This window comes from Panicum virgatum, chromosome 1N (genome assembly GCF_016808335.1).
Source record: "Panicum virgatum strain AP13 chromosome 1N, P.virgatum_v5, whole genome shotgun sequence".
Lineage (NCBI taxonomy): Eukaryota > Viridiplantae > Streptophyta > Magnoliopsida > Poales > Poaceae > Panicum > Panicum virgatum.
Genome location: NC_053145.1, coordinates 15,143,705 through 15,214,404, shown reverse-complemented (window position 1 = coordinate 15,214,404; position 70,700 = coordinate 15,143,705). Strand labels below are relative to the sequence as shown.

The following is a 70,700-nucleotide window of genomic DNA, read 5'->3' as shown; positions in this document are numbered from 1 at the left end:
TGTTATCCCACATCTAGAGACACGAATAACCGACACGTCATTCATTCAAAACAATATCAAATCCGGTAGTCCCGGTATGTGCTCCAACATACGCCCAGAATCAGCATATGCACATACTGTTTACAATCGAATACATCGCCAATAATCCACAAAGAGCAGTTTTATCAAAAACAGAGTTCGAAACTTAATATTACAAGTTCAATATAGGTGGGTTTCAAGCTAACTTCCATTACAAGCCTTGGGCTCACGATAGTCATATTAAACAGAAACATAAAGTTTATTGCATTTACATGCTCTCACGAAGCTCGATTACGATAAAGACTTACTAAGGTAATGATGCCTTGCTCAAGGACAACATTACAGCCACCACGACCTACTCTTCCCCCGCATTTGGATCAGCGGGGTAGAAGTGGCCGAACACCACTTCCGGCTCATCTGCAACTAGGTTTAGAAAGCAACCTGAGTACAAAAGGTACTCGCAAGACTTACGCGATTACATATACAAGGATCATGCAATGGCTCAAGTAAAAGCTTTAAGGTTAAGAAGTTATTGCATAAGCATTAGCTCTCTACACTATCACCTATTAGAATTAATTAATCTTGCCCAACCCCAAACACTTTTAGTTGATTAAGAGAGTAATATAATCTATAACTGATCATAACTACAACATGAACCATTCCCATCACAATCGAAATTCTATGAGGAGTTCATGGGATAATGAGCTTGCTCATAACCGAGAGCGCGGCAATTAGAATTGATTATAACCTTGCAAGGGTGTACTACTTTACCCACACGATGCGAGGACCATGCGACTCACCCAACCGATCACGCCGGGCAAGGGGGTACTCACGTCAACCGTTCCCAACAAGGCTCGATCATTGAACCTCACACCTAGCTTACGAGTAGAGACTTAGTTCCACCAGGGACATCTCTAAACTTTCCTACACAAAAGTCCACCTGGGGACACACTAAGCCTCTCTGCATAGCCCGTAGCCACGTAGCTAGGACTGCACATCAATGATCAAGTCAAAGAAGGTAATTGGCTCATCCATACCATTATATTGGATATGTGGTAGCACGAAAAGGTGCTCAAAACCGATGTCATCCACTCGGTCCTTAATCGATCCAAGCGGACTATGCCCATGTGATTCCATTCTCTAGGCCCTACCATTCCGCTCGAATCTTGATACTACCAAACTCTTAACAACTCAACCGAACCAGTGCGATCAAGGATAAATGGTAAATGTGATCCTCCAAACCATTCCTGTCTAGGGAGCAATAGAAGTACTCTAAGCAGGGCTAAGTATCTAGTCAAGTTAAGTAATTAACTAACTAACTAGTGCCAAGAACAAGGATAACAAATCAAGGAAGGATTATGCATAAAGATAGGTTTAAAGATGCAATACATACATACTATACATATATATAGCCCAACATTACCCAGGTGGAATAGCTAAACTAAATCAGATTAGCCAGGTGCAAGGAATATGCTTAGCTGCTTGCCTTGGTTAACTTCGGGCTCGACCACGAATGGGATTCCGGGTTCAGGCTCCACGGACTCGGTGGGCTCCACGGGTTCGTTCTCCGACGGTTCGGTCACTAAAATGCATGAATGCGATGCAAGAAATAAGAAATGAACTAAACAACAAGCATAAATCATGAAATAATTTGAGCATGCAGAGGACATTGCAAAGAACTCATGAAAATTGGTTTTGCAGCAAAAACATTTTCCTATAAATAACCATAAATATATGAGTTTTTAGCCACTCTAAACAAGGTAAATCAGAAAAGGAATGCAAACTTAACTAAACAAATCCAAGAAAAAAATATCATAGAAACTAGGCATGAAAACAAAGCTAACAAAACTGGTTTTACTATTTTCTCACTTTCCAGCAAAAAGTTCTATATTAAACCATTTTCAAACAATGCATAAGGAAAACAAGCTAAAACTTTGATTAACAGCAAGGTAGCATGTGAACAAGTTGCACCACTGAAAACTACACCTCACAAGAAGTCTAATAAAATTTGGTTTGGCATTTTTCCAGCAGTATACCAAAAACTAAGCATTAAACTCACTTTTGCAAGATAAAACTATAGATAAATCTATTGCAAGGTAACATGCAAAAAAATATTTTTTCTAAGTAGATCTAAGCTAGAGGAATCCAACAAAACAAGTTTCATAATTTTTGGAGCTATACACGAATTTCTATGGATTTTACAAGATTGCAGACAATTAAAACATTACAAAACCCTAGCAAAAGGCTAGGCGCACCCGAGGCAGCCACCCCGGCCACCGATAGTTGGGCCCAGGGGGCCGGGCGGCACCACCAGGCCGGGTCAAGGCCAAGGCCTGCCTTGACCCCGCGCCTGGGCGCGCCCACGGTGCGGCCCGCGCGCGCGGCGCGATGCGCGCGGCGCCGGCGAACGGTGACACGGCGGAGGCAGGGCCGGAGCGGCCAGGGGAGGCGCGCACGGGGAGAAGGAGGTGGCGGTGAGCCTCATCGGCGGGTTGGACGGCGGGGAACGGCGGTGGACGGGCGGCGCGACGAGCAGAGGCGGCGGCGGACGGGCCGGCGCGGCGGCGGGCCTGCACGGGAGGGAAAAGGGCCGGATGAGGGCCAAAATCAAAGGAGGAGAGGGAGGAGAAGCTCTCCCCGCAAGGAATCAAGCTACGGCTCACCGAGGGCGGTGAATCGGCGGTGGCAAGGAGCTCGGCCGGTGCCAAAGGTGGAGGGGAAGGGCTAGGGTTTGGGGCGGGGATGCCGGTCGAGCGCGGATAAGGAGAGGGGGCGGGCTCAGCACAGATAAGGATGCGTGCGCGGAACGGAGATCGTCGACGCGTGTTACGAGGATCGACGCCGGCGACGGGGCGACGCGTGGCACCGAGCAGAGCAGGGGAATGAGAAGGGCGACTGACAAGTGGGCCCGGCGTGGGATTTTCTTTTCTTTTCTCTTTTTTTTCTGGGCTGTGACAACTCTCCCCCTCTTAAGAAAATCTTGTCCCGAGATTTAGGTAGACAAGAGGGGAAGGATAAAACTCGGACTAGGTTGAGGCCATATTCACCTAGACAAGATAAACATCTAAGAGATGATGCATAAAGGCAGGGATGATGTGGTGTGAGACATTCCTAGGGTTTTCTTGATGGTGATTGTGTACACATATATAACATCTAGAACTATGATCTTCATCAAGAAAATGGGGTGGGGTAGGGAGAAAACTTACTCATCGGAAAAGAATTCAGGGTATTCTTGATGTAACCGATCCTCACGCTCCCAAGTGGCTTCATCTTCGGTATGATTGCTCCATTGAACCTTTACAAACTTCACCATGTTACGCTTCACCTTTCTTTCATCCCGATCAAGAATGGCAATTGGGTGTTCCTCGTAGGTAAGGCCCAGTTGAAGATCAAGTGACTCAAGGTCGACGGCGTCAGCTGGAACACGATGGTACTGCTTCAATTGAGAGATATGAAAGACATTGTGCACTGCGGAGAGTGATTGAGGAAGTTCCAATTTATAAGCCACTGCTCCAACTTTCTTAATAATCCGGAAAGGTCCGACATAGCGTGGCACTAACTTTCCTCTGACTTGAAAACGGCGAGTGCCCTTAAATGGAGAAACCTTGAGATAGACATAATTGCCAACTTTAAAATGAAGTTCTCGGCGACGACGATCAGCATAAGTCTTTTGACGAGATTGAGCAATGCGAAGATTCTCACGAATAACCCTGACTTGCTCCTCGGCATCTTTCACCAAATCTGGACCAAAAAAAGGCCTTTCTCCAGACTCGGACCAATTAATAGGAGTCCTACACCATCTTCCATAAAGGGCTTCAAAAGGAGACATTTTGATACTTGCTTGATAACTATTATTATAGGAGAATTCTGCGAATGGCAAGCAAGTAACCCATTTCTTTTCATATATGAGAGCACAGGCTCGAAGCATGTCTTCTAAGATTTGATTGACTCTCTCGGCTTGACCGTCGGTTTGAGGATGATAAGTAGTACTATAAGTGAGATCAGTATCCATGGCTTCATGAAGACTTCTCCAAAAGTGAGCAACAAACTGAGGACCGCGGTCAGAGACAATTTTCTTAGGGACACCATGAAGACATACAATCCGAGTGAGATACAACTCCGCATATTGCTTAACGAGATAAGTAGTTTTTACCGGAAGAAAATGAGCCGACTTCGTCAAACGATCCACGATTACCCATATAGAATCATACCCTTGAGAAGACTTGGGTAATCCAGTGATGAAATCCATTCCAATTTCTTCCCACTTCCATGATGGGATAGGCAAGGGCTGAAGGGTACCGGCTGGTTTGAGATGCTCGGCTTTAACCTTCTGACAAACATCGCACTCGGCGACATATCGAGCGATTTCTCGCTTCATGCGAGTCCACCAAAACCTTTGCTTGAGATCTTGATACATTTTGGTACTGCCCGGATGAATGGAGAATTGAGAACTATGGGCTTCATCAAGGATAATTCACCTGAGGTTATGATCCTTAGGCACCACAATACGCTTCCCAAAGAATAGAACTCCTTCATTATTCGTAGAGAAACACCGAGCTTTGCCCTCATTCATTAACGCCCGAATTCGAGCCATACCCTTGTTTTTCTTTTGAGCTTCCTTAATTTGATCATAAAGGTTAGATTTGACTGTGAGAGTAGCACGATAACCTTCTTTGACTATGGAAATTCCAAGTTTCCGGAGATTATCACAGAGAGTATGCAAAGGAGGGGCTATGTTCAAGCAATTACATTGAGCCTTCCGGCTTAATGCATCAGCGACGACATTTGCCTTACCAGGATGACAATGCACTTCAATATCATAATCCTTGATCAGTTCAAGCCACCGACGTTGCCTCATGTTGAGATCAGATTGAGTGAAAATGTATTTGAGGCTCTTGTGATCGGTATAGATATTGCAATGATTGCCAAGCAGATAGTGACGCCATATCTTTAGAGCATGGACAACGGCCGCAAGCTCCAAATCATGGGTAGGATAATTTTCTTCATGTCGCTTGAGTTGACGAGAAGCATAGGCCACTACTTGGCCTTCTTGCATAAGAACACAGCCAAGACCGATGCGAGAAGCATCGCAATAAACATCGAAACTCTTAGAAATATCTGGCTGAGCAAGAACTGGAGCAGTAGTGAGGCGATCCTTAAGGGTTTGAAAGGCTTCTTCACAGGCTTGAGTCCACTCAAACTTAACTCCATTTTTCAATAACTCGGTCATCGGCTTCGAAATTTTAGAGAAGTTCTCTATGAACCGGCGGTAATATCCCGCAAGTCTAAGAAAGCTCTGTATCTCATGGACATTCTGAGGTTGCTTCCAATCAAGAACATCTTGCACCTTACTAGGATCTACAGCAATACCATCCTTAGAGAGAACATGACCGAGAAAAGAGACCTTTTCAAGCTAAAACTCACATTTGCTGAACTTGGCATAAAGACGATGTTCTCTAAGCTTTTGGAGGACGTTATGAATATGACGAGCATGATCTTCCTCGGTCTTGGAATAAATGAGAATATCATCAATGAAGATGATCACAAAAACATCAAGTTCCTCCATGAAGATGCTATTCATCAGATACATAAAATAAGCCGGTGCATTGGTGAGGCCGAAAGACATGACAGTGAATTCATAAAGACCCTATCTAGTAGAGAAAGCCGTTTTTGGAATATCTTCTTTCCGGATCTTGATTTGATGATAACCTAACCTTAAATCAATCTTGGAGAAATATCGAGCTCCCAAGAGTTGATCAAATAAGATATCAATCCGAGGAAGAGGATATTTGTTCTTGACAGTGACTTCGTTTAACGGACGGTAATCAACACACATCCGTAAACTATCATCTTTCTTCTTCACAAAAAGAGCCGGGCATCCCCAAGGAGAGGAGCTCGGACGAATGAAACCCTTATCCAATAGAATCTTGAGTTGTTTCTTCAATTCCTTCAACTCATTGAGAGGCATTCGATAAGGCTGTTTAGAGACAGGAGCAGTCCCGGGCATGAGCTCTATAATGAATTCCACCTCACGATCAGGAGGCATACCCGGTAATTCTTCTGGAAAGACATCCGGATACTCACACACCACGGGAATATCTTCCAACGCCGTGGCTTTGGTACTCGCCAAGGCATATAAATAAGATTCCACCTTGGCAAGAGACATAATAACTGTACTCCCAGAAGGGTGCAAAAGATCAATGGTGCGGGACCCACATTTGATAACTTAACTAAACAAATCCAAGAAAAAAATATCATAGAAACTAGGCATGAAAACAAAGCTAACAAAACTGGTTTTACTATTTTCTCACTTTCCAGCAAAAAGTTCTATATTAAACCATTTTCAGACAACGCATAAGGAAAACAAGCTAAAACTTTGATTAACAGCAAGGTAGCATGTGAACAAGTTGCACCATTGAAAACTACACCTCACAAGAAGTCTAACAAAATTTGGTTTGGCATTTTTCCAGCAGTATACCAAAAACTAAGCATTAAACTCACTTTTGCAAGATAAAACTATAGATAAATCTATTGCAAGGTAACATGCAAAAAAATATTTTTCCTAAGTAGATCTAAGCTAGAGGAATCCAACAAAATAAGTTTCATAATTTTTGGAGCTATACACGAATTTCTATGGATTTTACAAGATTGCAGACAATTAAAACATTACAAAACCCTAGCAAAAGGCTAGGCGCACCCGAGGCAGCCACCCTGGCCACCGCCAGGTGGGCCCAGGGGGTCGGGCGGCACTACCAGGCCGGGTCAAGGCCAAGGCCTTCCTTGACCCCGCGCCTGGGCGCGCCCACGGTGCGGCCCGCGCGCGCGCGGCGCCGGCGAACGGCGGCACGGCGGAGGCAGGGCCGGAGCGGCCAGGGGAGGCGCGCACGGGGAGAAGGAGGTGGCGGCGAGCCTCACCGGCGGGTTGGACGGCGGGGAATGGCGGCGGGCGGACCGGCGCGGCGGCGGGCCTGCAGGGGAGGGAAAAGGGCTGGATGAGGGCCAAAATCAAAGGAGGAGAAGCTCTCCCCGCAAGGAATCGAGCTACGGCTCACCGAGGGCGGCGAATCGGCGGCGGCAAGGAGCTCGGCCGGCGCCAAAGGTGGAGGGGAAGGGCTAGAGTTTGGGGCGGGGATGCCGGTCGAGCGCGGATAAGGAGAGGGGGCGGGCTCAGCACGGATAAGGACGCGTGCGCGGAACAGAGATCGTCGACGCGTGTTACGAGGATCGACGCCGGCGACGGGGCGACGCGCGGCACCGAGCAGAGCAGGGGAAGGAGAAGGGCGACTGACAGGTGGGCCCGGCGTGGGATTTTCTTTTCTTTTCTCTTTTTTTTTCTAGGCTGTGACAGTGGTGAAATTCTTCTTTTACCCTCTCATCTCACTAATCATGCTGGGGATATGGATCATAGTGTTACTGATTTGACTAATGTTTCAACCGAGCTGTTTGAGCTGTCTCCTGATTCAGGTACTCAAGAAAACATGATACAACCGGTGGTCTTTCCTCTTTTGGCTAACTCCGGTGTGCCACCTTCTGAATTGGTGTCTAACACGGCGCCTAAAGCTGATCTGCTATCCGCTCATTCTCCGACGGTCGAGGTGGATCTGGTCTCATCTTCTCCCACAACGGTCGCGGCCGACTCTCCTACGGCGAGTCCTACGGCGCCATGTGTTCCGCTACCTTTCACGTCTACTGCTCCGCCTGCCCCGTGTCCGCCAAGTGCTGCGATTGAGAGTGTGTCTACACCGGAGTTTGTGCCTATGGCCGGATCGTCCTCTGTGGCCGGATCATCTGCGCTAGCTACTTCTTCAGAACTACCTGTTCCTACTTGACGGCTTCCTTCCCCTCCGCCTGGATTTCCACGCTCTATTCATGGGCCGATTGCTTCATCTCCTCGTCGTCCTAGGACACGCCTCCAGGATAATATTAGGAAGCCAAAACAGTTTACTGATGGAACAGTTCGCTATGGTTTGCATTCTGCAGTTGAAGAACCTCATTCGTTTCGTGATGCGCTTACCTCTCCGGAGTGGAAAGTGGCTATGGATCTTGAATATAATGCTCTTATGAAGAATCGTACTTGGCATCTTGTTTCACCTCAGCCTAGCCAGAATGTGATTGATTGCAAGTGGGTCTACAAGGTCAAACATAAAGCTGATGGTACAATTGATCGTTACAAAACACGGCTTGTTGCAAAAGGTTTTAAACAAAGGTATAGTTTGGATTATGAGTCCTACTTGTATTACACTTGTAACTTGTTTTACCTGGACTTGTTTCCAGGGATATATAATGAACATCCGGACCCCTTGTTGGGGGTAAGCCGTTCTAATTATTTCTACAGGCAGTTTTTTCCCATTTGTGGTGACTCTTTTGAGGTAATATAATGACGGTCAGAGGATGGACATATTCTACGATAACCAGTCAACAAATAAAATGTAGGGTTAATAATAATTCTAACAATTGTGATCCAACCTTGCCCAATTGAAAATTTTCTGATCTGACTAATAAGAATGGTGACTTTGACCAACCTCGGTCGTTAACTTTTTCCCCCTGAAAATGCAGCATCCTTGTCAGCACTAAGCATTAAATTGAAAAATCACAAGGCAAACATTTGGACAAAAAAAAAAACAAAACATTTTGGACAAGCAGCATTCGCCATGCATGACAGCTCCTTCGACTCGAAGAAAGAAGTAAAGTAATTAAACAGCAACCTAGCTAGCCACTCAAGTGCTAACACGCATTTTTTTCATCCTTTTTCTAGGGAAATAATAAGTTCCATTTGTTTGGTCAAATGAAGGTACGTAAAACACTGTATAAAAAACTTTCGGTGGTGTGGCCGCCCTGTTGCCCCGGTTTAGTCTTACATCACATTAATCAATTGATGGTGATGAACGAACGAGTGTGACTGTGTGAGAGTGGAATATTCAAACAGAGATAAGGTGACGAGCAGGCATCAGTGCTCAGTGCTTGCCCTGTGCTTGTTAGGGGCCGATGCCTATGTGGTGTGGTCGCAGTGAGGGCATGGACAGGACAGGCAGTTGGGGTGGTTTCTTAGACTAAGGGTGTGTTTAGTTAGTAAAAAAGTTTGGCTTCTGATACTGCAGCATATTTCGTTGTTACTTGACAAATAATATCAAATTATGGACTAATTAGTTTTAAAAGATTCATCTCATGCTAATCAGTTAAACTATATAATTAGTTATTTTTTAAACTGCATTTAATGCTTCATGCATGTGGCCAAAGATTCGATGTGACCGATACCGTAGGAATTTTTCACCAACTAAACAGGGCCGTACATTGGTTTTGTCTATACATTGCCATATCATCTTGAGATCAGGGGCGGACCTACCTAGTATTCAAGGTTATTTATTGAATAACCCTTATTTTTTAAAAAAATCAACTATATATAATCATATACATGTATGTGTATTGAGAAAAATAAGAAAATAACATACAGCCCACCTCCCTTCTTGAAATGGGCCAAATATTCCAAAAATCGGCCCACTGACCAGCCTAGACCTATCCCCCACTTTGATATTACCACTTTGATATACTGATCATTTAGTACGTCCATTATCTATATATTAAACAGTTTCAAATTATAAACAATTTATGTTATTGGTACTCAATTATATGCTACTAATATGTATTTTATACTGTCAAAAAATATTTACACTACTTGAAATTTCAAATGTCCACCTTTAAACTGTCTCATAGTGAATACATGATTCCATAATTTGTGCATAGAAAAAAATATTGTGAGTTGCATGACAATAAACAACTCGTACAATGGTGAGAAAGTGATCTCATTGTCCTAAATTTTAGCCTATGATGTGGTTGGCTCATGAAACAACCACCTTTTTCTCTGTCTTTATACTCTCTCTCTACACCACCTAATCAAAAGTTATACGTGAACTTGCATTATTGAATTATCGTCCTTCTACACCACCTAATCAAAAGTTATACGTGAACTTGCATTATTGAATTATCGTCCTTCTAAAAATTTCACCTTTTTAACTTTATACATAAAAATATGAAGAATTGTGTATGTATATATTGATAATAACCCGTAGCATCGGTGCTAAGGGGGCATTTGGTTACTAGAGGCTTATAAGAAGCCTCATCCAATAAGTCCCAAATAAGCCCTATTCCATCCAAACATCTAGGTTTAAAGGCGAGGCTTATTATAAGTGTCTTCATAAGCCGAGGGGTGCTTATGAGGCTTATTTCTGGTAGCCCCACCAGGAAAACAACACTTTCCAACCCTACCCGTCAACAACCCTATCTAGGCATAAAGGTGATTACATACTGTAGATGTTTATTATAAACCCGTACAACTAAACACCTATTTGGACTTATTATAAGCCTCACCATGTGAGATGCTTATCATTTTATAATAAGCCTAAGTAACCAAACAGAGCCTAAAATACAAGTTACATTTTGTTTTGATAAGACCAGGGTTTTCCCTACCATTATGTCGTAAACGAGGATGACGAGGTGGAGGAGCTGGTCCGGCGGTTCAGGAAGGCGATCATGCGGAGGAGGTCGACCGGCCACGGCCGCCGCTTCCACCACCACAACCGCCACGCCGGGGAGGCCGAGAAGGCAGACGCACAGGAGGACGGCGGCGTGGTGCCATGGATCAAGGACCTCATCATGAACCGGTTCTAATAGCTAGCTAGAGCTGGTCCATCATTTCCTCGCTCGGCGCCCAGCCTCGTGCTGCTGCACTGCAGACTGCAGTGCAGCTAGCGTTTTGTCGATTCGTCTTCGATCGATCTCCTCGTGGGTGTCCTACTACTGTGTTTGTTATCTACAGTGTGTCTACGTACTTCTGTTTGCATGTGCCTGCCTTGAATTTCATCTATATATCTCTCGATCGTCTCACTCGATACCAAATGGTAAAAACTCGCTCTGACATCTCTGCTAATAGATGATTGTCATCGCCCTGGACAAGCGGACGGAACATCGAGAACCCAGGCCCTTGTTCTTACTCTTGCGTTTCTATGTAGCCGCATACTTACTATCAGGAGTGCAACACACACTATGTAAAAACACCTTATTAGAGATTCTTCTTAAGCCTCATCACAGACACGGAAATCGCGCGTATGTAAATTTGCGTCTGTGATAACAACGCATCACATACGTGGAAATCTGCGTTTGTGATGTGACCACATTAGAGACGCGGATGGCTTCCGCGTCTCTGATGACCAACATCAGGGACTCTTCTTGTTAAAACACATCTCTGATGTGGTTTATCAGAGACGTGGCTAGTTAAAACGCGTCTCTAATGAACCACACCAGAGACGCAGCTAGTTAAAACGAGTCTCTAATAACAATTTACAAAAACAAAAAAAAAAGAAATCTAGATCCACGGTGTACATTTCTAAATTCACAATGCATCAATACCAGTCTTTTCAGGAAAATTAATCAGATTGTCAACACTGCAACTATGTTTCTTATCTGCAACTATGTACACCTAAAATAGGGTGCCGAAAACTCATCTTAGGACAGAAGATTTGCAGGTACTACAAAAGTAGGTGGACACTAGCTTGGTAGTACTGAAGCAGGTGGATACTGAATATTGACTGCTAGTGAATAAAGCGATCTGCTGCTGCTAGTTTTCTCACGAATTACAGCTACGGATTATGATTTGCAGGTACTTCTAAAGCAGATGCACTGCTCTTCCTCGTCTACTCCTACCACGCGGCAGCAGCTACTGAATATTAAGCAGTGAATGACCTTTCGTGTTCTCATGTTCTTCAAATGATGGGAGCAGACAAGAGGCTCCTAGTATCTCCAGCTATGTGGGAGGTTATACAGAATCAGACCCACCAGCAGCACCACAGCACCAATGATGAAAGACGTGCCTAGCTCTGCGCCATGAGGGATGTAGGGCAAAGGAAGCGAAAGGATGTAGATTGATATTGGCACTACAGCAGAAAACGAACATGACTCAGCATGGTCGTGAATAAATTCATTTTATCTAGTGTGTACCACCCAGTGGCACCACAACCAATGACCATGAAAAATTGGAGAAAAGCAAGGTGCCAGAAAAGGAACCTGCTGAAGTTGATGTAAGGGAAGCAACAAGGGCAGATGACATCTTCACCAAATTGAGGAGTGAGATCGAATGCCATACCTACCACTATAAACAGCAAAGGCAGGAATGCAATCTATAAAGACAGTAGAGATCAACATGTGCATACAGATACATGTAAGTTATAAAGAAATATTCCAACAACAAGATATCCTTAAATAACTATCATAAATCACAAACATAACATAGACAAGTCCGTGTTTTCAAGTTTATCAGTCCACACAAGTCTTACACATTACATTTTGTTACTGAGCTAGCCAAAGTGTACATGTTGTACTACAACAATATATAAATTAAATGAAAATATCCAATTACGTGAAAGAACCATTACCAATGGAACTTTCCCCAATATTTAAGAAGCACTCAGCACCACCATTTAGGTAACCAGGAAGCTCAGCAAACTTGATTCCCCTCAAGTTAGAAAGAAATGGAAGAAGAAGAAAGACAAAAAGGGCCTGCAAAAGAATATAACAAAATATATGTTTTTAAATCCAGGTTCAAATACATGATGATGCAGTGAAGCATTGAGCAAGTAATTCTAGACCAATTTTATCCAATTCATAAGGTCACCTGAAATCCAGATCCAAATGAATTAACCACAAAGATGTCTGGACGCATCCCCTGTGCAAATATTTCATAAACACAGTATTTTTATGAATGGTGATTTGACCATGAGGTAATAAATCAAATCACTGACTAATCAACAGAACGAAGTGTCAAAAATATGCCTCGATCCCTGAAACACGATCATTAAAAAAACCAAAATGATAGATGAAAGAAAGAACCTTAAGACGTTCTGCACCATCTATGAAAACAGCCTCCTGTCATACGAAATGTACCAATTCTCAGCACCAGCAGCAAAAGGAACAACATGAGACAACTTAAGCAGCCATACCTTCAGAATAGACGCACCAGCTTGAAATGCTGACGATGTGATCATCAGTGCTGGCCAAATTAACTGGACTTCAGATAGAAATTGCCCCTCATTTGCTCCACTAAAATATCCAAGTTTTGTGATAGCCATAGCCAAATCAATCATAATTTACAAACATGGCAATAACCACTTTGAAGAATCAATAGGATACAATAACTATTATGTGGAAAACTATAGCTGATAGCAGTGAAAGACCCAAATGCACGTATACAACTTTTCCTCCAAAAATATGTTATGCCACAAGACCAGAAAAATAAAGCAGAGTTTTCAAATGGCATACCTTGCACCAGCGAGAATCACACCAGAAGTTACTAGGAGGCGACCAATTATTTGTCTCGCAGAGTACGTCCTTCCCAAGAGCAGGGCAGAGAAGATAAGCTGCCACACTAGAAATGACTGCAGCATAAATTCATAATTACGCAGCTATTTTCAACACAATTCATTGACCGTACGGATATAAAAAACTGAAGGTACAGTTGCATTAGGTTCTAAACATGCATAGCACGGAAGGATTCACAAAAACAAATGAGGCAAAAGAACTACGCACATAGCTGAAAAAATGTACGAGGATGGGAACGACGAATGCCTGCAGAGGCTGCTTCTCTGAACAAGGGATTGGGGGCTCGGATCTGAGAGGGAGAGAGAGAGGAATCACCTGGGGTCGGGACGCTGCCCCTCGGCCGCTCGGGCCGCGCAGTTATACGGCTGCGGCTCTGCATCCCTGCACGCCTGCGAAGCCCAGCGCAGCGCGCGGGCTGGGGGCACCTAGCGGATTGCCCTCGGCCAAGCCGCCGCCCGCCGCGAAGGGCCTCCTTCGCCTCCTGCGGAGGAAATGAGGAGGAGGCATCACCGCATCAGTGGGGAGGAGGCGTTCCCCTCGCCGACGCATCAAGCAGTCCAGTCGAGAAATTGGGCACGAATTGGGGGATTAAGGGTTTGAGATGGAATGGGAGAAGCGACAAACGAATTGGGGGACCAAACACACCAATTGTTGGCTGCCGGCTGCTCACGCGATTCGATTCCTCGCCGCCGGCTGCGCACCTTTTGATTCGAAACCCTAGGTTTTGGATCAGGGCTTCACGGGAGTAAGTACTAAGCTCGGATGAAGAAATGATTTAGGATCCGGAGAGGAGAGAGGCGGGTGAGGTTCGAGCGGTAGGAATGAGGGAGGCGGGTGAGGCTTGGGCGGAGGATCTCGTCACCGTAGTTGAGATGAGAGAGAGGGACTGAGGGAGAGAGGCGACGTAGACGAGGAGACAGGAGAGGATGCGAGGGCGTTACATTCAACTGAGCTTTATTGTTTTTTCGGGTCCGAGAAGCGAATATAGACGCGGATGTGTTACCCACGTCTCTGATGTACATATTATCAGTGACGCGTCTGAAGTATTGTCGTCTGAGGGGGTGTTTAGTTGATGAAAATTTTTGGTACAAAGGTCACATCAAATGTTTGACCAGATGTCGAAAGAGATTTCCGGGCACTAATTAAAAACTAATTTCAGAACTTGCTTGGAAACCGCGAGACAAATCTTTTGAGGTCTTTGACCGCATCATTAGCACATGTGGTTACTGTAGCACTTATGGCTAATCATGCACTAATTAGACTCAAAAGATTCGTCTCATCGTGTACATATAAACTGTGCAATTTATCTTATTTTTTAACTACATTTAATACTCCATACATGTGTCTAAAGATGAGGCAAAAAATTTTGGATGAAAATTTTTGGTAACTAAAAGGGCTCTGAGTTATCATGGTTCCATTTGTTAGTGACGCGTTTTATCAAGACATGTCACTAATATATCTGCTAACAGAGCGTGGTAAAACTATCTGTGACGTGTTGTATCTTTAACAGTCTTTGATAATGTATTAGTGACGCGTTTTATTTTAACGTCACTGGTACAAGTGTCTCCTTTGTCTATTTTTTACATAGTGACAGTGGGGGCAGATTTGTTGATCTTGTGCCCACAAGTGACGGTCACATATGGGCGATTATTACTCATTCGCAGTCAAACAGTAGATCACTGACTGACTGATGCTGGCCACACTAGTTTGTATGAAGTGCATATGCATATATAAACCAACATGGAGCACTGAGCATGCACACATGCTTTGGATGATGTCTATGATGGAATTTGGGCTATGCCCATGAACAATTTCAGAAATTCCAAATAAATCTTAAAGGCTCATAGTGCATGAGGAAGTGAGCTAGTGTGCAAACCTTTAGTCCCACCTTGCTCGTTGAAGTAGAATATGACCAACTTAAATATGGAGGTTGTATTCACCTCTCCAAGCTATGTGTGTGGGGAGAGAAGGGGAGCTCCACGCGCTCGCTCGCCTCGCCTCGCCTCGCCTGGCGGGGCGGGGCGAAATATGTGGGTGCACACGCGTGAATGGTCCGCTCGCTGTTGCGCCGCCTTCGTAGTTGCTCCATCCTGAGCGCCGGCGTGCCCCGGCGAACAGGAGAGCAGGTCTCCGGAACCGCTCGCTCTTGTGATCCTGCACCGAGAGAGGACGAATCAGGTTTTTGGGAAGCGCCAAGCGTGACTGCTCATCTTCTTCGCCACGGCTCGTCCTCCGTCCAAGTCTGGTGTTGCGGCGTACCATCGTCTGCAGCGCCGGTTGCTGCGATCCGTTAGAAGGACCGTCTTTGTCTCGTCTGCGTCGTTTGTCTTCCCGGTGGCTCCCGCTCAGTACGTATCTCATTATCAGATCTATTTCATAATCATGTTTATGATGTACGTACTGTCTAGTATGTTAGAATCATGCATACTAAGTTTAATTCTCGTCATGTTAAATCTAGTTTGGAATTTAAACTTACAGTTGTCTATTTTTCCAACAATCCAAAAACCTGATTATAGACAATCTGTTGATTTAACAATGGCTAGTTTCGCTGAGTCACTGAGGCCAGAAAAGTTTACTGGCGTGAACTTTAAGATCTGGAAGTCTAAGGTTCGCCTCTGGTTTACTGCTATGCACATCTGGGACATGAGACTTGGCAAGCCTGTGGGTGTACTTACTGCTGAAAAGCAGAAGAAGTACAATGAGGCCAATAATCTCTTTGTCGGATGTATCATTAGCAATCTGTCAGACAGATTAGTCCGTGTGTACATTGATGAGACAGAGACGAAGACGCTGTGGGATGCTCTGGTTGCAAAGTATGATGCAACAGATGCGGACAATGAACTGTACCTCATGGAGAGTTTCCATGACTACAGGATGGTGAATAACCGTTCTGTGGTGGAACAGGTGCATGAGGTGCAGTGCATTGTCAAGGATCTTGATCTCCTTAAGTGTTCTATTCCCGACAAGTTTGTGGCTAGATGCATTATTGCAAAGTTGCCTTCCCAGTGGAGAAACTTCGCCACAACTCTGAAACACAAGAGACAGGAGAAATCAGTTGAAAATCTGATAGCGACTCTTGATGTTGAGGAGAAGGCTCGGAAGAAGGACGTGCCTGAGAAAGGAGATCAAGGTCAGTCCAGCGCCAACCTGGTCCAGAAGTTCCCACGTGGCAAGAACAAAGGGAATAACAAGCCTTACAAGACCACTACCTTCAAGAAGAAGAAGAACAAGGCATTGGAAAAGTGCTATGCATGTGATAAGCTTGGACACTTCTCCAAGGAGTGCCTAGATCGGGCAGACCGCAGGGCCAAGAAAGCAAGTGAGTCCAAGGATGTCAACATGGTGACCATGAGCATCACTGGAGATGGGTAAGGTAATTTACCTATAGTTCTTTCAATTTTTCAATCCACGAGTTGGTGGCTTGATACGGGTGCTAATGTTCATGTGTGTGCTGACATCTCCATGTTTTCTTCTTACCAGACCATTCGGGACTTCTCCGTGCTGATGGGGAACGGGTCACATGCTTCTGTTCATGGTGTTGGCACGGTAGATCTGAAGTTTACTTCGGGGAAGATCATGCAGCTGAGGAATGTGCAGCATGTGCCCACTATCAACAAGAATCTGGTCAGCGGGTCAGTCCTATGCAAGGACGGGTTTAAGGTAGTGTTAGAGTCCAATAAATTTGTCATGTCGAAACATGGACAATTCGTTGGTAAAGGCTATGATTGCAGAGGCTTGTTCCGCTTTTCTCTTGCTGAATTCTATAATAAGTCGGTGAACCATATTTGTGGCAACGTTAGTGATGATGCGAGTGTTTGGCATTCACATTTGTGTCATGTTAATTTTGGTTTGATGTCTCAGCTTTCCAGCATGTGTTTAATTCCGAAATCACCATTGTCAAAGGTTCTAAGTGCCATAGCTGTGTGCAATCAAAACAACCTCGGAAGCCTCACAAGGCTGCTGAGGAGAGACACTTGGCACCTCTAGAACTCATACATTCTGATCTATGTGAGATGAATGGTGTGTTGACAAAAGGTGGAGAGAGATACTTCATGATATTAATTTATGATGCGACTAGATTTTGCTATGTTTATTTGTTCCGAACTAAGGACGAAGCGTTAGACTACTTTAAAATCTATAAAGCCAAGGTTGAGAATCAACTAGAGAGAAAAATCAAGCGTCTAAGGTCAGATCATGGTGGTGAGTATTTTCCCAAAATATTTGATGAATTCTGTGAGGAGCATGGAATTATTCATGGGAGGACGCCTCCCTATTCTCCCGAATCAAATGGGATTGCCGAGCGGAAAAACCGCACGGTGACTGACTTGGTTAACTCCATGTTAGACACAGCTGGTCTTTCTAGGGCATGGTGGGGGGAGGCTGTATTGACTTTGTGTCATGTCCTGAATAAAGTTCCAAACAAGAATCAAGATCAAACTCCATATGAGATGTGGAATGGGAGAAAACCATCACTTTTCTATCTGCGCACGTGGGGGTGTTTAGCGAAAGTTAATGTGCCTATTCCAAAGAAGCGCAAGTTGTGACCTAAGATAGTGGATTGTGTCTTTCTAGGATATGCTCAGAGGAGCATTGCTTATAGATTTTTAGTGGTTTCTGAGGTACCAGATGTGCATGTTGATACTATTATGGAATCTCGTGATGCAACATGTTTTGAGAATATTTTTCCTATGAAAGATATGTATAGGAGTTTTAGATTTTCGACAGAGATAACTCCTCAACCAGCTGCACCTATCGAGTCTTCTGAACAATCCGATGAGCACGAGCACGTCCTAGAGAAGGATGACAGTGAAGCTCCTAGAAGGAGCAAGAGATAAAGGATTGCAAAATCCTTTGGTGATGATTTCACTGTGTACCTTATGGACAATACACCCACTTCCATTGCAGAGGCATATACATCTCCAGATGCAGATGATTGAAAAGAAGCTGTCCAAAGTGAGATGGACTCAATTCTTTTTAATGGGACATGGGAGCTCACTGAACAACCATATGGTTGCAAACCAGTAGGGTGTAAGTGGATATTCAAGAAGAAGCTTAAGCCTAACGGTACTATTGACAAGTACAAGGCTCAGCTTGTTGCTAAAGGGTACACACAAAAGAAAGGCGAGGACTTCTTTGATACTTACTCACCTGTCGCTAGATTGACCACTATTCGAGCACTACTTTCCTTGGCTGTCTCATATGGTCTTATCATTCATTAGATGAATGTTAAGACAACTTTCCTAAATGGAGAGTTGGATGAGGAGATCTACATGGATCAGCCTGATGGATTTATAGTGAAAGGTCAAGAAAACAAGGTGTGTAAGCTCTTGAAGTCTTTGTATGGCTTGAAACAAGCACCAAAGCAATGGCATGAGAATTTCGACAGAACTTTAACTTCTGCGGGCTTTGTCATTAATGAGGCTGATAGATGTGTGTACTATCGCTATGGTGGGGTGGAGGAGTTATATTATGCTTGTATGTGGACGACATACTGATCTTTGGCACAAACATTGATGTGATCAATAAGGTCAAGTCCTTTCTATCAAAGAGCTTTGATATGAAGGATCTGGGAGAAGCTGATGTTATCCTGAACATCAAGCTTATTAAGGTTGAGAATGGGATTACTCTTTCACAATCCCATTATGTGGAAAAGGTCTTGAGCCGCTTTGGCTATATTGACAGCAAGCCTTCTTCAACACCTTATGACCCCTGTGTGATGTTGAGAAAGAACAGAAAAATTGCCAAAGATCAACTGAGATATTTGCAGATTATTGGTTCACTCATGTACTTAGCTAGCGCAACGAGACCCGACATATCTTTTGCTATGAGCAAATTGAGCAGGTTCATGTCAAACCCGGGTACTGATCATTGGCATGCACTTGAAAGGGTTATGCGCTATCTAGTAGGTACTATGAGTTATGGGATTCACTATTCTGGGCACCCTGATGTGCTTGAGGGATATAGTGATTCGAACTAGATATCTGACGCTGATGAGCTATATGCCACGAGTGGGTACGTGTTTACCCTTGAAGGTGGTGCGATATCATGGAGGTCTTGCAAACAAACCATTTTGACGCGGTCAACCATGGAAGCAGAACTTACTGCTTTGGATATAGCCACTGTTGAGGCAAAGTGGCTGCGTGAGCACTTGATGGACTTGCTTGTGGTTGAGAAACCAATGCCGTCTATCCTTATGAACTGTGACAATCAAACAGTGATAGTCAAAGTGAACAGTGCTAAGGATAATGCAAAGTCATCAAGACATGTTAAAAGATTATTGAAATCCGTCAGGAAGTTGAGAAACTCCGGAGTAATAAGTGTAACTTATATTCAAACAGATAAAAACCTAGCAGATAGCTTTACAAAAGGATTATCACGAAATATGATAGATAGTGCATCAAGGGAGATGGGTATGAGACCCGTATAAGTTGTCACAGTGGTAACCCAACCTATGTGATCGGAGATCCCGTGAATTAGGAGTTGGGAAGAACAAGCTGTTGGTGAACTAAGGAGAGTAATGATTAGACCCTCTCTGAGTGAAGATGCAATACTCTCAGTTGCTGTAAGGCAGGTTGGCTATGTGCCTTAATGTGTTTCTGTTGGCTCTGATCAGCAAAGATGCTATCGTACAGAGTATTCTTGAAGGAACACGCCTATATGAGTCTGACTGTCTAACGTCGCAGTCTGTGAGATTTGGGTGATCTCTAGTAAATTCATGAAGAGACCAGGGAGTACGACTTATATGCTCCAACCGCGGAGCAGGCTACTAGCTGTCGTGTACTGGTTCAGGCTTTGAGTGAATCTTGTTCGCACAAAACTTGCAATTCAAGGCTTAGTCCTTTGTTCAAGTTGTGAATGAGTGTAGCTTGAAGCTCTAAGCGAGAGTTCAACTTAACAGTCCTTGCTGAAACACTGGTATATAAACAGTAGTGAGAGACAGGCAAAATCTCTGATGGGTATTTGAGATCTGGTGGGGGATTGATGGAATTTGGGCTAGGCCCATGAACAATTTCAAAAATTCCAAATAAATCTCAAAGGCCCATAGTGCATGAAGAAGTGAGCTAGTGTGCAAACTTTTAGTCCCACTGTCGCCACTAGGAGTGATTAGTTCCTACCAACGGCGCCTCGAAGATGCCATGTGGTATGTCTTAACGTTTACAGAAGGATCCGCAAGCGCACGGATATACCGTTGTAGCATTTCACCCGGAAGTATTCAGGGTATCGTTATTTATATTTTTCCCAAGGGATGGCTAGGTTGTGTAAAGTGTATTTACTTAGTTGCATAACCATGACACATATGAGCAAGATGAAGACCACTGACTATACAAGGGTAAGTGATAAATGAAGGATAATCAGGGGTAATGTGACACACACAGAACAGCCAACTCTCATGAATAAAGAATAAACAAGCAATCCTAAGGTTAGTGGGAGCTTAGGCAAAGATTCCTAGTATACTATTCATGTTAGCAGATAAGTTATGTTAGCCACATTGCTTAGAACTACAGGTGCCGGGAAATTAGGGACATCGAGGAGAATGACCCGCACTGGAGAACATCCAGTTCTGTTTCATCTTTGCATGAACTCCTACACCATACCCGAACGTCGGGGAGTACGCTAACCGAAAAGCAGCTTCCCGGCGGACCGACAGGGCTGTCACCACCAGGGTTTAATTTACCGATCGGACCGGCCAAACCGCCGGGGTCCGGTACCGGTATACCGGTCCGGTTTGACCGCAAACCGATCAAATTCAAAATCAAATTCAAAATTGCGTATTCAATCGGTTCCTACCGGCTTACTGGTCGGTTTGACCGGTTTACCGGCCGGTTTGACTGGTAACCGGTCAAATTCAAATTTTTTTATTTTTTTGTTTAAATTCAAATGCCCGCAAAGTATACTAAATAAATGTTTGTATAACATATTTAGCCTAAATGAACCCTCCAACCCTCTTTTGTACTACTTTTACATTATATTTGTATACTTTTGTATGCACGTTTTTTTTGTTTAACTTCAAATCCCCGCAAACTATACTAAATGAATGATTTTTTGAGAAAATTTGACACCATTAGATTCGTCGCACCTTAAAGTATTTTTAGGAATTTTTTTGGGAATTTTTCATTTTTTGAATTCAAATTTGAATTTTGAATTTGGGCCTGGTTTGGTACCGGCCCAAACCAGAACCGGGCCGGACCGGTTTGACCAATAAACGGTCAAACCCGACCGGTTCTCACCGGTTTGGTAAACCCTGGTCACCACCTGCGGTCTACCCTAGTCACACCGTGGAGCACCGTCATATCCGAAGGATCCCGCATACCCGGACACCATGCCCGCATATGAGGTCACCACCCTAGCACCCCCGGGTCCCCCACCCTTCGGATGGACAGGTAAGATGCTAAGGCAAGCCCGAAAGCACAACGAACCGATATCCTTACCTAGATCATCTGGTCTAAGCATGCAACTACTATAACTTGGGTAAACACTGATCAAGGCTAAGCAAGCTACGAACATAGCAAGATAACCAAGAACGAACTCTGAATGAATAGCATAAAGAAAGTCGGAATACGAAGCCATACCAGAGGCCTAGGATTGCTCGCCGACCCCGAGGATGACTAGATTCGCGAAGAAGATGAAGTACTAGCCTAGCTCCACTACCCTAAGGAGTACAAGTCACAAGAGAGTGTAGAGAGAGAGAGGCTTCCAAGTGGTGTGTGTGGTGAGAGTGGTAGGAGGCCCCTTTTATAGCTTGAGAGTCAGTTCCCGCCATCTCTAAACATGGAAACATGCCAAACCGCCATTGGGAGGTTAAGATCAAGCTTCCCGCCAAAAATCAGCGGGAGAGGCAGACAGGTGGGGTCGGCCGACCCCCCCCCCCTTGGCGCCATTTCCCACCGACCTTCTCTGCTACACTGCCTGGTGGGTCCTGATATCAGATGGTCGGTGCTGGGGCTTGGTTGGTCGGTTTGTTCTGGTTTGTGGGCCTCCTTTGCTCATGTTGCGCAGGACACGATCGTCTGTGACTTCTGTCTGTGTATTCGTCATGTTTTCGTCTTATTCCGGACTTGTGCTCCTGAAATCATAAATTCTCGAAAATAACTGTGGAGCTAGGTTAGTGATACAAATATGCGAGTAAGAGGTATAGTTTTTCTTCTTAAATGAGTGTAGTTGACGGTCATATTTCACACTTAATGACCGTCAACAACACCCCCAAGCTAGCCTTTTGCTCGTCCCTGAGCAAAACAAGGCGCTCGTTGTTGATCAGGAGTTGCTACAATGTTGAATTTCCAACTTATACTTAGGCACAACCAAATGCTTCTTACCTTGATTCTGAATAAGTTGGCATTTTGTTCTTACCTCTTATCCTATTCCTGTGGAGCTTTTAGTTTTACCTCATCTTTGGCGGTTGAGAGTCAGAACGGTATCGTAGAGTGCTCATATTTCTTTCTCTTCAGCTCAACCGTCAATCCGGAGGTTTTGTAGGGTTTTTCAAAAGAAATTTATAAAGTTCCTCGGATGATCTCTCAGATCGCTCAATGTGTATGATTCCTTACCAAGGTTTTTTATTCTGCCTTTCTTCCTCAACCTATCTCTAATGGCTGTTTTTGTGGAGCTGTAGGTATGGAGGATTTGAAGGCATACCTGCTTCTCATATTTTGCTAAGTCAAAGATCGGATCCAGAGGAGAAACAAGTCATAAACCTTGATCAAGATGTGCAAGTGTGTGGATATTTTTGGTGGATGGTGTATGAACTCCTTTGTATGCACCATCTCTCTCTTTTTCTTTCTTTTTGGATAAAGGGCTATCTTTTCTTTTTTTTTTGACATGTCGAAGTATGTGGCATACCTTCTTTGGGTATGCATCTTTTATTATTATTTTTTTGACATGCTAAAGCATGTGGCACATCTTCTTTGGGTATGCATCTTTTATTTTCTTTTTGCATAGCCCCATATCTTTGATGTATTTTTGAGAGAGAGGTGTCATACATGGACACAGAGTTTTATTTTGTGGATGGATGGAATTTTGCTTACTTCTTAGTGTAGAAGCATAGCATGTGGTGGAAATATGTACGTGATGTTGATCATGGGAGTATGAAATGAATCTCACTAAGGGTCACACCAATTTGACAAAACTCAATGAGACAGCAAGTTGCATATGTGGAAGGTTTTGCAATGAAAATCAACATATGGCTTTGGATATGAATTTCATATCATCGAGGAACTTTTATTATTATTTTTGTGTTTTCAAAATTAAATACTCCGGATGTCAAGTATCACATAAGAGAAGATCATAGCAACTCTATTTAACCATATCATAGCTCACAACAACTTAGATTTGGATCATGCTTTTCGCTACCCACAAGTTTCAAGTATAAGGTTTGAACATTTTTAAGCCACCAAACCCAAAACTAGGTAGAACATAAAGTTGTAACTAAGCATATGAAGGAAATTAACAGAGCAACTATTCATCATCTCAACAAGAAAAAACTTACACCATGCTTACTACACATATTAAAGGAAAATATTTTTGGTGTTTTCTAAGTTTTGCAAATTTTTATTTGTTTTTAGTTATGCAAATTTTTATGGATTTTCTGATTTTGCAAATTTTTATGGGTTTCATGCAAGGTTATGAAAGCAGTAAAGAGAAATGATACAAGTTACCTCTCGTGGGGGTCGTCCCCCAAGCGCTTCAGGCTCACTACGGCTGATCGGGGTTGAAACCCGTCCAGCGGCAGTATGCCCTCCACTCCTCCTGTCGCTGCAACTGTGAATACTCCATGTCGTGGAGTCTTTTGCCAGTGTGACGCTGCCATGCTTGGGTACTGTCGATGTGTTGATTCAGCGTCTCTTGTATGTTGTCGCCCTGCACCCGCAGCTCACCTAGCTGCTGGGTGATGGCACCAAAACCTCGGGATGAAGACGTCCGTCTGATGATGTTCGGGGCTCCACCGGAGCTGGAACTGGTGGACCGGCGGCCTGGTGCCTGCCGTGTCCACTCCTCAGTGCTGGCACTGTGCCATGACGAACCACCGGCCTCATGTTGATATGAGTGATGTGGCTGCTGAGGCGGTGGTGTCGGCTCTGCTTCCCTTCTAGTCCTGCTTCTTGTCATCCTGCCAGGCAAACCAGAATATCTATGCCTACGACCCCCTTCTCATGGAACGAGAGGGATGGTTAGCGAATGTCAATTATACAAATGGAACTCTGCATTGGGCAGCGGAATCTCATTTGTATAGCCCATGTAAAAGAAAATCAAAGAGTCATTTGGGCCTTTCTTAAGTGTGTGACCTTGGATCAAATAGTCCTCGTTGATATACGCATGGTCGCCCTCAATGAAAGGAATAAAATTCCCCTCTAAGGCACCGATACGTGTAGCGATACGAGTAATCAAAGAAGTACACTCAATAGGACCCGTCATCTTGAAATTCGAAAGCCATTGCTTAACCAAAGCTTGCGCGGGGGAGATTTTGATCTTGTTGACCATGGCATAAAGAATGAGCAACTCATCGTTGCGCACAGGTCGGACATCATCTCTTGGAAAGAGAGTGATGGTCAACCACTTGTGCATCAACTGAAGAGTTGGATTATGAATATCGCTGCACCGAGGTGCAAACTTGCCATGAACAACTTGACCCGAAATCTGGCCCCAAAACTCATGACGATTAAAACCTCGGCAAGCTTGGTCGAGAGAAATAGGCCAGCGTTTGTTGAAATCGAGGTGGCCGGCAAAAGTTTTCCAAGAAAGCAAATATTCTTTCCCGAAAAGTCGAAAGTAAACCCCATTTTTCACCTCCCGAAGCGTGCAAAGAAATTGGATGGTGAGGAGTCGAGAACCATACTCCTCAATGGGAACGAAGTTATCCCATCCAATTTCATGCCAAACGTTAGAGAAGTCTTCGAACATACCTGTTTTGATGAGGAGGTCCGGATCGAATGCTCGGGTGTGGACAGAGCTTCTGTTCTTGAGGATGGCGTAGCCTTGTCATTCACTATCATCTCGCAAGTCGAGGTATGGTGCATCTTCCGCATCAATCTCTATGACCTCGGCTTGTGGTTCGGCTTGCATCTCTTCGTATTGTTCTTCCTCTTTGTAGTCTATCGTGCTTGGTGTAGGCGTAGGTTTGGGTGTGTACGAGCTTGAGCCACCCCGCAAACGGGATGAACTTCCACCCGTCATCTTCTTGAATGCACCGGAAACCTTCCGCCCTATGCCTTTCATGATGGAAAGAAAACAAGTGCAACTCGAAACGGGTTACGTTATTGAAACCAAAATTAAAGTTCTTACCCGCGAGTTGTTCCTTCTTTCTTGCAGCAAAGAAATGAGAGAGAGAGGTCTCTTGAGATCAAATCTTGAGCAAAAATCCAATGAAAACCCGAGAGCAAAGTTTGAGAGAGTTTGAGAGAGAGTGAGTGAATGAGAGTTGAGTGTGAGAGCTCAACACCCACCCCTCGGCCTCTATTTAAAGAGAGAATGGACGGGCACCGTTGGGAGCAGCCAGGCATAATGGCTAGTGACCGTTGGAAAAGGCTGGGCCCACTAGCCGTTGGCAGGGGACCGGCCGACCCTAGGGTTCGGCCGAACCCTAGGTGGGCCACTCTGCTGACAGCCAGGGCACACTGCCCTTCTAACGGTCAAAAACTTTTAAAACTTTGGTGCCGGCCAAACTTTGCTTCGAAAAGATGTTCAAATTTATTTTTCAAAGGATTTTCATGCTCGGAAATATTTTTGGATTTTTGTGAAAAACAAAAAAGTGCTAGAAAAGTTTCTAGCATGCAATGATGTTTTGAAAATTCAAATATGCAGTGGGAAAAATCGAAAAAGTTGAGAAAAGCAAAATGATGGAGGGTGAATATGAGATACGTACCGATTTACCTTCGGCAAGGGCTCGTCGTTTAGAGTCTGACGAGCGGGACATTTCTCCTGCTGTGATTACCACTACTCGGCTCTTCTTGGAGAATTGGACGAGGACGAGCTTATGACCTTACGCCACACCTTCTTTGAATGCCTTCTTTTTGATTTTGTGGTCGTAGGTTCTTCTGACTGAGGTTCTGGTGCACCCCAGAGTGGACTTCCATCGTGAGCTTGCTGGATCACGAATCTCTGCTCCTTCCTGTGGAGAAATTTAAAGAGTATATTGTCGACTCCGATGCGGAACTGGACTTCTCCAGATCCGACATCGATCCTAGCCTTTACACTATTCAGGAATGGTCGTCCAAGGATAAGGTCCAGTCCCAAGTCTCCATCCATGTTGAGGATGACAAAATCGGCTAGGACGAAGCAATTCCGGATTCATACGTAGATGTTTTCGACTATCCCTTCGGGATGTCGGACTATGGAATCTGCAAGCTGTATGAGCATACGGGTCTGGGAAAGAGCAGGATATTGTAATTGCTCAAAGATTACCTTGGGCATGATGTTTATGCTTGACCCAAGGTCGCAGAGGGCTCGTGTGTAGGATTGATCGAAGATGGAACAGCTGACCATGGGCACCCCTGGATCTCAATGAAGTTTCGTTGTCAGCCCGCCCCACGCATTCATCCTTGGGTGCGTGGTTCCTCCTGCATGGTTAGTTCGAGAAGTCTGTCGGGGAAGGTTGCCCCACCCGGTAGACACCATATTTGTAGTTTCAATGGGAGATTCGGGTTGCCCCGGGATCTTCCCATTCTCAGAGACAGGAGCAGCAGCAGCTAATTGAGCCAGTTGAGTTTCTATCATTTTGTTGAAACTTAATTGATTTTTATGAGCACAAGAAAGAGTTTCAACGTTAGCATGTATGCTTTCCAAAATTTTATCGTTGGCAGCAAACTTTCTGTTTAAAGATTCGTTTATTTTAGCTTGGCCAAAGACTAAGTCTCTCAAGAAGGGTTGGTTCGAATTGAAATTTGAGGTAAAGTTGTTACCTCCTCCTTTGAATGGTGGGCGTGTTTGACCCCACCCCTGGCCTCCTTGTGGACGGAACTCGGTGTTGTTGTTGTTGATGTATGCTGCGTCTTCTTGGATCTCAGGGCAGTCATTCCCTGAGTGTCCACCATCACCACAATCCTCGCACGTACGAGTTTGTAGCATGGACGGGAATAGGCATCTGTGGCCGGTTCCCTTCATCAAATTTCTTCGGTAGGAGGTCCAGCTTAGCGACGAGCATATCCGTCTACTTGACGGTATGCATTCCACCTTTCGTTCTGGGCTGGGAACGCTCCTCGTTCCAGCCCTGGTTGGAGACCATCTTCTCGATTAAGGTTGTGGCCTTGGCGATGGTGAGATCGAGATAGGCTCCTCCAGCATCAGCATAAAGGTGGGCTCTGGATGTAGTCGTTAGCCCGTTGTAGAAGCTTTGGAGCACGAGCCACTCGTCCATCCCATGATGAGGACAGGCGAGTATGTACTCTTGCAACCTTTCCCAAGCTTCTGGGATGGATTCCATACCTGTCTGCTGGAAACTTGAAATTCTTCCGCACAGGGCATTGGTTTTGCCCAACGGGAAGAACTTAGCGAGGAACGTCGTGGAACACTTGTCCCACGTGCTGACGGCTTCCTTATTCTGATAAAACCACTATTTCGCTTTCCCAGGAGGGAGAAAGGAAACAGACAGAGTGTAAGGATCGATGGACCAAGAGGGGGGGTGAATTGGGCCTTTTTCAAATTTCTAAGACAATTAAAACAACCTTAACCTACGCAATGCTAGTAAGGCTCAATTCACCAACCGGCTAACAAAGCAAACTACACAAGCTAACCAAGATATGAAACTAAGCAAGGTAGAGCTAAGTTATGATCTCTAAGGTCAAGCACAAGAATAATTGCAAGAAAGTAAGTGCTTGAAATGAAAGAGTGGACAAGAGACAACCGGATTTTTTTCCTGTGGTGTTGATGTGTTGGCACACACCCCTAATCCACGTTGTGACACTCACTAAGAGTCTTGTCACCTCCCATGTCACCGAGACTTGGGCGCTCACTAAGAGTCTCCGTTCGCCATCCCTGCGTGGTGGAGCTCAAGCCACGTAGAACCTTCTTCGGGCTCCCACAATCCTTGGCAAGCTCCGGAAGAAACACCTTCAATCACCAAGATCGCCTAGGTGCTGCTAATCACCAAGAGTAACAAGCTAGGGTCTTCACTTGAACAAGAACCGATCACCAAGAATGGATGCACACAAGCTTCTCTCTACTCAAGTCCTTAGTCTTGCTTCTTGAATGATTGAATGAACAAATGTGTGAATGATGAAGCTCAAGGTGGCTCTCAACAATATATGAGTGTATGAAATGTTGCCTGGTGTCAAGAGAGTGCAAAATAACCCATTGGAGGGGTATATAAAGGCAGCTCACACGAATAGAGCCGTTGGAGAAAAGCTGCCAGAAAATTACGTAGCGCCGGTTAATCCAACGATCCTCCAATAGCCAGCGTCGGTTTAACCGATGAAAGTAAACTGCCCTTTCTGAAAACTAGCCGTTACAACTTGGGCAGATTAACCGATGTATCATCGGTTTAACCGATGAGTGTAGTTGTTCACTGATCAACTGAAAAACCAAGTCTCTGGACAACTGTACCGACGTTAACTCAAATCTATCGTCGGTTTAACCGGTGAGTACAACTTCTGAAATCCTTGGAAAAACCATCTCACTAGTCAATTGCACCGACGTTTGATTTCAAACACCGTCGGTTTAACCGGTGTATAGAACTTGAAATACCCTGGAAAAACCAACTCTGGACTAATGCACCGACGTTAATTCAAACATCATCGGTTTAACCGGTGTATAGAATCTGTCCAGACTCTGCTGACTGCGTTTAACCGACGTATAGAAAATGGAAGCGTCAGTTAAACCGGTGTATAGACTTTTTCTGATTTTGCCTTTTCTGATTTGAGTCTTGAGTGAAATCCAAATATTCTTGAGATATAAGTTGAAAACCACTTATTTGAACTTCTAGAAACCTGAGTGACCATAGTGTGCATCCATTTTCAAATGACCATGTCCATGCTCAAGTTACTTGACCTTAACCCCTCTTAATAGTGCGATCACTACAAAACTATAAAACCTATACTAACCTAAGTGTCCTTCTCAACCTTACGACACTTAGGACTAGAAAGATCCTTAGTCTTGTTATATATTTGAGTTGAATACCGAGATCGCCTTTTTGAATAACGAAATTTAGGGGCCTCTTTTGACATATGACCAAATGAGCGATAATGATCTATTAAGTTGCACAAACTCATTAGTCACAATAATGGTTGTCATTAATCACCGAAACATACCTAGAGGGCCTAGATGCTTACACGGAGCCTGATGGCGTCAGCCGTAACACCCCATATGGTTACGGTATTGCAGAGCTCCAGAAAATTCTGGAGATGGGTGTTAGCGTCCTCATTCGGCTTGCCACATAATGGGCTAGCCTGTACCATGTTTATAAGGATGGACTTCAGCTCAAAGTTCACGTCCTCAACATCAACGTTGGGTCCAGTTGCCACATTGGCAGCTGAGGAGACGGAGAAGTCGCGGAGAGTCTTCTCAGCCATGAGTTCAGTAATTGATGGTGCTTGGGAAGCTGGTTCACTTGTCGACTACGAGATCGGAGGAGGAACGACACGAGGTCGGAACCTTCTCACGAGCTTCTCGGGATTTTCAACAAAATTTGTCGGCAAGGAGAAACCAGACATACGCTACCCTGTTTTCATCCAACCATGAGAAAACAAAAAGATAAACACATTAGCCTGTATAAGCAGTAGCTACCTCTTACTTATATTGCCATATTTATGTACTTTAGTAAATAACTTTACACCTAGTGCCATCCTCGGCAACGGCGCCAGAAATATTTGTTGGCATTTCTTAGCGTCGCCACTAGGAGTGATTAGTTCCTAGCAACGGCACCTCGAAGATGCCATGTGGTATGTCTTAACATTTACACAAGGATCCGCAAGCGCACGTATATACCGTTGTAGCATTTCACCCGGAAGTATTCAAGGTATCGTTATTTATATTTTCCCAAGGGATGGCTAGGTTGTGTAAAGTGTATTTACTTAGTTGCATAACCATGACACATATGAGCAAGATGAAGACCACTGACTATACAGGGGTAAGTGATAAATGAAGGATAATTAGGGGTAATGTGACACACACAGAATAGCCAACTCTCATGAATAAAGAATAAACAAGAAATCCTAAGGTTAGTGGGAGCTTAGGCAAAGATTCCTAGTATACTATTCATGTTACAGATAAGTTACGTTAGCCACATTGCTTAGAACTACAGGTGCCGAGAAATTAGGGACATCGGGGAGAATGACCCGCACTAGAGAACATCCAGTCTCGTTTCATCTTTGCATGAACTCCTACACCGTACCCGAACGTCGGGGAGTACGCTAACTAAGAAGCAGCTTGCCGGCGGACCAACAGGGCTATCACCACCTGCGGTTTACCCCAGTCACACCGTGGAGCACCGTCATATCCAAAGGATCCCGCATACCCGGGCACCATGCCCGCATATGAGGTCACTACCCTAGCACCCCCGGGTCCCCCACCCTTCGGATGGACATGTAAGATTCTAAGGCAAGCCCGAAAGCACAACGAACCGATATCCTTACCCAGATCATCTGGTCTAAGCATGCAACTACTGTAACTTGGGTAAACACTGATCAAGGCTAAGCAAGCTATGAATGTAGCAAGATAACTAAGAACGATCTCTAAATGAATAGCATAAAGAAAGTCGGAATACAAAGCCATACCAGAGGCCGAGGATTGCCCGCCGACCCCGAGGACAACTAGATTCGCTAAAAAGATGAAGTACTAACCTAGCTCCACTACCCTAAGGAGTACAAGTCACAAGAGAGTGTAGAGAGAGAGGCTTCCAAGTGGTGTGTGTGGTGAGAGTGGTGGGAGGCCCCTTTTATTGCTTGAGAGGTCGGTTCCCGTCATCTCTAAACATGGAAACATGCCAAACCGCCATTGGGAGGATAAGATCAAGCTTCCCGCCAAAAATCAGCGGGAGAGGCAGACAGGTGGGGTCGGCCGATCCCCCCTTGGCACCATTTCCCACCGACCTTCTCTGGTACACTACCTGGTGGGTCCTGATGTCAGATGGTCGGTGCCGGGGCTTGGTTGGTCGGTTTGGTCTGGTTTGTGGGCCTCCTTTGCTCATGTTGCGCAGGACACGATTGTCTGTGACTTCTGTCTGCGTATTCGTCGTGTTTTCATCTTATTCCAGACTTTGTGCTCCTGAAATCATAAATTCTCAAAAACAACGGTGGAGCTAGGTTAGTGATACAAATATGCGAGTAAGAGGTATAGTTTTCCTTCTTAAATGAGTGTAGTTGACGGTCATATTTCGCACTTAACGACCGTCAACACCCACCTTGCTAGTTGAAGTGTAATATGACCAACTTAAATATGGAGGTTGTATTCACCTCTCCCAGCTATGTGTGTGGTGAGAGAAGGAGAGCTCCACACGTGCGCGCTCGCTCACCTCGCCGAGCCAGGGGGTGGCGAAATACGCGGGCGCACGATGTACGCGTGAATGGTCCGCCGAAATCCGGCCCCTCGCCTTGCGGGGGCGCTGCTTTCTTTTGCTGTTTTTGTTTTTGGTTGCTTGGCCTTTAAGTCTACCGAGATATGGAATCCTAATCGGTTTCCTGATTTTTCGGAACCGATCGCGACGCAAGGTCATGGGACTCTTCTATATATTTGACCCGTCGGCCTCTACCAAAAGACATCTAATCGAGTTAGGGTTTTGTCTCACCTCGCTGCTGCGCTTCCTTCGTAGCTGCTCCATCCCGAGCACCAGCGTGCACCGACGAACGGGAGAGCAGGTCTTCGGAACCTCTCGCTCTTGTGATCCTGCACCGGGAGAGAGCGAATTTGGTTTTTGGGAAGCGCCAAGCGTAACTGCTCATATTCTTCGCCACGGCTCGTCCTCCGTCCAAGTCTGGTGTTGCGGCGTACCGTCGTCTGCAGCGCCGGTTGCTGTGATCCGTTAGAAGGACCGTCTTCGTCTCGTCTGCGCCGTTTGTCTTCCCGGCGGCTCCTGCTTAGTACGTATCTCGTTATCAGATCCATTTCATAATCATGTTTTCTGAGATTATGTTTATGATGTACGTACTGTCTAGTATGTTAGAATCATGCATGCTAGGTTTAATTCTCATCATGTTAAATCTAGTTCGGAATTTAAACTTACAGTTGTCTATTTTTCCAACAGTCTATGGGTACAATGCTCCAACTTTGGTGTGTGGTGGTGATGGATTTCTTCAAGTTGCTTGACCTTGTGTTTGAGTCACTTGCCACATCACATGTGGCAGGGCCGGCTCTAGGCCCATGCGGTGGAGGCGATCGCTGGGGGGGCCAGGAAACAGGGGCCCAACATCTAATCTAATCATATGTTTTTTTCTCTGAAATAAAAGTACTGCAAGTAAACTCTGCCATATTGTTTTGTACCAGTCTCATAGATAATTGAGTTTGTTACAACTGTAGATTGCTATTCGAATACCTCTATTGCATATCGAATCCTTTTAATTGTACTTGTGACTTGGAGCCTCAGCCGAAAGAAGTTTCTTAAAATTAAACTATTGAGAAATTATTTTAGGACAACTATGTTACACCAAAGATTGAATGGCTTGGCTATGTGTGGCATTAAGAATATTATCTTGGACAACATTGATCTAGATGCGGTTCTTAAGGATTTTGCATCCATAAATCTCTGAAAAAGCTTTATTTTTCAAGGACCGAAACATTATTGTTGATGGAGTCACGGGCTTAGTTACTATTTACAATCATAATTATTTTATTTTTCACTCTTTAGTTTGTATTATGTACATTGTTCTTTAAGAATTATATATGTCAACATACCATTAGAATCATTATCTCTTTTATTATCATGTTATAAAATAAAAAAATATTTAGCCTAAAGGGCTAATAAAATCTCGGGGGCACTCAGAACCATAGAGCCGACCCTGTGATGTGGACTCTTTTAACTTTGCTCTTCGGGAGCTATGTCCAAGTTGCACCGTTGTATTTCTCTTGTTCTTAATAAGTTCTTGAAAAATGTCTATCGGTACAATGCTGCTCCCTCAATAAGTTAAGATCGATGGCGGGAAGCCGACGCAAACGGTGCCCCGAGGGACGACAGGGATCACACCATGTTGGCTGAAACTGAAACCCTGATTATTTGTATTTTTCCTTTTTTTATTTATGTTTGGCGCCAGATTTTTTTTTGCGAGTAAAGAGAGATTTATATTAATTGCTCACAATCGTATTACAATCATGGGCAATAGCCTGCTCAACACAACTCGGAAAGCGATCGCGCCACACTGCACTATGGTTCAATCGCTTTGCTAAATGTGCAAGCTCATTTGCTACAACATTTCTCTCTCTCTTTACATGACACAACTCGAGATCAGGGAGTATACTTGCTGCTCTGACAGCCTCTTGTATGATAGAGAAGCATGCTGGCTTCATAGTCCTCGACTCCTTGAGATGACGAATGACCATTATGCAATCCGACTCCAGAACTATCGGCACACGGAACCATTCTGCTGCCAGATTCAAGCCTTCCCTACAAGCCATGGCTTCTACTTTCTCTGCATTGTTGGCCCCAAAGATCACACGCCAAGCATAGAGTCTTACAGCTCCTCGGTGGTCCCGGACTATAATGCCCACTCCTGCATCACCAGTGGCCTCCGTGAAGGGTGAAGGATCCATCGACGTTGACTTTTAACCAGCCCGGCTTTGGAGGTTCCCAACCTTGCTTCACCTTCCTGCTTGGCCCATCTTTTGTACTAATCGGCAATTGGAGTACAGGCTTCTTACCTTTTACATCAGATAATCCCTCTTGCTGGATAGCAAACAATTCGTTGCTGTAGTTTGTGAGAAATTTAACTGACCCAGCAGGGAGACAGACTTTCCATGTGTTTTCATTGCGATTAAACCATGACCTCCAAAGGAGTAGAAGACGCCCAACCGATTGGCTGTCTAGATTGTTGAGTAGCTCCAGCAACCATTCAGGGCCAGTGTTTACCAGTGCATCCTCCCCTGGTAGGGACCAAATCTCACACATTTTAGTCCTAAGGGAGGTTGCAAGATTACAACGGGTCACTGCATGATGTTCATCCTCTTCCTCCATGCCACAGATCTCACAGATATTCAGTTCTTCTAATCGACGAGCCTGTTTATTAGCTCTTGTGGCCAGCCCTTTATGAATAAGTCGCTAGGCAAAAATCTTCACCTTCTGCGGTACTGGCAACGCCCAAAATTTCTTCCAAATCGGCCTTGTACCATCGGGTCTGCTGCTGGATCCCTGCATACCATATTCCAGGTCGCGGGTTTGCATCCCCAAACGATAGGCGCTTCTAACCGTAAAGCATCCAGTCTTCTCATAGTGCCACACAATCTTATCCTCCATGGGGTTCCAGGGAATCTTAATCTTTGTAATTTCTTCCACATCATGAGAGAAGAAAAATCTCTTCAGTATTTTAGTATCCCATTCCTTGGTATTATTATCAATGAGTTGCGACACCCATTTTAGTCTACAAGGGGTATGCTTCCCATGTGGTTTCAGATTTATCCCTCTTGGGATCCAATTATGTCGCCAAATTTTAATTTTTGCTCCATTGCCTATGCGCTAGATAACCCCCTTTTTCAACAGCTCTAGGCCAAACATGATGGAGCGCCACACCGGGGAGGTGTGAACAGGGAACACCATGTCACAAAGATCACCATTTGGATAGTAGACTGCTTTCATGAGTCGGGCACACAGGCTATCTGTGAACTCTACTAGTCTCCATGCTTGCCTAGCGAGCAAAGCTTGGTTGAAAATTTGAAAGTCTCTGAATCCCAGACCCCTTTCGACTTGCTTTTTGTGAATTTGTCCCAGGCCATCGCCAGATTGACTCTCAACCTAGAACGTATCATGGCCTCGATTTGCACTAGTGTAGTTTTGATGTGCCCATGATCAGTGCATAATGCATCCGCGTTTCTATCTACGTCACTGCATGCGCAATTTGAAATCAACAAAACAACCACCGCACCGCTCCAGAGGTTATTGGCAGCTGATGCCGTTTAATTTAACTGACTGATGCTGATGAGTCTATGATTGCTTGGGTGACACCGTACGGTCCGTAAGGTATGATGAGATAGTTCGTCACTAAGGTGTTAGGTGTGCGAATTCGAAATAAACATGGAGGCAGTATATATATACCGCCCCCAAAATTTAAATGTACAAGATTTTTAATCAATCTGAACCGGTAAACAAATCCAATCGAATTTAATAAGCATTCAAATTTACCCAAGGAGGTTTGAAAATAGTCCTTGATTGGTCTCGACCTCTAATTCATCCATATTCTCCTCGCGGGCTCGATCTAGCTCCATTTTCTCCTCAGTGCGGCCCACTCCAGCAACACTGTGTGTCCCGGGCCCACACCCCTTCAAGTTTGCTGGGCCAAATTATAAGGGCTCAGGAATGTCCTTTCGCCGGCCTGCGTTTTCCGCAAGTGCAGTTGATAGAGTTTTTCCTGCAAGAAGTATCTTTTGGATTTGGAAGGCAATTACAGATCCAAATCACTAGCCACGTGTCATGAAGTCAATCAACTGTGTAGTCATCAGATAATTTTCACAAGGCTAATTCTGCGCCTAAAGTTGCAAAGGTGGGTGATTGAAGTCTAAAATAGCTCATCTATTTTGGCCTTTTAAAGTGGAATTATTATTCCTTTTTTAGCAACATTTATTTTGAGAATTGTGCAATTGGTATGGCAGCGAAATACACATTAATCAGGTGACGCCATATGACAATGTGTAAATGTGATAACCTCGTCTCAAATTTGAAGCAAGAACAATTGAACAAGTTTAGTCATACTCAAATGTTTCTGTAGCATCACTACACATTTTGGAATCCATGTAAATGCTGCCGATGTTCCAAACTATACACTTAAAAATGCCAAAACGACCAATAATTTAGAGCAGAGGGAGTACATCTTTGGGTAGCCCACAAAGATGCCGTGTGCTCTATGAAGCCATATCATGGATGATCTCCGACACACTGATGGAAAACCACTAGGCAGTCTTTTTCCCGTTTGTGTGATGACTCTTTTCGGGCAATATAATGATGGTCAGAGGATGAACATATTCTACGATAACCGGTCAATTCTAACTATTGTGATCCAACCTTGCCCAAATGAAAATTTTCTGATCCCCGACTAGTAAGAATGGTGACTTTGACCAACCTTGATCGTTAACCCTTTTTTTAAAATGAAGCATCCATGCTTTGTCAGCACTAAACATTAAATTTGCTAAAAAAAGCACTAAGCATTAAATTGAAAAATCACGGGCCGCAACATAACATTTGGACAAAAAAAAAACCTAACATTTTGGACAAGCAGCATTCGCCATGCATGGCAGCTCCTTCGATTCGAAGCAAGAAGTAAACTAAACAGCAACCTAGCTAGCCACTCAAGTGCTAACACGCATTGCTGGCTAACAAGCTATTTTGTCAATCTTTTTCTAGGGCAATATAATAGTAAGTTCTATTAATTTGTTTGGTCAAATGAAGGTACGACACCACTGTATAAAAAAAACTTTCGGTGATTATGATAGCCGGTGTGGGCGCCCGCCCTGTTTAGTCTTTCATCACATTAATCAATAATTGATGATGATGAACGAACGAGAGTGACTGTAAGATAAGGCGACAAGCAGGCATCAATGCACAGTGCTTTGCCATGGGCTTGCAAGGGGCCGCCGATGCCTATGTGGTGTGGTGTGGCTTACCTGGTGAGGGCATGGACAGGCAGGTGCTATCTGGTTGGGGTGCTTTCTTATTCGCCAGTATCCAGCACTTCATAGCATGCCCCAAATAAACAAATTACTTTACCTCATTACTAAATTTTCGTCCTTCTAAAAAGTTCACTTTTTTAACATTAGACATAAAAATAGAAGAATTGTGTATGTATATATTGATAATAACTCCTCGCATCGGTGCTAAAATACAAGATGCATTTTGTTTTGATAAGACCAGGGTTTTCCCTATCATTATGTCATAAATGTGAGACAAAAACATAATCATGAGTGAGTGCACTTTTTAATACGAACCTAATAACAACAACGTGTGATCAACAAATTATACTCCAATAAAGTAATCATTGATCAAAGGCTCCTGCAAACAAAATACCAAAAAAGAGCTTTCAAATATTTATCTCTATCTTTGCTTGAAAATTTTATTTTAGGCCCTGATTAGATCCAAAAACCAAAAATGTAAAATTTTTGTAAATCGTCTGCATGGTGTATTAAATATAGTCGAAAAATAAATCGCATTACACAAATAGACTCTAAATCGCGAGACGAATCTAATGAGCCTAATTAAGATGTGATTAGACACTAAATTGCTACAGTAAATCTACAGTAAACATGTGCTAACGATAGATTAATTAGGCTCATTAGATTCGTCTCGTATTTTACAGACGAGATCTATAACTAGTTTTGTGATTAGTCCACATTTAATACTTTAAATGTTGAAGATTCTCTTCCAAAAATCCCAAAATCCATAATCCAAAGTGATCTAAACAGACCCTCAGTAGTGTTTTTTGAAGGGCTTTAACTTTTACAGAACATGCCAATGCCAATATCTTAAACTGAGATCATCATCTTGACATCTTGTAGAGAGAGATCGGTACAACTGCTAAGCCGTGTTTGACTTTGACTCAGCCTGCAACCTGACGGCCGACTCCCACAGAGAATGGGACCCAGCAACATCACGTGGGCCCCACAGCTCCCGCAATACAAATAACCACCTCCCAGCTGGCCAGCTCGGTCATCTTCGCTTCCTCCGATCCAGTCCGCCGCCGCATTCCCTTCCCCACGCGGCCGGAATCCCAAAGCACACACGCCACCATGGCCTTCCGCGTCTCGCCCAACGTGGACCTCCTCCTCCTCCTCTCCCTCATGGCCGTCGCTCACTGCGTCCCCGTCCAAGCCGAGCTCGCCACCACCGCCTCCGCAGCCGTGGCCGCGGCCGAGGTGGACGCGATTCCGGAAGGGGAGGGACTCACCCTCCCCCTGCCTTACAGAGAGGAAAACGTCGTCTCCGATGCGGTGTCCGGTGAGGAAGAGGTACCCGGGGAGGAGGAGGTGGTGGTGGAGCCCGTCGCGGAGCCGGACCCCGATCGGTCGCGCCCGGACAGCGACGGCGAGGAGGAGCTGGCCACTGAAGGACAACAGGATGACGAAAAGATGAAGGAGCAGATCGACGACGATGAGGACGAAGACGAGGAGGAGGAGGAGAAGAAGACAAGGAAGAATCACGGCGGCGACAAGGAGGAGAAGAAGAAAAGAAAGAAGCACCACGACTGCGACGGCAAGGAAAAAAAGAAGACGAAGCGCCACCAAAGCAACGACGAGGAGGAAGAGGAGGAGAAGATGAAGAAGAAGATCCACCGTCACCACCACGTTGAGAGGAGGAAGACGAAGAAGCTGACACATAACAAGAACGACGACAGCGACGACGAAGACGAGAAGGAGAAGAAGGAGAAGCGGTGGAGGAAGGCCATCAGCAGGAGCATGTTCGGCCACGGCCGCCGCTCCCAGCGCGAGGAGGCCGCCAAGGACGAGGTGAATAACTAGTTCCGTGTCGAGTGTCGTAGCGGCTGGGACTGGGCCAGCTCTGGTGGTCAGCTAGCGCTGCGTTTTCATGTCGTCCTTGGTTTACTAAGGTTGCTTAACTAAGATTCCTTGTATCATGCCCCTCCTTTCAGCTTACCTTTGCGTGTGTGTCTAGCTTTGTTCCGCCCATGTGCTCCTGCTTGATCTTTACGCGCCATGGAGCTCAGTGTGTTGATCATGTGATGTGATGTGATGTGCGCTGTTGTTCTTCTGTTGTGGTGGATAGTTAATAAGCTATATATGTTATTAATCCTTTTGGCTTTCTGATTACTTGGTACCATAATCAAGCAGATCTCCTCAGATGAGGAAACTGGAGTGAAATCTTCAGAGTCGGATACCTGTGCCACTCACCATGGATGTGTCATGATGCTGAAGGAACATGAATAGTTAACTTCTTCAATTTGTCATGCTAGTGAAGAAGATCATTATATGAACTGATCACGTTTGTCTTAGCATATATAGGTACTCAAAAGATTCAGACCACAAGTGGAAAATGCATAATTGCACTATGGAATCCGTGCTTGCTGCAGCAAACGTTTTCCATTGATCACAACAGCAAATTAACCAACGACAATTACTTTGACTAATTTCTTTCTTTTACATATTGGACCGCGTTATCGCACGACTAATCAGGTGCATGCAGATCGCGCGACCCCTCCTCCCAGGTGACAAGACCTGTAACCAAACTGAAGGAGCAAAATGTACGATGGTGTGCGGGTCGCTTTCCAAAATAACATCATCACTTACGTGTGTAGTGGAAATTAGTTGCATTTTCTTCCAATGAATATTATTCTCTCATCGAGCATCTGTTTTTAAATCCGTTTTCATCATTGTGTTCTTTGGAAAGAGATGTATAAAACAAGACCTATATTGAGTATGTTTTGAAGATGTATTATATAACTGTCAACTTATGTTATATCTTCTATGTGCGGTAACTCAAGTGTATAACAGATTCAGTTTTCATGCAACTTTTATTTTACATGAAAACTTTTATTTTTATGATAGTTTGTATATTAACTTATACACTAGTAACAACTTATATGTAAATTTAGGTTTAATATTATTGAAGTAGTTGCTACAATATATACATATAAGTTGTCAGTACGTAAGTATCGACTTACGTGCATAGCATGTAAAATAAAAGTTGCCACAAAAAGTATCCACTAAGAAAGATAGTACAACTTGTGCATAAGGGAAAAGATCAGTTTACACTCTTCAGATGTCACATACAAAAGTCTAAGTTTGAACCTTTAGCTACAAAACTGGATAACAACGATGGCCATCCAACAGTTGAAATCGAGTTCCCCTCTTTTTGTTTCAAAGGTGAAATTTACAAAAAAAACAACTTTAATAAAAATATAAGTAATTCATTCTAAATTAGAAAAGTACAAAACTAGACCAACATTTTTCTAAAAGTGAAACCATGTATAAACACTCTATCTGTCAATTATGTGGGTCCAATTTATTTCAATTTTTAATATTTTTTATTTGTGGTTATACCTATTATTTTTGAATAAATTAGATCCACAAAGAGAACTAATAGATAGGTTAATTTTTTGAAATTTTTTGGTACATATTTCATATTTTTCCAATTTAAAATGAAATACTTTTGAACTTTCCAAATAAGCTAGAATTCTAATTTAAAAATATAAACCACCTAAGGGACCAAATTTTATTCAGTTTCAATAGTTGAATGACTCCGTTATCCGGTTTCGCAGTTAGAGGTCGAAAATCATTCTATCATGCTAGTGCTAGTTTGAGGGTGAAAGTTGCGCCGACAACTTCTCGTGTTATAGTTGGCAGTATACCTTTTAAAGCACCATAAAAAGAATGTATGTTGATGCATTATTGTGCGAGTTGGTTCACCAAAAAAAAAGTACAGCTCGGTTGTTTGTTCCAGAGGCTAAACTTTAGACTATGTCACATTCAAGAGAATCTTGATATTTATTAATATTAAATAAAGTTTGATTACAAAACTAACTGCAGAACCCTGGGGCTAAATTGCGAGACGAATCTAATGAGGTATATTAATTCGTAATTAGCGGATGGTTACTGTAGCATCATTGTAACAAATCATGAATTAATTAGGCTCATCAGATTCGTCTCGCAAATTAGCACACATCTGTCAAAAAGGTTTTAAAAATAAATTTTATTTGATATTCCTAAATGGTAAGATTTCTTTTGATGTGACAGGGACTAAAAAAAGCTGATGGAAACAAACAGGGTCTAACTATTGTGAAACCAATATTTTTTAACAAATGAAGAAATATATACAATTGTACTTCAAAGCTAACTGCTGGGCAATAATTATGCTTTGAGTACATATATGAAATTCTACGTGCTATGTGCAGAGAAAATTTGTGTCACCTCTAATCTAAGGCTAAAATAAGCTTTGATATGCACGCGCCGCAAGAAGTCTACACCGGTGGCAAGGCATCTTCAGCCGGCTGTTCCTCTTCAGCAGCCGCCGCCGCAGCAGCAGCAGCTTTTACTGCAGCAACTTTCCGCTGCGATCGCAAGAGGTTGCACCGGCACACCGGGCACGTCCGGTGAGACTCCAGCCACATGTCGATGCACCCCACGTGGAAGAGGTGCTTGCACGCCGGCAGCTGCCGCACCATCTCGCCGGCCTCGACGTCCTCCAGGCACACCGGGCACTGCTCGCCGCCGGCCGCCGCCCCGGACTCGAGGTCGCCGCCGCCGTCGCCGCCCTGATCGGCGCCTTCAGGCGTGTAGGCGAACGTCGGCAGCGCGTCGATCGCGGCCTTGGGCATCCCGAACCGGCGCCGCGCCCGCGCGGCATCCACGGCCGCGGCCTCGGCCTCGCTCTCGGCGGCGCTCGGGCCGACGCGCGCGCCCCCTGACTCGACGCAGCCGGCGACGGCGAAGGCGACCAGGGCAAGGCCGCCGAACGCGAACGCCATCCAGACGCTTACGGAGGCGGCGAGGGCGCAGAACAGGAGCAGCGCCACCGCGCAGCCCGCGATGGCGTAGCACGCGCGGTTCCCGGGCCCCGCACCGCCGCCGACGCCGCTGGTGGGGCGTGACCTCGCGGAGAGCAGGGTCGGCATGATGATCACTAGAAAGAAGCTTGCTCCGTCGAGGAGGGATCTCGATGTGCACTCTTGTTCGCTCGCACTTGCTTGCCACTCGTGAGTCGCGCTGCTGTGCTGCCTGGTGCGCGGCGGGAAGAAATTAATAGGCATCGCCGGAGGCCGTGGATCAGCGCGCTCAAGGGGCGACGGCGTTCTCATGTGGAGAGCGCCGGCGGCGGGGCAGAGAAATACGGTGGTTGTTTGACGGGAGGCGTCAACTCCGGTCAAGTTTCAGGCGCCCGCCGTCTGCTAATTTTTATTATGGAGATGGAGGGGCCTCGCCGTGGGATGGTAAATGATTTTGTTGACAGCATGGAGAGCGACGGAGAATGTTCGACGGCGACGCGTTGCCGTGCAGTGTAGAAGTACGGCGGCATATGCCAGGTCAGCAATGGCACAATCTGGTCAACTGAATAATAATACTACTGGTCGCCACCTGTCCTCGGCACTCCGCAAGTGATAATAGAGAAAATTCTCTATATACCATTTGAAAAAATTTAACTCATCCTTTCTATGCCCTTAAAATTTAGATCACCACTTCAGTGCCACTGATAATTTAACTTGATCCCTTACTTGCCATTGGATGATATTTTTGACAAAAAATAGACCTTACGCCGTCAAAAATAGTTCAATCCATCACTAGACCTTGATCAGGGGACTGCATCTTGGGTCCTCCATGCAAGAGATAGGTTAAATTTTCAATGGCATATAGGAAATTTTCTGGTGACAATACCCCTGTTGTCTTCGTTGCCTCTTGTCTCCATTCGTTGCCATTTTCGGACCAGAGATGAAACCCTTCCTACCAAAAATCATCTTTAAATATTACATTCTCGTACTTCCCAACTTTTGGCCATATATAAGAAAAAACATTCTGTATTGTCCCCTTGTCTCAAAAAGTAATTTAGTTTTTGGAAAAGAATCATAGTATAGTATTTTAGGTATCATTTTGATTTAAAAAATAGTGTCATAATTACATTTGAGATCATGTTGATGTGTGTCCAAGATATCACGCATTTACAAAGGAAGGAATAGTAACTGAAAATAAAATAATAATCATCGGACTGTACACTGTCAAGTACTCCCTCCGTTCTTTTTTATATGACACCGTTGACTTTTTTCTTCAACTTTGACCAATAATATTTAATTAATCAGTTAGTTAAATGAAATGAAATGAGTATCTTTACGTCTATTATCAAGAGTCTCTTGAATCTAACTTGAAGATTTGGCTATTTGCATAAATATTTGTAGAAAAGACGAATAGTGAAACGAAGAAAAAAAGTCAATGGTGTCATATATTTAAGAACGGAGGGAGTATGAGCTAATTAATATACAATTGTACATAAACCTTGCACACGCACAACCGCATCGCTCATAGTATCATGCATGGCATATGTACATGTACCACACTAAGCTAGTTACACCGGCGGCAACTCATGATCATCAGAGAGCTCCGGCGCCTCCTCGGCTGCAGCGCCTGTCGGTGTCGCCTTCGCCGGCGGCGAGACCACGCAGCGGCACATCGGGCACGTCCGGTTTGAGTGCAGCCACATGTCGATGCACCCCACGTGAAAGACGTGCCTGCACGCCGGCACCTGCCGCACCATCTCGCCGCCGCGCACGTCCTCCAGGCACACCGAGCACACCACGGAGCTCGCCGCCTCACCCGCGCCGCCGCCCTCCTCGAGCGGGCACCGGAACGCGAACGCCGGCGGCGCGTCCACCTGAGCGCACGGGTAGCCCGGCCGCGCGGCGCCCGCCGCGACCGTGACGACGACCTGCAGCTCCGCGCCCTGGCCCCGCCCGCTCGGACGGAACCACCCCCTGGGCGCGAAGCAGCCGGCGGCGCCGAGCAGCACCGCGGCCAGGGCGGCGAAGGCGAGCGCCTTCCCGACGCTGACGGTGGAGACGAGCACGCAGAACACGAAGATGGTCACGCACACGGCGGCGATGCCGTAGCCGTAGAAGGCGCTGTAGCCGTCGGCGTCGACGTCGTCGTTGCTCTCGTCGGCGGCGGAGCTCGCCTGGAGCTGGAGCCTCGGGTACAAGTTGAGCATGGTCGAGCTTGCTGCTGGGACGTGGCCACCTGGGACTGGGAGGAGTCAGCTGCCTTGAATCAGTATGGAGTGCCGCGCCGTGAAGGATCATTATTTTCGCCCCGATTTATAGTGTTCGGCATGGAGAGTCGCCACAGCTGCAGCATGGTCAATTTTGTAAGATCGAGCTAATAATTTATTAAGTAAACAATCAACTACTAGTAGTGATAATCTTTTCGTTGCGAATGTGTTAGTTTATCTGAAATGAATAGTTGAATATTGAGGGCGTTATTTAATAATAAACCACCGCAAGGTACAACACCGGAAGTGATCGAGACCTACGGGCGTGGCGTGTTGGGTCCGCGGCGTCCAGATGCCGCCGGCTATAGGAATTGCGTTTGCATGACCCTTTTGGCTTTCCAGATGGTAATGGCAGCTGAAGAGGAGCGAGCAACTCTAACAGATTGATTTTCCTCTTTCTCCTTTTCACTCTTTAGCTATAAAGGAAGAAGATTTAGGGAAAAAAATTTAGCTCCAACAGATTGATTTTCCCTTTCCTTTTTCCCCTTTATTTCCCTCCCCTCTCTCCTTTTTAAAGGGGAATTTCACCTTCTCCCTTTTTTTCTCCCTTTCTATTCATTCTTTCCTAATCATAAGATCCACATGCATGAGAAGATCCTGACAACTCATGAATTAAAGGGGAAAGAGAAAAATCAAATCTGTTGGAGCACATCTCCCCAATAAGCTAAAATTGTGATGGGGGATTCCCCTATAAGATGAGAAAGGAGAAAATCAATCTTTGGGAGTTGCTCTTAAACAAACTCACACGAATAAACATAAATAATAATATATCAAGTACATTGTCAAAGAGCTAGCTACACGTTTTATTCCTGGAACCAGTTCCCAATTTTATTTTCAGTCCACAAAAAGCATCATTTTCTTGGCTAGCTCATGTCATGAAACTACACGTTTGTGCCTGTTCGTTCTTTTTTAAACAACAAAACTATACATACATTTTACTGCCATAAAGGTGTTAGTCTCTCGGTGCAAATACCAGTGTAAATGGAAATTTCGTGGCGTGGAGTGATAGTAAAGTGTAGTTTTGTGATTTTGATTCTCAAGAGTGTGTTCTTTAATTTTGCTAGAAGAGTGTTTTTTTTTGTACAGGTTGTCAATAGAAGCATGTTTGTCAAAACTTTTTAGAAATATATAGTTGTTGTAGAAACTGAATGCCTGATCTGTATTGATCACAATGGCCTCGTACATGCGTATGGAATGTTACATGAGCGGTGGAGAAAGCCACACGTAGATGTGGTGTCGTGGAGGCCTGGGCAACGCCGCAGCCTCGGTAAACTTTTGTGTTGACGCGAAAAATGGATCCGTCGACGACGATTTCTCATGCGCCACTTACCAGTTCGGGAGATTTATTTTACTCTACCCTAGGGCAGGTTGTTAGCTTCCTGATGTTTGGGACATTTCAATTTAACGATTTAACTGATAAGGTAAAGATCATCTTTTCAAAATCTGAGCCAATCGGCTCCTCCTGGCGCCGTTTGCCTATCGGCTGACAATGAAGCACAAGCTATCGGCCAGTGGTCCGAGGAGAATGGAGCAACTATATATTGAACATTTATCTTACCGCAAAAAGAACCAACAAATATATAACAATTTATCTACTGGCACCATCAATTAGATTGGACCTAACCGAGACAATAATGGTAGCAAGGTGATAAATTAAAAGCTACAAACAGATGAATCTAAGTTTGACAGAATATAAGTGCAATAAAAGTTTAAATAAGGCCAAGACAAGAAAATATCGGCTGATGAGAACTAATCCGATGCAATTATTAAATAACTCAATCTTTTGTTAGTAGCTAAGCAACGGATTCAATAGACTAGTCTGTCAACTCGTGCTTCCACACGAGCTAATTAAAATTAATATAAGAATAAGATCAATAATTATAATTATCTATCTCACATTCTTTTTCATTTATTAAATATTCTAACACATACTCTAAAATATATATTTATCATTATCTTAGTTACAGTAGATTTTATTTTACATCACACCTCCGTATGTATTCGATATATATTTAGTTAAACTATTTATTTGTGAATTTGTATTCTTATCTCTTCCACCATACATGAATATATGGTGACATATGTCGTGGGTAGTATTTTCATATAAATAATATGTTGATAATGATAGAAACAGTAATTTAGATTTTTACATTGGTGCACTTTAATATTTCATTATAATTATATAATTTAGATTCAGATTTAGAAGTAATTTAACTTGTAACAATAATGACATAATTGGATAATTTATATGCAAATTTAGGGTGTATTTGTATTATTTTATAATAGCATAGGTGGGAAATTTACACAAAGATTAGGGGTTACTTTAGAGTTTTTTATAATGGCAAAGGTGGGTAATTTAGATACATGTTTAGGGAGTTACTTTAATCTATTTTCATAATGGCTGAGGTGGGTAATTTAGATACATGTTAGGATATTCCTTTAGTCTATTTTCATAATGACAAAGGTGGGTAATTTATTAGAAAAGATAACAGATCCGATGGTTATTATAATTAGAGCTGTTGGATTGATGGTTGGATGTTTCTGATTTTTGTGAGAATTTATAGGATTTTTCTAGTTTTTTAGAGTGTCCACTTAGGATCCTAGGTGGCTTCACGTGGAGGCTCCTTTAGCCTCCAATTAGTAATAGTAAGATACATGCCAATAGATCTAAACAAGGCTAAGATAACTGTGTTTCTATTAGATCTAGTGAGAGGTCGAACTGGAGCTTTGCAGTATATGACAAGAATAGACAAATTGGAGATCAAGATAATACAATCCAGCTTGCAGAACAACTCACGGTGAGAAAATTACATTGCTCCTACTTCTAGAGTTTGGCGTTGAACTACGAAAAAATTGTATTGATATCTGATCGAGAGATTGATCTTACTTACAATGGTAGGGGTACAAACCTGAACCAATTGACATCTGGTTGAACCATATAATTAACACTAGATATCTAGATGAAAGAAAATATTAAAATACCCATCATGTTTTTATCGGATTATTCATTTTCTGATTTTATAGGTTTCATCAGCCAAAATCCGGTGTTAACATTCTTTATATGAACTCCACCTGTTATCATTGTTTGGAGAATCTCTTCATCAGCACTGTGCTTGGTCAGTACAATCTTTGTGCTCACATTGACACAGATGAGCGCACCACCGACCCAGACTATGTGCAAGCTGATCTCACCGTCGTCATGTGGCTGCATTCCACCCTTGCCGACAATCTTATGGACATGGTGATGTCTGAGAACCCCACGGCATGCTCGGTCTGGATGAAGATTGAAGCCTTCTTCAACACCAACAAGCTGAGTCACGCCATTCAAGTGACTCAGCCTCCAAGTGAACGGCACAATTTGGCTTGTTCGCGTTGAAGAAGGTTTCGATCTTCGTCTAGACTGAGCGCAAGGTGGGGTTCTTGGACATCACTATGTCCATCAAATCGTCGGCGAGGGTACTGTGTAGCCACATGACGTCGTTAAAATCGGCCTATACCTAGGCTGGGTCGTGTGGTGCACTCATCCGTGTTAATGTGAGCACAAAGATTATTGTACCGACCAAGCACGATGTGGAAAGATTGGATTCTTCAAACGACTACAGCAGGTGGATTGCATATCGAGAGTAATGGGGATAAGGCTCTTGATGCTCACACTTTGAGTGGAATTGGAAAAGGAAGAAGACGAAGAAGCCGCGGAAGACAAAGGCGGCGGCGGAGGCATTGTTGAGTGCGGCCGGGGAGGCATTGGTGGCTGCGGCGGAGGTGTCATTCATGATCGCGAAGCGAAAAAATTTGGAAGGAAACAAACCTATGCTCTGATTACCATGTAGAAACTGAATGTCTGACTTGTATGGATCACAATGACCTAGATATATAGGCAAAGTACATGCGGATGGAATGCTACATGAGCGGTTGGGAAAGCCACGCACTAGGCAAAGCTGAAACTACGGAGAGCAGATGTGATCCATTGCATGCACAGGGCCGGTAGATGTGGCATTGCGTAGGACCTGGGCAGCGATGTAGACTCGGCAAACTCTTTATAAAAAAAAAGACTCGGCAAACTCGTGTTCCAACAGTTACATTGATACTTTTAACAATATAAGAGGTAGAACTCGTAACTAGCACAAATGATGCTTGCCCAGTTCTATTTTATTTTATCTACTGAACCAGAGCATTGCAAGTGTCATTTTCCTTGTTCTTTTAAGCCGTCATTGCAAAAGTCTAACAAGTTGTATAACACTCCTGCACACCTTACCCTTAGTAGTTAGTACCATCAACCTGAAAAAAACTAACATGAAAAGAAGGTGCATGTTTACCCTTTGATTTGGTCAAAAGTATGAGGTTAAGCTCCCACCCAAGGTTTCCTTAATCATTCAGAGTAACTTACCATCAGTTCACGACACATGTTTGCACTTGGCATCAGATTAAGCACACAGCAGCTGAGCATTATACTACTACCAAATTATATCTAAGGTTCCCTGAACAATTAGCAGAAAGCCTAATAAGGTGATCCCAGGACATGAATCTCTAACACAACTAAAACACAAGCCCAAGCTAAAGAAAAACAGAGCAGAGATTCAGCATCCTGCCAGCCGGGTTAAGCACTAATAGCTGCAGGACCCTGCAGCCGACGCGAAGCTGGTGGCGAGCTCGGCGCACGGCGACGGGTGCACCCCAAGCGCGCCGCCGCGCACGTCCCGGCACCTCCACGCCGCGCCGCTCCTCCACCCGAAGAGCTTGACGTTGGAGAGGCAGATCCGCGTGAACGGCGAGTTCCTGATCCCCTCCAGGGACCCCGGCTGCTGGACGCCGACGCCCCACACGTTCCGGATCCGCACGGCGTCCACCGTCGGCACGGCGAGCTGGCTGAACCGGCCGTCGGGGTGGTCGCCGACGTCGCCGGCGATGCGGACGCCGCTGCGCACGCCGCTCATGCGCACGTTGTCGACGGTGACGTTCCGGATGTAGCCGCCGCGGCCGACGTTGGTCTTGATGTGGATGCCGTAGCCGCTGTTGAAGATGCTGCAGTCCTCCACGAGGACGTCGCGCACGCCGCCGGAGGCCTCGCTGCCGATGGCGATGCCGCTGAACGGGGACGAGCCCCGCACGCGGCGGATGGTGATGCCGGAGCTCGGCCGCCCGTAGGCGATCCCGTACTCGTCCCAGCCGCTCTTGATCGCCACGAGGTCGTCGCCGGTTGAGATGTACGAGTCCTCGATGCACACGTTGGTGCTGGAATCTGCGCCAGGATGCAGCTGCCTTGTTATTGCAAATGAATCAGTGCACCTTTCCACGAGATGGACAGCATACCTGGGTCGACTCCATCTGTGTTTGGGGAGTCGTGTGGTGCCAAGATCATCATGTTGGTCACGACCACATTGCTGAAAGAAGAAAGGCGTAGCGTCAGTGTTTCATTCTACATGGTAATGGTTAAGTATGGAACTGAAATCGTGAGTTTTGGTATCATTGATGCAGGATTCATAATTAATTTCGGTCATGAATTTTACTGAATTTTTTTATTCTTCTTTGCTCACAGAGGGTGTTCGTGCAAGTCTGAAACTCTGAATATCTACTCTGTCTCCAGAACCACACTGATTGGATTACTGAAAAGGAAAAAAAACATTTCTATTTACAGGTAGCTAGGTGGATGATTGTATTGACTGAGCTTACTCGCAGTAAACAGGATGGATGTTCCAGAAGGGTGAGTTCTTGAGGACGATGTTGGAGATGTGAATGCCAGTGGAATGCATGAACTCCACAAGGTTGGGCCTGGTGTGCTGAAGAGTCCTCTGCCTCCACATGTTCCACCACACCTCACCTTGCCCGTCGATGACTCCCTTGTCACCTGATATGCAAAAACAAGGGGGACATCGCAAATTGAGACACTGATTATGGTGCATCAATTTAATGAAATGCGCACTCAGGCACGGTCGCGAAAGAAGATTATGGTGCATCAAATTTCAACAACCCTTCTGGTGCAACCATCTGCACGAAGAGTGATCCGTCATCGGTGGTGTCCGAAGATGCTACATTTTAGATGGTTCAACTTGTTCTGGATGCAGTTGAGAATAGAGACCCAAGAGTTCAGGTCCTGTCCTGGTAACAGATTTGACTGACAGTTTTGAGCAACAAACATACTCCTAAGTTTTACGCCACTCAAGAGATACATCCAACTATAACTTAGGTACTGAAATCTCACACCACACTTGTGGTAAGAAAAGCTGTTGTTAGGATTTAGGAACTAGAAAATGTGTGGCAGCTGCCCATTTGGGGTGGCAAAACATGGCGGGCAACCAAACAACCTTGTACAAATGCTCCCAAGTAATAATGCTTATTTAAAAAACTAAGCAAGAGTTGCGTATTATATATTTTTTTTAAAAAAAACGGATACCTAGACTGGACCAATACAAAACCTTACAAAGGGGTAGGCAACTAAACAACAACAACGACCACGGCAACTGTCACTACAACAAGAACGACTATACTGTTTACATGTAGAGGGGTGTTGAGCAAGATTCAACAGGCTGTACCCATGGCAGGTCCATCATAAGATTCAGCAAGGTCTAGGTTTCTTTAACAATTCAGTATGCCAGCATGGTACAATTTAGTTTCTGCACTCTGCAGCTACTAGTGGATGAAAGTGCTATGAGTACATATTTTAACAGGCCACTGCTGAAAGTGCTATATATGATCCAGTACATATTTTAACCAGTGGTACCACATCGGGCATCCCCATCTGAACTTGTGCCACCAAACCTGCCCTGTTTCCCGTGCTCAGTCTAGTTTTATTTTTTATAGAACCCTAGAAGATTGTAAGTTTGTTAACAGCTCGCGCTAGGTTTTACTTTGCTCACAAGTCACAAACTCCCATGCATCGTTGTGATTTGTGGACATTTTGCGGTAGCATTGTTTGTTTCGGTCTTCTCTGACGACGAGACCTCGTGTCGTCGACCTTCAGGAATTCAGGACTCACGAGCAAACAGTAGCAGCGCGACACGCACGGAGCAGAGGAGCTGAGCCTCACCTGTGATGACGACGTCGCGGAGGCCGTTGCCGTTGATGAAGCTGGCGTACCTCGGCCCCGGCAGCTCCCGCCCCCGTCCGTACGACGGCAGCGGCTCCACCAGCGGCCACCCCGCGGCGTCCCGCGTGGCCTTGAGCACGGCGCCCCTGGCGATGAAGAGCGTCATGTGGCTGGTGAGGTTGAAGCTGCCGGTGAGCCACGTCCCCGCCGGCACGCGCAGCTCGGTGCCGCCGCGCCGCCGCCGGTGCTGGATGCGGTACACTGCCTTGCGGAACGCCCACGTGTTGAGCGTCCGGCCGTCGCCCACGCCGCCGAAGTCCGCGATGGACACCACCTCGGGCCGGCGCTTCGCCGGGGCCACGCCGACGCACGTCGCCGCGGCGTCGCACCGCGCCACCTGCTCCTGGGCTAGCAATGCCAGCGCGCCTACCAGCAGCAGCAGCGGCGGTGCGGCCATGCTGCCCGCCTGCAGCTTTGCAACACGAGAGAGGGAGAGGCCAAGCAGAGGGCTCCAAGAAGGGCTTTTTCGCTCCCCCCCCCCCCCCTGCGCGTGGCGATCCCTAGGAAAGCGCCGGGCCGGGACGAGCTAGCGATGCAGATCTCGCTCTCGATCGGCTGGGCGATGAGAACGCCGGGAGGTAGAAGAAGGGAAGCTCCAAGTGCAAGAATCCAAGGAGGGCGCGGGCGTCGCCAAGCAGATGCGTCCAGGGGAAGGGGTGGGGGGTGGCTGGTGGCATGCACGAGGGAGTGGCCAGCTACTTTCTTCAGCTTTCAGTGAGCGAGGGACTGAGGAGAGGGGAGGGGATTAGAGGAATGTGTGTCTTGTGAAGAGAGCCCTGCTCTGTTCTGGCATGCAGTGCAACTTTATGAAGATCTTGTTGGTGCACATATGAGTACATGGCAGACATACCATACCCATATGTTGTGTCTCTGCCCCCATTTCAGCACTTTGAGTGGCTGCCCTCAGGGTTTAGCATGTATACCAAACTTCAAGGTCCAAGCCAATATCTGACAAGGATCTTAATTATCAAATTGTAGCTAGTTCAGTCTGCCATTGTTGGCACTACACATTAAAGAGGACACCTAGCTGCAGTATCTTAGTGCCCTAGTTCAGGTTCAGCTGCGTGCACCTGTTTTTGAAGCATTTGTAACTATGAGCAGTGAGATCATCTTCTTGGCTGCTCCAGCCTTTACCTCGCCTTTTCTTTTCCCCTAACGCATCTGCAGGATTTCCCAATTGTTTTTTTTCATCATGACTGGGATCGCAAAAGATCCATCTCTGCATCAGCAATAGTTCAGCATGGAGTATTACTAGTTCTATCCTTGTGTGATTTTGTTTGTGCATCTATCTCTTTCATGGTCTGCGCATGGCCTCTTCTGGCTCGGTCGGAGTTCACGGGCTCTCCTCCGGAGGAGACGAGACAGCCTGGGTCAGGTGGTGCGCAACCTTGTGCGTGCCGTTTCTCGTTTGATGGGCAAGGCGTCAAAGCAGAGAAAGGGACCAGACACCAGAGCCGTTTCTTGCGGTTGTCCCTCCTTGGAAGCTTGTGTGCACACATTGCACAAATTCACAGTAACCGTCTACATAAAACCTGCAACCAGGCGTTTGCACGAGCATTAAGACTTATATAATTACACACTGGATTTCGTTCATAATTATATAACGTACAATGCATCGGCAGGATCTCAAGTTTGTTGGAGTTTAATAGTTTACAGAGAATAATATCAATATTTATTATACATACTAAATAGATATACTTAAAACTACTTCATAATAATAATAAAACTAATGATACTCATTTTCATGTTATAGACAGTGATACTTTTTGTATAAATCTAGTCAAAGCTAAGATGGTTTGGAGTCGAAACAAAGTTTGAAGTGCACTTTTTAAACGTAGGAAGTATGTACTAATCCGGCAGCAGACGAGAGTTAGAATGAGAGAAGAGATAGGCACAAATTGTTGAAAAGGAGGATTGACAAGTGATGCAGCTAATGGCAGAAAGGTCAGTAGGGTTTTTTTTTTGAAGATTAAGAAAGGTTATGGCAATGCGATGCAACAGGCAAAGCTGGCCGGCAAAGGCATGCGCACGGCCGTGGGCTTTAGCGGTGGTCATGTGACTCGCCCTAGGCCCATGCTGCGTGCACTTTCTGGGCCCACAAAAGTTGGAAGCCGAACGGGACGTCGTCGGCCATATATGTATTGGTGCCATATATATGATGACGACGAAATTTGGTGGATTCAGCTTTTCAAAGAAATATGGTGGATTCGTAAGTATATTTCCTGTTGCAGCACTCATTGTTAGGTCGAGAGGTCCTCGAGATTAGTGCTCTGCAAAGGCAGTGTCCAGTGTCGACCACTTAGGTTCTCCTTTCAAAAATTATGATAGAAAAATAAAGGCAGTTCTCTTTGATAGAACAGTAGTACTTGGACCATGTTTGATTACCATAAATCACTTCCTAACTTATGTTGATGATTTATTTTAAATCATTTTCCTTAAGTCACCTTTTGTTCTAAATTCACCTAGTAGTGACTAAAGTTTTTTAATACTGTGAAACAAAGACCATTGTACCCTTAATTCATGGTAATTTGGTACTCCTAGCATAGGGGTATCTATCTATACTATAAAAGTTGAAAATATTAAAAATATTTCTCACCAAGATTAGCCCCACCGTACCCCTCACAGAGGTCCCACTTATCAGACCAAAAGGCTTGACAAAAGGGAGGGGGACATTGGTTTCGTCAATGTTTTCTACTAAAATCCTATTACTTTTTACACCAGCAATTTCTTATACCCACCTCTTGTACCCACATTTTACTTTCCTTTAGCATACACATACTTTCCTTTGCACATATATTGACCCATAATTCACGTCATTTTTTCTTTAGAAGGATAATAATTGATATCGTTGTTTATGGATGGAAAAGAAAGACGTGTATTAACATATTACTTTTCTTTAGTATACACATACTTTTCTTTGCACATACGTTAACCCATAATTCAAGTCATTTTTTCTTTTGAAAGGATAATAATTGACATCATTATTTATGAAAGGAAAAAAAGACGTGTATTATTTTTAGAAGAAAAATAAATGGCATTGTTGCTTGATGGTTTTGGAAGGATACTATAATTATTCAGATATTGACATCATTTCTTATGGGAGGAAAAGAAAGATGTGTATTATTGATGGTTTTGGAAGGATATTAATTGAGATCATTGTTTTATGGAAGTAAAGATGTGTACTATTTTTGGGAAGAAAATAAATAACATCATTGCTCGATGGAAGAAAAATTAAATACGTACCTGTGGCACGTACATCTTCCCTAGTATACTATAAAAGTTGAAACAATTGAAACTCTTTTTCACCAAGATTAGGCCCACCGTACCCCTCATAGAGGCCCCACTTGTTAGGCCAAAAGATTTGACGAAAGGGAGAGGGAGATTGATTTCGTCAATGTTTTCCACCAAAATCCTATTACTTTTTACACCAGCAATTTCTTATACCCACCTTTTGTACCCACATATTACTTTCCTTTAGCACACATATACTTTCCTTTGCATATTCATTGACCCATAATTCACGTCATTTTTTTCTTTAGGAAGGATAATACTTGACATCATTGTATATGGAAGAAAAAGAAGTGATTATACATCATTGTATATGCTCAAAATTCTCAAACATGAGGGCTAGTTCTTGGTTATTTGCAAATATCCTACCTCAAAAAACTATCCCACCCAAGAAGTGATTATTTGAGCTATTTCAGGTGGGCTCCACTGGAATTCAATTTTTCTCCTCCCCCTGTGGGCGCATTCAATCAGGCCACACCTCGCCTCCCCCTGCGTCATGTCCGCCTCGCCCTCCCGATCCGCCGCCGCGGAAGGAGACCCACCCCGTCGCCTCCCCCGCGGGAGCCGCGCTCGCGGCCTCCCTCCTCACCCCCTCCGCGCGTGGCGGGGTGGCCAGGTCCCCCTTCGTGATGCTCTCCATGCCGACTCCGGGGACACCGTGGCGACATTTGGGGACCTTCCCGTCCGCATCAAGCCGTCTACTTCATCGGCAACAACCACATCACCTCCCCCATGTGAGCCGCCCCGTCGCCTCCCCCCATGCGTGCCGCCCTGTCGCTTCCCAATCCGGACCGCCGGCGCCGCTTTGCCCCCACAGCCGTCACCGCATCCGGACCACCGACACCGCATCACCCCACAGATCCAGACTGTCGGCGTCGGGCTTCACTGCATCGCCGTCGCCTGCCCGGACCGCGCCGGCCCCTCATCCCCAACCGGATCTCCATGGACGGCTTCGACTTCTTCTCCGCAAACATGCAACTGTCTCAAACGTCGGCGACCGGCCCCGGCCACGCTCCTGCTCTTCGCGCCGGCATGGACTCGTTTGACCTCAACTCACAGGCGCCGTCGCCCAAGAATTTCCCCCATCTGCATGCTTATGGCGCGTTCCACCAGGGCCACGAGGAGGAGGAGCTGGGCTCGACCGTGGCTCTGGTCACCCTCCCCCTCGAGCACCGCGTACCCTGGGAGTGCCTCACCTCACTCCTAGGCTCGGTCATGGCTGGGCGGCTCCGCGTGCTCGCCAACTTCAATTCGGCGCATCGTCGTCGGCGGGAGGTGACAACAGTGGAGGCGGCGATGGCATGCCGCCATGGCCTGCCCACGGTGGAGGCTCGCCGTGTTATGAACAATATGTCTTACAACTCTTTCTGTCATTTCCACAATTGAACTATATGTCTCATTGTGTAGCTGAATATGTAGAAAAGTATTATGTGGTTGATGCGGGGTACCCAAACCGCCCGAGCTACCTTTCACCATATAGATGTACGAGAGGTACCATGTGGAGCAATGGCAAAATGGTCCTCCGCCTCAAGGTACGAAAGAAACATTTAACCATACACATTCAAGAGTAAGGAATGCCATAGAGAGGTCTCATAGAGAGGTCTTTTGGAGTATTGAAGATGGAATGGAGGATTTTATTCAAGATGCCAACTTTCCAGAAAAAAGCAAACTAGAATAATTGTTGCCTACATGACTCTTCATAATTTCATTCGGAAGAGCAGAATTGCGGATAGGGAGTTTGCTATGTGTGATGCCGATGCAAATTATAACCCAATGCAACACAACATGGATCTGAATGGCCGGAAGATGAACCTCTTGTCGAAGATAGCAACATGAATGGTTTTCGTGGTGAGTTGGCATATAATTTGTTTCATGGCTTGTAATAATATTTACGTTCGTTTCATGAAAGCCTTGTATGTTTGTGTGAGAACATCACTTGTATGTTCCAACTTCCGAGTGAGACATGTGTATAGACAAATTTAATTTTTGTGTTTAAATAATATGTACACATGCTCGAATAATATATACGCGTGTCAATCGGATTTCATTTTTGTCATTCTTGCGTTTCACTTAACAATATGTCTGGAATGTCGTCATGGTTCATGGACTATGCGATCATGCCAGTCCATTTTGCAGTCAAAATTTACCACCACTGTTGGCTATGAAAGTGCACAGCTCCTGGTTACATATTGCTGTACAAAAACTATAATACAAGGGACCAGTCTCTGAGTAGTTTTTCTGTCATATGTTGTCAATCAAGTATAAAACAGCGCCAATGCTTATGATCACGGGAAACAATCTCATGACTGAATGCTTGCTGAAACAAATTGTGCAATTCAGCCACCAACCAACCATGCAAAACAATTTGTTTCAGCACAAACAGGAACAGATACACCCTAGAAGCAAGCAAAGCAGAACCAACACATGCTGAATGTTCACATTACGGAGACATCACTCACGTCATGTGGAGGACACGCGCACGACAACATAGCACAGAAGGGTCGGGCGGAGCACAGCAGCCATACGGAAGGCCACGGCGTAGCAAGCAAGGTAGGATCCGGCAATAAGAGAAGTTAGTTGGACCCAAATGATCGGGAAGATACAAATAGCTCCAAATATTGGGTATCGGATGAAATCACCATAGAAGCTTAACTTTTGACGGATATCCGTCTAAAAATATTGTCACTTATGTTAAGTTTTACCACAAGCAATTGAACCAACTAAATTGCTTGTGCTTTTAAACCTCTATCCAAAAAGCGTCTTTAAAGCAACTCCAACCCAAGTCTTCATTTGGGTTCCTACTCTAAATTTTGAGAGTTTATGGAGAAAATACACTTCAGCAGACTTCCTAAACGGGCTCCTATTTTACATGAGCTCTCAAATTAGCACTCCAAGTCCCTAGGAATAGGAGGGTCCTATCCAGCCTCCCTCTCCTGTGCACGCGCAGGCCCGCCCCCCATGCGCCGCCCCGTCGGTGCCGGCCGGTGCGCCTCCCCCTCCCCGTCAGCCACGCGCCGACCCAGCCTTGCCCCGCACTGCCTCGGACCCCAGCCACGCCGGCAGCGACGACCTGCCATGGGACAGCACCGTCGCCATGGGACAACGACGACCTGCCCCAAGCTCCTGCGGCCGTCATAGGACAGCACCGCCGCCACCACTGTCGCGGAACCGCACCGCGGTCGCCGCGGAACCAGCCCGCCGCCGCCGCACGAGCTTGACGCTCCAGCTTGCTCTGCGCCCTACGAGCCCGCCATGCCGCCGCACGAGCTCGCTGCACCGGCCAGCTCGCCCTGTGTGCCCCCCGTGCCGCCGCACATGCTTTCTTCCGGCCCCGCACTCCAGCGCCCCCGCCGGCAACCCCAAGCTCTGGGGCCCGCATCACCGGCCCCAAGCTGCAGCATCCTCGCCGCCCGTCCCAAGCTCCGGCGCCCACGTCGCCAGCCCCGAGCTCCGCTGCCTGCGTGTGGAAGAGAGGGAGCTCCACAACCGGATCTTGTGGCAGTGCTCCTACTCCTCCGAACCGTGGCAATGGCGCGGCCCCACTCCTTCGCACCACCACCGCAGGCCGGCCCGACGGTGCTGCCCCTGCTCCTTCACGCCATCTCTGTTCTAGCGCAGCACTAGTCGCCTCGCCACGATCTCCGGTGGGGCCCCCGCCGCGCCGGCGCCGGCTGCTCTTGTCTGACGGGACGGGCCTGCTCGTGACGGCCTTCGGTTCCTGACGGTCCCGCCCCGGCCGGCGGCCGGAATCCGGCGCTGGCTGGCCGCGGCCGCGGGAGCTCCGCTCGCCCTCGCCGCGGAGTAGGCCGGAGGCGTCGTCCCTCTTCGCCGCAAGAGATGTGTGTTGGGGAGAGAGAGATGCGAGAGAGAGGAGCACATCACAGGGAGGCGAGATGCTTCGGGAGGGAGAAAGAGAAAAAAAAAGTAAAGAAGATGGATGAAACCACAGGTTGGTCCCACCTATCATAGTAGATTAGGGGCTAAAATATAGGGACTGTTGCTGGAGTTGAAACAAAAAATTATAGTCCCTAAAAATAGGAGGAGCCCCTACTCAGAAAAGTAGGGACTAGAAATAGAGATTATTACTGGAGATGCTTTAGTCGGCAGTCGCCAACCTCTTATATATTTTGCCCGCTGCGGTCCAAAGATTTGACTATGCCATTCGAGTTTGTGAGGCCAACGTTCATGATCAAGCATCGATCGATCAGCCGCCAAATTAATGCAGCAGCCCATTGTCTCTTTGACCACCCATCTCCACAGGCTTGATCTTGCGGTGGGTGTCACTGGCAGGTGGCCCCAGCGATACAGGACGAGGCACCCATCTCATTGGCTCAGCAAAGTTGATAGGGATCATGGGCCCCACGTGCCCCGGGCCACACTGGTGCGCTACCACCACCAGTGTGCCCCGGGCCACACTGGTGGTGGTAGCGCGGGAGAGGGCACCGTCCATGACCGGGACTTCGAGTGGACTTCGAGGAGAGGGCATGTGTTTTGGTGAAACATAGTTTTCTTTAACTTGTATATTTAGAAAAACGAGGCAGAGATCTTTCAACTTCTATTTAAAAACAGAAATAGAGTTCTTTTTCCCTGCAAACCCTGTTCTATATGCAGTTTTCTAGAGTTCATTTTTGTAAAGGTTGAAATGCAATCCCTGAAAAGCTCCTACGGAATGACGAAACCAGCAAGGTCAAAAGTTGGACCAAGTTTATCTCCGGCACTGGAAGAACCAGAAAAAATGATACTTCTATCTTTTGGTATTATTCTGGCTATTGTCATTTCGTTGGCACTTCCAGGAAGAATACATATCAACATGACCTTTGAAAATTTATTGGAAAAGAAAATCCAGGAAAATAAAAATAATAGAACAACCTATAAACAGTACCAGCATCTTTAGAGAGCAAAAATATATCACTTTCGAATATTTATAATAAAGTACGGATTGTTTTTGAGAAATTGGATCTATCATCCGATCTGAGTTCATCAAAGTTTGCGTGAATAAACCCCCTACGAAGTTTGCGCATGAACGATAGGGACTGCATTCTGTTGAATTAATTTAAGAGCAGCTGCAACAGTTTTCCTTTCCCCAATAAACTGTAACTATTGGGAAAGAATATACTTCATCAATTCCTCAAAATCTCTTCCTTTCCCCACTAATTATTAGGTTATCCCAATATTTTACTCCAACTCCCCTCAAATGAAGGGAGAATTTCTGCTCTGCCAATATGTTAGTTGTATGGGGATGAGATTATTAGGGAACTATAAAAGTATCTCCTCCAATAATTTATGAAAGTGGTATTTGGACATCCAGATAATTATCTCTCAATAAGGTAGAACTTGGATGTCCCAATGCCATTATCATAGATTTTTGGGGGAGATGCTTTTACAGTTCGCCAATAATCTATCCCAATACAACTAATATATTGGGAGAGCAGAAATTCTCTCTTTATTTTAGAGGAGTTGGGGTGAAATATTGAACAACCAAATAATTATTGGGAAAGGGAGAGATTAATTTCAGGAACTTTTAGAGTGTATCACTGATATTTACAGTTTTTGAGAAAAAGAAGACTGCTGGAGATGCTCTAAGTGATGTAATAACCCCCTTAGTTGTTCCAAGGGACATATTGTTCACCTAAAATGTGCTGGCTTCACATTGGCATGAGTACTTTAGAAAAAAATTACACCACAAACTCTAGTGATTTGTTTTGTAAAGATCTAGTAGTTATGCACAAATACTAGTATTTTATTACCTTCTTAATATTTTAGGTTTGTGGCATTTACTTTTCAATTTTCTATGATTTTTAGTACTTGGCGGACAGTCAAAAGGCACCAATAGGACCAATGCAAAGTGGCAAAAAGAAAGAATATATGTCAGGTAGTGATGTGAACTAAGGGAAAACACAGGAGAAAGGAATTCATTAAAAAAGTAAGAGTTTGAAAAATAAATAAATATCTGCAACTTCTAAAAGTTCACTTACAAAAAATATTGAAATAGAAATCATGTTATAGAGATTAATTCTAGCCAATTTTAGTTCTTTGAACTTTAAGGTGAACATAGTCTCATCTCTCATATACCTCTATTCATGTGACGGAATGATAGAGGCTTTTTTATTTTTTTTCTCTCGAACAATGTACGAGAACTGCGTGTCATTTCATTTAAAGAAGAGAGACTGTTTTCACTCAAATTGATTATGTAGTCACCCCTTCAGTAGTACCAAGGGGCAAGCTATTCCCCTTTATGAGCTGCTTTCTCATTGCCTGGAGAGTTCATTTGATGTTGTCCACTTTTAAGTAAGTTAAGTAACAGTTTCGCAAAAAAAAAGTAAGTTAAGTAATACAAGAAAAGGCCCCATCGTGAAATTCTTGCAAAAGCTTTTAAAATTTAGAAGTTATCCATGAATTCTTCTGGAACTATAGAAATTTACTTCTTTCAATGATAATTTGTTGTATTTTTATATTCAAATTTCTGTGATTTCGTTTCCGAGGCGACAATTAAACAACACTGACAGGACCAAAGTGGCAAAAGGGAAAAAGCACAGATGGAGTACAGAGTGAATAATCCTTGGCAGACAAAATAAAATCTAAAAGGCTAATCCTAGTGAATTCCTATGCTCCAGGAAGTAAACGTTTCCAAGTGGAAAGTTAACACGACAAAACTGACCTTACTAATGCTTGCAAAAACACATCATGAAGGCCACTAGTGTCCTTCCGTCAAACTTTTCTGCCCACAAAAACGGTTACGAGAAGAGAAGGAAATAAAGTCTGTCTTGTTGTGGTATAGCAAGCATGACGATAGCCTTTTCTTTTGCCACTAAAGTGACCGTCAAACAGTAAACACCAAAAGATCGAGATGGCCACTAATAAACACTAAGAAAAACAAGATATATAATATTGTGAAACAATACTGCACCATCAACAGCTCTTCAACTTTATGAGGATTTGATTCTCAACAATGAAGAGTTTCATATGGTGCTCGATTTCTAAAAGTTTCAACCCTTCCCCCCTTCGGCTTCAGACTGTGAGCAATCTATTTTGCAACATGCTATCTAGAAGTTAGGAAGGCTAGGTTTTTCCCCCCATTTTCTTTTTCCTCGGTCATTGGAAAGGTTGGCACTAGGGAGAATCCAACAAAATTAGGCAGTAGAAAACATTTGGACTTCTCAGCATACTTGGCGGCAGCACCGCAAAGTTGTGGTGCCAACTTGCCAAGTTCAGCAATCCCAAATGCTTGGTAGTCTTGTTTCTCCATGGTAACCAAGTTCAACTACAGTATCTCTAGCAAGCAACTAATTAACAATGGTTCTTCCTCGAAGATCACAATCGTAGCCGATTCATAATCCTCCCGGGAATTACATAAGGGGCATGTATTTACACAGATATACACAAGAGATAGAAGTCAGTATGCAGCCATCTAGAGCGAAGCTAGTTACAGAGAAACCCTCTAGTCTACATTAATCAGGTTGTAGTAGATGTTCAGGGCCTCACAGTTCTAACTTTTTTCTTTTACTTCACTAAAATAGCACAGCATATTCTGTTCTTCTCCTTGGGCGACATACAACGCTGTAGAACAACAGCCAACACAATCGCAAGGAGGAAACATAATTTTGAACACAGCACAGCGGTAGCACTTCCTCAAAACTCTTTCATGCAAGTTCCAAGAACCTAGGGGCTCCATTGGAGAATAGCTCTGCACATTCTAAGGAAAAGCGATGTTCCGAATCGACGAACCGAGGCCCATCTCCATCACCGGTCAAGAGGCTCCGTTTGATCCCTGGTGACACTGTTCTCCGACACCTCCGCGAGCGACTTGAGGTTGCACTTGAGCAGGGCCTCCACGAAGTAGCACGTCTCGTCCTTGGTGTTGCCGTCGGGGACGTCCACGACGAAGGACTCGATCACCAGAGTCCCTGGCCGGCCGTCGATGACCTCGGGATGGACGGTGAGGATGGAGGAGTAGTTCTGCAGAGGAAGATGGCAAGCACATCAATCAGTTATCGTCAGCGCACGGCACAGGAAAGCTGGTGCCTTTCCAACGAACTCAAGAGGCGCGCGGATAACTACATCCTCCCTTAGATTCAGACAAGTCACAAGTGGCTTGCACTATCCAAATGCAGTGCATGTGACCATGGCCACTTGTTGCCATCGATGATGAGAGCAAACGGATGGAGCACGACAAGGGAGTGACAGGTCCTCATGCAACGAATTCGGCATGTGAGGTCAAAGGATGGCAAGTCAGTGCCATACTTGTTAGTCCAAGCAGTTGAGAACAAACAAACATCACACATAGATAACAACAACCGGGTGCTTGGTTTTTGGTTAGACGACAACAGTTTGTTGGGGCTGTCAGATAGCATGGCAGCACATAAAGATGCATCAGGAGATGTCAGGATGAGGAGGCGAGGTGGAAAATATCTCCCGTGTTTACTTCAACCACCCCAATGAGTTGAGACTAGAGGTGCTTTGCATTAGAGCACTATTTTATTAGCAAGTGATGGGTTAAGCTCACCATTATTTGTGCATGAGCATATTGTTCTTTATCGTTGGTGGAGAAGGGCACAACAACAGATGCCAAGCACACCTGTCAATTGTTTCAAGTGCACGCCGTTTGCAAGTATGGATGCATTGTACCCAAGGGCTATTGAAGGAAATTAGTGCGTGGGAATCAACTTGTCATGTGCACACAATTTGACCTTGCCATTAAAAAGGGAAAAACCCAGTGCCATACATTTCTTTGCTTACATGTTACGACATGCCGCAACTGGGCAACAACTAAGAAACCAATTTTAGTAGAACTTTACTGAATGTATAAGAAATATATGCAGCAGTTAGGTCAAAAAATCTGTGATAGCCACATGAAAGTTGGTGATGAGGACTGTTTCAGATTAGCTAGTATGCCTGATCAATGAATAATCCTGATAGTACATATGACCACTGCTAATTTTCTTAAGCATAATCTACCAGTTCAGGAAGTCTGCACCTTGGAACCACATCTAAGACTGAACCAAATGAGTTGTAAGAGGGACAGTATAGATCAAGAATGGAACACACCTGCAGCCTGTGATCACCTCCAACGAACCTGACGCTGAGTATGTGCTCATTGTCATCTAACAGCTCCAGCCTCTCTGTGCTTCTTGTGGCTGGCAGCCCAGACTTCACATTGACCTCCCTCACACTGCCGATCTCAATGTTCCCTTTCATTTCACACCGGCTCACAAAGGGCTTGAAAAGCTGTGGTTGATCAAACCGCCTCACCAGAGACCAAACCTGCCAGATAATTAATGCATCAGATATTCAAATACTAATTTGGAAGGTGAAGGGGATCAATTCACACATGCATGTAACAATCGAGGAAATAAGTTTCCAACACACAGGTCAAATCGCTATTAACTGTGCTACATAAAGACTCTAACTGGCAACTGTACCTGATAATTCAGCCTGTCCTATCAGTGAACAGCTGAAAAGAAGCCAGAAGCCCAGAAATTATCAAAGGAAAATGGCAGGAACAGTGTGTACAAATTAACTAAAGAATGATTCAAGAATATGACAGCTCTTTTAACCACATATACACAATTATAATATGAGGTCTAGTGCCTTGAGAGAACTATGGACTGTATGCACATATCCACACTAGGAAATTGAGGCAGCATCCATTTAGCATATGCTGGTAACTTTGGCTGGAAAGTGGCCCAAAATGATTATTTCCTTCCAAATAATCAACTCAATGCATCACAAGCATCTCACAATTCTGCAAAAGCAATTCTTTGTTTCTTAAGATTTCTAGTTGCATCTATCTAATCTTTTGGCAAGCGCTGAACCCACATCCAAAGGAGTGGAGTCAAGTGAAAGCATATCTCCACCATCTCTATTAGATTACTTGCAGAATAAAGCTACAAACGTTCAAGGCCTAACAAGGAACACAGGGCAGCCAATGCAAGAACACCCAGAAAATCCCAAAATAATCTCGCGAAAAGCAGATTCAGCGGGGATCTCGAGGTGGCGGTGGGGGAAGCATCTTCCCACGTGAGAAGGGGTACAGAAAGGCGAATTAAAAATCCTCCAGGCTTTGCTTGCTATCATTTGCGACCAATCATGCACCTCATGTTCATCTCGTAAAAGCCTCACCTCGCACGGGAGCAAAAGCTGGACGCCGATTCAGTGAAAAAGAAAAAAAAAACCACAGGCTTCTTGCGAGGAAACGGAAATCGTAGCTTTCAGCGAAAGCGACGTGGTTCCGGTCAATTGATCCGCCCGGCCAATCACAAGAAAAAAAGGAGAGACCAGTTCATGACGGCCTCCAAATCAGGAGGCCTGGATGTGCCCGATTGAAGAAACGGACCAAAGCAGCGGTGACTCTGAACCAAGTCGGCATCTTTCCCAATCAAGGAGAGACGCATCAGCACTCCAAAACGGGACCAAACAAAACGGAGGAGAGAAATCAAGAACCCCATCGGCACGAACGACATCACCGCGGCGGATCGGCCCGGCCGGCGAGATCCGGACGCCAAGAAACAGAAGACGAAGCAGCAGCAGCAGCCGAAATGAGTATATTCAACGGCATGAAAAAAAGGAACAGGTTCAGAGGCGCGCTTACGAGGTGGACGGGAGCCTTGATGTGCTTGGCGACGGCGGAGGAGCACTGGTGCTCGCGGGGCTCGTGCCGGTGGAACCGCCGCACGTAGTCCGTCTCCAGGGCGCGCGGGTCGCACCGCTCGTCCACCAGCCGCCACAGCCGCGGGTGCGGCGCCGGCGCCGGCGCCTGCCCGTCGCCTCCCACTCCCACGGCGCCATCCATCTCCACCATCCCCGGCCCGCCGCCGCAGCAGGCCAGACGTCGCCGCGCGCAGCCCGGCAATGGAGGCGAGGAAAAGCAGGGGACGGGGGGCGGAGGAGGTGGGGTTTTGCCTTTGCTTTGCTTTGGTTTGTTTATGCCGCGACGAGAGGGAGGAGAGGGAGGGAAGGACGACGACGACCCCTGGATGGCTCCGGTGTGGTGGTGGTTATGCTATTGGGCGCTTGCAGGGAAGGGCCTGCAAGAATTACGAGTGACAGATATGCCCTCCGGGGTCATCACTTTTGCTTTCGTTCAAGGTTGCTTGTGATTTGATGGGTGGGCCCACGACAAGAGGGATGGCACATTATCTCCTTGCCTTTTTATTTGTTTTGTTTTGGAGGTGATAGGTGTAGATATGCTTCTTTTCTCCATATAGCGAGTTGCATAAGTTTTAGGCAGAGTGAGAAGACCGAAATGGTTAACAAACCCCTACATAAACGACAAAATACGCAACATTTATTTTCATTTGGAAAAATGCTTACATATTTTGTTTTTGTGCGATATAGGGTTATGCTTGGATTACCATGATATGATACCTATTTTATATTTATTTCTATGAAAGGTTATAGAATAAAAACATGTGTATCTCTTTTTATATTATACGAGGGATCGCTCCTCACCTAGGATATGAAATCCATTTGCTTTGTGGGATCATCTCACACCGATTATTGCAAGTTATTTGCATGATGAAGTCATAGTTGTTGGTGACTATATTTAAACTTGAATCTAGCAAATTATACATCCACCTATCATATCACATAAATGTAGTTTATTTTCACAAAATTATCACCATATTAACATGAATAATAATGTTCATTAGAATTTTTGCTGGATCCACTGGTTCACATTTCCAAGTTCCAACACGTCGACGGATGCCGTATCCAGAATGCCCGGAACTGATTCCTCTGCAGGGATGAGGGATGCAGAGGACAGAGGAGGCTTATCCAGATTCACATGCTCGCAATGCTCCGTCGTCGTTGGTACGTACGTATATGCGCCAGCCTGCAAGAGTGCGTGGATTTGACCGGCCCGCATGACCTGCCTGCAGCTTCTCGGCAGCCGCCCGGCGTTGATGTTGGCATGTTGCGGCCGAAACACCTGACTTGCTCATTGCACATTCTAAAAGAAATGTCTACGACTATAACCAAAGCAAGAGGTAATTAAAATAAACTTAGTAGAATATCATATAAGTTGATGCTCAACTAGCTATCTGACAGTTTAAACTGCGATCAGGGGTCAGATCATCATTTTCCACCATTTATGATGTACATAGGTTCTATCATTTGTTTGAGCTACCGGGTAGCTTTTCAGCATGCAAAGTCATAAAGTCAAACAAACAACGAACTTCTCATGCGCGGAAAGCCAAAACCTCAAAAGGTTGAGTTTATATGGAAAGTTGAAAAGCTCAATTTTCTAAGCCTTTTTTAGCATTTTGAGTCTAGAAAGTAAAAGTATAGTAAAACTGTTATTTGTTTTACAGAAGCAAAAAGGCAGCAACAATATTTTCGAAAAGCTCTAAAACTTCTAGCTCAAACAAACAAGGCCCATAGTCTTTGTAATCATGCATTGTGCATGTAGAGCTTCAACATGGGGTTTCACTTTCATAAATGCTTGAGAATCTCATGTGAAGATTCGATGAAGAAAACGACCCTGAGTGATGAGAGATCATGATTAATGTGAGAAGTTGAAAAGAAATTGAGAACAAAATAAAGGTGTAACACCGTACCTTCGTTTCGAGAATAACACAAGTAAAATGCAATTTATATATGGTTTATATTTATTACGGTAAATTCTTCTTACATCTTCAAACAGCTGAAGTCTTGTAGCCTAATTTTTATAATCTCCAAGGGTGAAGAATTGCCAACAAAAATTTATAAAGAAAAAACAGTTAGCCACTTACCAAATGGCCATTAGCTATTTAAGAAAATACCGTAAAGAAGACCAATAACTTTCGCCTATTAGCAAAAAACAGTCAGAAAATGTTTTAAATCTATAGTGGTCGCTTCTTTGCAAGGCATCCCGATTACCAACTGACAAGGATACTATATATTTTATATATTAATCTTCATCCAAAATATTGGACGCATCCTGTGTCGAATGGAGCTAAAAAATCTAGCGATTTGCAGTAATGAATTTAAATAATCATTTGGATCGTTCATACACGCAGCCTCGTAATCATGCATGCTGCAAAACTTCGATGAGATGGAGTTCCTGAATAAATGCTTGAAATTGACTCGTTGGATGCTTGTGGGTACCGTTGACACAAATCTGGTCAACACACGAAAGCCCTTGCACGCGCGGATCGCAAACGATCCTCACCAGCGAGGTCCTGTGCAGACCGGTCAGACCGCTTGAGGTAGAGACGCCGCGAAAACCTAAAACCACGAGCTCGGGAGGGACCCGTCGGAGCTCGCAGATTTAGAGTTGTCCTGGAGTCGGCAGGCCACCCAGAACGCCCTCAAATGCCGTAGAGACGAGCGAAGAACAGCAAGAGGTTAAAAAAGCTAGAGTTTGGAGATAAAAAGTAAAGAATAAATATGTTGATTCGATTGGGATTACCTCAATCGGCCATGGCCCTTCATATATATAGGGTGGGGAGTTCTGTACCCATTAGGAGTCGTAACCCTAACAAATCCCGTGTCAAAATATAACTCCTAACTCGGATTGGCTGTTTCGGACCGGTTTGACTGGTCTCTGGACCGGTCTGACCGCCCTGGACCGGTCTGATCGGTCAGACCGGGGTGCAGGTCTTCCGGGAGGTATAATTTCCTCATCCGAACTCCAAATTGGACGTTCTATATATGCATTTCGATCGTATCGACGAGATCTACGCAATGGTGCAGTCCAATTGGAATTTTGACAAAATTACCTAGACCGGTCTGACCGGTTTATAGGACCGGTCTGACCAGTTCGCCCAGATTGACTAGCAAACTTGGTATTTGCTAATTTTGGATGTCAACATATGCCCCCCTATTTCTTGGTAAAGTTTTCGTACCAACAAACATCTCTCAAAGCCCAAAATTGAACTGAAACAATGAGAAGCACCTGTGCCAATCATGTCTTGCTTTCGAGGGCGATATTGTATATCGGCCATATCATTCGATTCTGCTCAATATCTTTACTTCAGTCCTGCTCCATGTCTTTAATGCATCTTGTGTGAGTGAACCAAGCCTGAGTACATATTATCTCGGCTGTGAACTCTTGAAACACTAATTAAAATCACTCTCACACATGTAAGCTATTGTGGACGTATAACATGGCCGAATTGCTATAAAGTCAATCGGTCGCCACAATATCCTGATTGGGTGATGAGCAGATTACTCTTGAACCCCTCCAATTTGTTTTCATCTTGTCTTCCAATATGTCTTGGATTATGCAAATGTCCAACAACAAGCTTTTTAACTACTAAACTCGGCCTCAATAAGTCATGAAACCTCAATATCCGAAGTAGCAGCCCAACCGGTCAGATTAGTGTCAATGGTATTTAGACCGGTCTGTTCATGATGTGCCCCCACGCATAAATAAACATCGGTCTTTAGCATGAAAATATACTTTGAGCATGATGACCTGGTGCTTATTGATTTAAAGTATCTCTACATTTTTCCTCATTGACAATTTGCAAACTTTCTAGCTCGAATTGAAAAACTTCTAATTCGGCTTTATTTGCTAATATTAAATTTTTGAACTAGTTCAAGACTTCATAATCAAAGTCTTGATAACCCTTTGCAAACTGATCTACTGAATAGAAACTTCATGAGGTAAATTACTATTTGCCAACTTTCTGCCCCCCAGCACTAAAGTCTTATTGAGCTCCGTATTGCCGCATTCTTAGTGTAGCCTCATGATCCACTAGCTCCTCATCATCTTGTACCGAAGACGCCAGTAATGTTTCTTCATTGCAAGGAGCCGAAACGAGCGTTTCTGATTCGGCTTTCTGCTCAACTACAGGCTGGACCGGTCTGACCGGTCGGTAAGGGCGGTCCGACCGGTCCTGCTAGCTGGTCAGCTGACTTGACTCGCCACACCTTGCTCTGAGGGATGATGGGCCTGCATTTGTTAAATTGCCCAGCCTTCAGCTTTTCAGCCTCCTGTCCCTTCTTCTCTTCACATCATAGGCGCTGCAGTTTTCTTTTTTGAGTACGAGTCAACCCAGATGGACGCCATCTTTTTTTAAAGTACTTCGATGTTGTAATGCTGCCACTGCTGGCCTCATGATCATCAGCCATGATCGGCCTCTGGATAGAAATATCGACCGATTTATGAAGAACCATCGGTCTTGTACCCGCCTCATTGACAGCCACCTTGATGTTGCCGATCTCCACAACTGCATCGGCTTTGATCTTTTTTGAATCAACAGTGGACTGTACCTATTCTTTCTTCTCCTTGATACGGTACACTTGTCTTGGAGAATGAAGCTGACCTGATCCCTGGTGGGACCGGTCTGACCGGTCGGTGGTAACCGGTCTAACCGGTCGGTGGTAACCGGCCTGACCGGTACAGGCTGCTGCCTCTGACCTAATCGGTGATATCCCGATTGGTCATGCATCAGTCGTGCTAACCTGTCAAACACAGGTCTTCTGAAGTTTCGTCCCCTCTGGTGAGATGGTGAATGTGGCATCGATAGTATTGCAACCAAATCCCTTCGTGCTCCCACGTTGGGCAAGAAGATTCTGATGCCGGCGCCGCCCATGGCATAGTAGAATACACCTTCTGAGGAGGGAACAAGGTGGTGACATCTCCTCTTTGCTTGCTGAATTCTCCTCTAGGATATGCAGGTTTGCCTTGATGCAGAGGTGACCTTGTTCTCTTTTTTAGCGGCCGGTCTTTCAGAACGGCCTTTGTGTACTTGTTCAGCAACTGATCAAAGGTGAGCTTCTGCTTCATGACTCCTTCTTGCACCTTTGATTCACTCACCTTCCAAGTATCCACTTTCGAGTTCTTGGGCTTCAATGTTTTGGGTCGGCCCTGGGGATGACCGATCCGACCGGTCGATGAGGCCGGTCTGATCGGTCGAGCCTGAGTGATAGGCCGACTCGAGTTCTGCGAGGAACTAGCTTGCCCCCCCGGGTCTTGAAGCTTTCAAAGTAATTTTCAATGACTCCTTGCCATCTGGAGTCTTTTGTAATACCACTTCCTTGGCCGGAATTTTGTCATTGACATTCTTCGGCCTTTCTTCACCAATGATCACATTCTTTCCTTTAGCTCCTTCGGCTTGCTCTGGCCGAATGAGTACCTTAGCATTGTTCAGATCAATGGTATGAAGAGGAAACATGGCTTTGTCAACTTGCATCTCATGC

The 70,700-nt window shown here is 45.0% G+C and overlaps 6 protein-coding genes and 1 non-coding gene across 9 annotated transcripts; 2 read left to right on the top strand and 5 right to left on the bottom strand.

Annotated features, from left to right (window-relative positions):
• Nucleotides 1-11,447: 11,447 nt before the first annotated feature.
• Nucleotides 11,448-14,316, bottom strand: LOC120655290 (protein CLT2, chloroplastic-like). 3 transcript variants are annotated; one of them, XM_039933044.1, is made up of 9 exons: nucleotides 14,032-14,316; nucleotides 13,702-13,867; nucleotides 13,327-13,432; nucleotides 13,008-13,107; nucleotides 12,898-12,933; nucleotides 12,683-12,733; nucleotides 12,444-12,567; nucleotides 12,076-12,160; nucleotides 11,448-11,945 (listed from the first exon to the last, which is right to left on the bottom strand). In XM_039933044.1, exons 2-9 carry the CDS (start codon nucleotides 13,763-13,765, stop codon nucleotides 11,828-11,830), a joined length of 684 nt encoding a protein of 227 aa, XP_039788978.1. In that variant the 5' UTR covers nucleotides 13,766-13,867; nucleotides 14,032-14,316; the 3' UTR covers nucleotides 11,448-11,827. The 3 variants fall into 3 exon arrangements, with proteins under 3 accessions (XP_039788978.1, XP_039788977.1, XP_039788979.1); XM_039933043.1 differs by having other exon boundaries at nucleotides 13,702-14,316; XM_039933045.1 differs by having other exon boundaries at nucleotides 13,008-13,442; nucleotides 13,702-14,313.
• Nucleotides 14,317-27,731: 13,415 nt separating this feature from the next.
• On the top strand, nucleotides 27,732-27,838 carry LOC120657917. Its single transcript, XR_005668446.1, has one exon. It is a non-coding gene; the product is annotated as a small nucleolar RNA R71 (small nucleolar RNA).
• Nucleotides 27,839-38,226: 10,388 nt separating this feature from the next.
• Nucleotides 38,227-38,955, top strand: LOC120653346 (vicilin-like seed storage protein At2g18540). The gene has a single exon (XM_039931104.1). The coding sequence runs from the start codon at nucleotides 38,227-38,229 to the stop codon at nucleotides 38,953-38,955; it is 729 nt and encodes a 242-aa protein (XP_039787038.1).
• Nucleotides 38,956-41,299: 2,344 nt separating this feature from the next.
• LOC120653979 (E3 ubiquitin-protein ligase ATL6-like) lies at nucleotides 41,300-42,317 on the bottom strand. Its single transcript, XM_039931620.1, has one exon. It carries the CDS (start codon nucleotides 42,246-42,248, stop codon nucleotides 41,412-41,414), a length of 837 nt encoding a protein of 278 aa, XP_039787554.1. The 5' UTR covers nucleotides 42,249-42,317; the 3' UTR covers nucleotides 41,300-41,411.
• A 1,187-nt stretch (nucleotides 42,318-43,504) lies between these two features.
• LOC120653344 (RING-H2 finger protein ATL74-like) lies at nucleotides 43,505-44,355 on the bottom strand. The gene has a single exon (XM_039931103.1). The coding sequence runs from the start codon at nucleotides 44,141-44,143 to the stop codon at nucleotides 43,505-43,507; it is 639 nt and encodes a 212-aa protein (XP_039787037.1). The 5' UTR covers nucleotides 44,144-44,355.
• Nucleotides 44,356-48,540: 4,185 nt separating this feature from the next.
• Nucleotides 48,541-52,096, bottom strand: LOC120655289 (probable polygalacturonase). Its single transcript, XM_039933042.1, has 4 exons — nucleotides 51,228-52,096; nucleotides 49,874-50,048; nucleotides 49,514-49,584; nucleotides 48,541-49,442 (listed from the first exon to the last, which is right to left on the bottom strand). Exons 1-4 carry the CDS (start codon nucleotides 51,682-51,684, stop codon nucleotides 48,808-48,810), a joined length of 1,338 nt encoding a protein of 445 aa, XP_039788976.1. The 5' UTR covers nucleotides 51,685-52,096; the 3' UTR covers nucleotides 48,541-48,807.
• Nucleotides 52,097-61,846: 9,750 nt separating this feature from the next.
• Nucleotides 61,847-65,578, bottom strand: LOC120655288 (abscisic acid receptor PYL3-like). The gene is made up of 3 exons (XM_039933041.1): nucleotides 65,164-65,578; nucleotides 63,621-63,836; nucleotides 61,847-62,531 (listed from the first exon to the last, which is right to left on the bottom strand). The coding sequence occupies exons 1-3, from the start codon at nucleotides 65,371-65,373 to the stop codon at nucleotides 62,316-62,318; spliced, it is 642 nt and encodes a 213-aa protein (XP_039788975.1). The 5' UTR covers nucleotides 65,374-65,578; the 3' UTR covers nucleotides 61,847-62,315.
• Nucleotides 65,579-70,700: the final 5,122 nt, after the last annotated feature.

Bases quoted from the DNA above. Each gene is read 5' to 3' on its own strand.
- LOC120655290 (XM_039933043.1), bottom strand. From the start codon at position 13,765: ATGCAGAGCCGCAGCCGTATAACTGCGCGGCCCGAGCGGCCGAGGGGC. The intron at 12,934-13,007 runs GTATGGCTGCTT...TTCGTATGACAG, and splicing joins CTGGTGCGTCTATTCTGAAG to GAGGCTGTTTTCATAGATGG. The intron at 12,161-12,443 runs GTAATGGTTCTT...TGCTGTTTATAG, and splicing joins TATTGGGGAAAGTTCCATTG to TGGTAGGTATGGCATTCGAT.
- LOC120653346 (XM_039931104.1), top strand. From the start codon at position 38,227: ATGGCCTTCCGCGTCTCGCCCAACGTGGACCTCCTCCTCCTCCTCTCC.
- LOC120653979 (XM_039931620.1), bottom strand. From the start codon at position 42,248: ATGAGAACGCCGTCGCCCCTTGAGCGCGCTGATCCACGGCCTCCGGCG.
- LOC120653344 (XM_039931103.1), bottom strand. From the start codon at position 44,143: ATGCTCAACTTGTACCCGAGGCTCCAGCTCCAGGCGAGCTCCGCCGCC.
- LOC120655289 (XM_039933042.1), bottom strand. From the start codon at position 51,684: ATGGCCGCACCGCCGCTGCTGCTGCTGGTAGGCGCGCTGGCATTGCTA. The intron at 50,049-51,227 runs GTGAGGCTCAGC...TTTGCATATCAG, and splicing joins CCGCGACGTCGTCATCACAG to GTGACAAGGGAGTCATCGAC. The intron at 49,585-49,873 runs GTAAGCTCAGTC...TTCTTCTTTCAG, and splicing joins ATCCATCCTGTTTACTGCGA to CAATGTGGTCGTGACCAACA.
- LOC120655288 (XM_039933041.1), bottom strand. From the start codon at position 65,373: ATGGTGGAGATGGATGGCGCCGTGGGAGTGGGAGGCGACGGGCAGGCG. The intron at 63,837-65,163 runs GTAAGCGCGCCT...ATTATCTGGCAG, and splicing joins TCAAGGCTCCCGTCCACCTC to GTTTGGTCTCTGGTGAGGCG. The intron at 62,532-63,620 runs GTGTGTTCCATT...CTTCCTCTGCAG, and splicing joins GAGGTGATCACAGGCTGCAG to AACTACTCCTCCATCCTCAC.